The sequence below is a fragment of the Callionymus lyra genome, chromosome 10 (assembly GCF_982586985.1).
Source record: "Callionymus lyra chromosome 10, fCalLyr1.hap1.1, whole genome shotgun sequence".
Classification (NCBI taxonomy): domain Eukaryota; kingdom Metazoa; phylum Chordata; class Actinopteri; order Syngnathiformes; family Callionymidae; genus Callionymus; species Callionymus lyra.
Window position 1 is genome coordinate 16,094,425 of NC_141827.1, and position 60,948 is coordinate 16,155,372.

Below are 60,948 nucleotides of genomic sequence, written 5' to 3' on the forward strand. Positions count from 1 at the left end.
GGATTGATGACGCACGGTGACAAACCTTGATGTTTGACCATTACAGATTTAATCAGTGGGCGGGGCTTCGGAACATTTTCTAATGTGAATATTGTAATTAAAAGAGAGTTTTGTACAAACAGAAACACATACTGATGATACAATAGAGGATCAATTTAAGAAACGCTTAAATCAACACATGAGTTGCTATTTAATGTAATAAAAAGGTGTTGTTTTACCGTCATATTCTTCTATTAACACTTCACACCTTGAGAAAAATCCACTTAATCCGTTTATTCCTGGTTAAGAACTGAGCAAGATCACGGCATTCATCTAAAAAAAACATGTTTTTACAATTTTGAGCCGAGCTACTACTTGTTCACCAACGGAATGACGATCAAGAACAGGTAAGTGTTGCAGACCTACGACCAAAGACATTCTCCACTCTTCAGTCAACCAATCGAGAAAATCTAAACACCGATTTGAATCCCTGGTGCGTAAAAATGAAAAAGTATCACCTGTGGAAACTAGTCAGTGCAGTGGAACTCAAACTGGTGACGCTATATTCATCCAAGTGTCTTTGTTTACATGTGTGCATGAACTGTGATCCGCTCAATTTAGCGTAGCCTCCCGGAGGTAGCATCAGAGGAAGAGAGATGTTAACACCTGTCACCTGTGCATATTATGTCGCAGGGAAGCTTTATCACCTCAATTTAAAGCTTCAACGGGGAACATGATAAAGGAATGGCGACAGTACCACTCCCATATCCTACCAACCACATGGGAGCTATACATGACAGACTTGTGGATGCAGCTGAAATGAATGGGTGTGTTTGTCTGCTGCCATGACTACAGGGTGCAACAGTGCACTCTAGCGTCTCACGGTGGAACTGCATTTTGAAAAAAATTGGCTCATAAAATGAAAAGCTTTGATTCACCATAGGTTGATAGTTAAATGTGGACTTTTACTGTCTGAATCATTTATAGAATTATTATTGTGAGTCACTGGAGAGAAATAAACAAACAGGCTATAAAAATGTGTGTGTTTTAAATCTGTGTATGTCCAGTTTATACATATAGAGTATTTATTGTCATGCTCGGTGATGCAGAAAAAACAATCCCAAATTCTGAGGCACGCACACACACAATACGACACACCTGCACGCGTGAACTGTGCAGTCACTCTTAAGCACTCGACCATTCAAACACACCACGCCTCCACTATTCCATATCATGCCCCCCTGCACACACACATTCACATTCAATTACTGGAATAGTGATGCAGCCATGCAGGAGGACACTAGCAACACACACCTGCATGCATGCTGGTGTGTGCACGGGCGTGAGCTCGGCCTCAGAAAACAAAACATAAATCACGGAGACAGTGGCAGCAGCGGGAGGCGCTCGCGTCTTCTGAAGGTCTTGTTCATCGACCATCATCAAGGAAAGATTATTCTTCAACTAACTCGACGTGTCCAGATGTTCTCGTCACATGACGCTGAGGTCGGCGAAGGGACATTTCTTAAACATCAGGACTGTTCATAAGTGACAGATGATCTTCAGACAGTGCTGCTCATTTAGAGCAGTCGTCTATGGAGCATTCATAATGAGTTTGATATCTAATTTTTTTTTTTTTTTTGGCCAGTCATGCTATATTTTGTTTAAGTTTAGGACATTAAGCCAATCTTTTGTGACAAAAAATAATTTGGGGACCCCCTCATTTCAGCTTGTTTACCCTTATCTAAGGATCAAGGTGACCCAAAGGCCTGAAAGCAAATATGTTTGAGGTATCCCTTGTGTCAAAGTGTCCACTACTGCATATGTATTTCTTGAAGCCAGGGAGGCCGTTCACCTTGACCCTGAGATAACATAAAGTTTAAACAATATTTCGGCTTTTTGGCCAATATAATGTAAGTGTATATATTTTAGTTGCTTAAGGTAACTGACAGCATCATTTGAGTGTTGTGCTAAAGCTACGCCTGAAAAAATATGTCGTTATTGACGTTGTTTTAGGGTAACTGGTTTAGTATGGTGGCAGAGCTTGATTTATTTTTCCTTCATGAGCCAAGATAGTTTTTTAATCATGGAATTTGTAAGATTTTTGTTGATTTGATTATGTACTGGCATTTATAAATAAAAGTATAATGAGCTCCTTGGCAGAGGTATGTGCCATCTTAAAGTAAAGTAAGGTTAATTTGTAAAGGTTATTTGTAAAGCGCCTTTCTATAACAATACACAGTTAAAATATATACTTTAAAAGTTCGAGACACATAAGACAAATACAGGAGTTCTAGAAAATCAGGGAAAAGTCTGCAGTAATAAAAATGTCTTCAGATGTTTCTTGTAGGAGTCAGTAGATCATCAAACACAGAGGGAGAGGAAGATCGTTCCAAAGCTTAGGAGCAACAGTCTGGAAGGATTTCTCTCCTCTGGTCCGGAAGCGTCTTCAGGAACCATCTGTAGATTCTGATCCACAGACCTCAGAGCCCGAGCTGGCGTGTAAGGCTGGATCAGATCACTGATGTAAGGAGGAGTCTGACCATGAATAGATTTGAAAGTAAGAACCAGCATTTTTAAATTGATCCTGAAAGAAACTGGCAGCCAGTAAAGAGTTTTAAGGATCGGAGAAATGTGAGTTCTTCTACTAGAGCGGGTCAGAATTCTCGCTGCAGAGTTTTGTATTAACTGCAGGCGAGACAACTCCTTGTTGTTTAGACACGAAAATAAGCTGTTACAATAGTCCAAACGAGAAGAAAGTCTTAGTGTTTGTTACTCAGAACTATTTATGTTAACTCAACTACATTCCTCGACAAACAGGTTAATATTTAGTAGTCAAAGTTAGATGTGATTGATGGTAGCAAGATTCCTCCTTTTCAAGCGTGTTTCCGTGCTGTTGTTTGTGTGCATCATGAACTTTCAAAGGCTCCCCAGAGGAGGGGAATTGATCCAGATGTGGCTCAGTATTCCAGCTCGCGACTCATTAACGGCTGTAAAAGCAACTCCTCGCCGCTGATTTGCGAGACTGTCGATGAGGAGTAATTGGTTAAGTGGAGGAAAATATTAAAATACTTAAAAACCAAAGCATACGGCTTCTATCCGATGGTTTGATGATGAAGAGGGATGAGGAGATGGTGTGTGAGGAAAAAAAAGGGGGGAAACAGGAAAAAGGACCAGCTGCACGGCAAATCTGTTTATTCTGCACAATTTGGCATCAAACACAACAGACTGCTGAGTGCCTGCTCCTGCTCATAGTGCCCTATTAAAATGGAATTTATTGCTGCCTTAAGAGTAAAACCCAGCCACACAATCTTCCCTCTCATTTACTTTTTTTTTTTCTTCTTCTTCCTCCAACTGGGGTGAGGGCATCCGGGCAGGTTTCTTCTCCCCATTGAGAAGCAGCTGTCAGGCAAGCCAGCGGAACCGCTCATTACAGAACCAAATAGGCAGGAGAACACCTGCGCTCACCTACATGTCTGTCATCACTGGTAACTCACATGTCACACAATACAGTGGCAGGACGACTTTTTAGTGTCGCAGCAATCCTGCAGATGTATCCTCCAAGGTCAACGTAGAGTCATTAAATCAGGGCATGAACAAATATTCAATATAACACCAGTGACTTCAGGGAGAGATGGAAAAATAAATGGATAAATCATCAAGAATAGAGTCATTCAGTTAACATGTATCTTTAAAAAGTGATATGATTGTATCAAATTAATCATTTAATTTATTTATTAACCACAATTCATTACAATTGCTCAGTTCATAAACAACTTTGTTAAATGGCATTAAAATGTTGATGAATTATCTGATCAGTGTTCCATTTTTTTTAAATAAAAATGAAACATTCATTCAAAAACAATCAGAGATGATTAGACAAAATATTTGTATCAATAATATCAGTTTGAGAAACACATGGTATTGGCTGTCAATATGAAGCAATTCAAATAGAGTAAAAATTGTACAGGAGTAAAGAGAGAACAAAAACACTTATTATTATTATTATTATTATTTCAAGTCTATCACATAGATACATAATAAGACCACTGACAGAAGACCACATTATTTTTGGTCTTTCCTTCTCCTCCAGGATGACCATAGACAACCTATGCAATGTTGCTCCTTCTTAGTTGCACACCTTACTTCATAGAAACACTCTCAGACACAACATAAATATCACATTATTAGATATAATATAGATTAAACCGATAGTCCACACACAACAAGGACTCTAGCCATTAATGACAGCCATACATAAAGCGCTGGTATCTCACCAAATATATTTGTTTTCAGTCGTGCAGTAACGGTCACAGATAGTCCTGCTGACCTTCATCCACATGCTTATGACAGTAGCTTTCTGTCACAAATGAGAGTGTTGTATGTGAGAATAAAACAAACACACAAATGTGCAGATAACAAACATTTGTGTTTAAAAAACACGACAAATGAAAAGGTAGAAATGAAGCCTAAACAACTAAAAAGTTTTGACAAATCTGATGAATAATTTGAATTATTCAACTCACTTCAGAGACACTGTCCTTGCAAGTTCAGACAGATTATGAATGGAATGAATAAAGAATTCTGATCCCAAAATTGCAAAAGGTACTTTTTGTAAGCATTGTCATGTCCTGGTTACTGTCTATTGTCAAATGTTTCCTACGTTGGGAGGTTTAAGTTGAACTTGGCTGCTGGCTGTCAACAGGACTGAAGTCGATCTGTTTGACCTCTTCATCTCTTCATTGTATCATTGTATTCATCTTGAAGCTTGTTCCCTGGTTTGGGAAGAGCAGAGGCCTTAAAATGTCTGTAAATCTTGTTGACTCTCAAATTTCATAAATGTAATGAATGGGTCTTAAATCACTCTTTCATTGATATAATACTTAACATTGTTTATAATAGTTCCTTTTTATTTCTTGCTATATATAGGGATAGTTCATCCAACATTCAAACTTCAATCATGTTCTACTCACCCTCATGTCAACTAAGGGTTGGGATTATCTTCGGAGTAATCCAGGTTATATGCAGAAATGTACATCGTCCATGAAGCGACTGGAGACCGCCTAGCAGCTAGCCTAACAGTGTCCGCTAAAAATAATCTTAAAATATATACTTATTAAAGATTTTCCAGAACAATTCCTTATGTCCAGGCTTCAATACAAGATTGACGTTACAGACGAGCTTCATGGAGCTATTTGGATGTTTTAGGTGTGTCATTTTAGAAGAAGCTCCAGTAAAATAGACTCGAATTTTCAGCCATAACTTTAAAAAGAAAACTGAAACTAATTCCAACCCTTGGTCGACATGAGGTTGAGTAGAAAACAAGAGAAGTATGAATGTTGGATGAACTAACCCGTTAAAGGCACTATCGATATTTTTAAAACAGTGTTTCTGGGTCCCCCTGGTGTCCAATTAGAGTAACAGTAATAAAAATACATTTAGTGATCATTTATTTATCAGTCATTCCAATGAGAACACTGTCTCTGAGCCACTGCTGCTAAGAAGTTTCACGGTGACACTTACAGACTCTCATAGACGTGATGTCAGTTTTCACGTCAGAGTCTAATCTGTAAAACGGGTCGGACTCCGAGTTTCTGCTGGTGGTTTCTGGCTCTAATGATGTGACCTCACATTTGACCAGAACTCCTCAGTTTGCACCTGTAAGCAGCTCTGGAAGTTGTGCTGTCAATAAAAAACACCGAGTCGGGCGCAGGGTTTGCTCCATAAATTTAAATAAATTCATATTTAATGATCAGCGCCAGCGTCTGGGAAGGAGGAGCGTTCTTTCATTATTGCTTCTTACCCCTGCTGCTCAGCTCGAGATAATTGATTTCTCTGTGGTAACAAGGTATCGACCACGCGGCGTCGCAGGCTAAGACGGCAGTTCGATTCAAAGGAAGGGCGGGAGAGATGGAGCAGGGAAGGATAAATAGACGGAGGAGAAGAGGAGGCAGAATGAGAACAGAAATGCAACAGGCCATGTTGAAAAGTCCTGCAGCAGATATGATTCTGAATCCTATGAATTTTTATAAAAACACCATCGACTGAGCTCTGTTCATCATTTGTCAACCTGGTTAATCCACCCGCTTTATTGATCGCCACACAACCTGTCGGGTCAATTGCTAAGAGTAAATATTTAATCTCTACTGAAGCCAAAATGTCTTGGTCATGCGAGAGTCACTGCTTTTTTCCCCTTAATCTGTGGGTTTTAAAGTGTGGCCCACCAGGGGGCGCTAACATGATATTGATGCGAAGAATGGAATTGAATATAATGTGAAAAATGTAACATTATCTTAACCATTTGGCCTGAAATACACTGTGAAAAGCTCTTTCTTTCTCAACTTTCCGATTGCACCGACCGTAAAGGATGTGGTACAATCGGAAAGTTGAGAAGGAAAGAAGTTTGTCCAGTGTAGCTTGTAGCTAGCTTGTAAGCAAAAATAGACAGGTTCCTAAAAAAGAAAAATACCAAAGATAAAATCTCAGGGTCATCTAAAAATTGAAAATAGTAGGCAGCAAACATCAAGTATGGCTTCACAAAGAAACATGATTCATTGCCTGAAATGCATTTTAAAAAGTGAATAAAATGAAGGAAATACACTATAAAAGTTGACGTTTCTTACAATATTTTGAACTGTGTTTTGAAAAGGGGGTACTGAGCCATAAGCTAATGGTGTTTGAGGGGCCGTTAGTACGGTGAAATCACCTAAATGTGCATTTCAATCTTAAACATGATGAAAATAGTTTCTTAACTGTCCAAAGGTGGTTGGACACTTTGTTGACCAAAGAAGCCCCTGTTGTTTTTTTTAACAGAAAAAAACACAAATTACTACTTACTTATAACTACTTATGTCAATACCTTCACCAGTTACAAACAAATAAGAAACATAAATTACAGTCACAGGGTATAATAGTATTGTGTTCATCCTGTGGTGAGGTATCCATTGTCTAACAACATTTTTTTTATAATAAGCAAATTTAAGCTTAGTTGTTGTTGTTGTTGTGGTTCATTAAATATTGGACCTGATAAGCTGCACAGCCTACATTTATGTGTTTCAGTAAGTAATATTTGTATTATTTACAAAGATTAAATCTGTGGATTCATTGTTAATTATTTACACTGTAAGCATAAACTTGCTCTATGCTACCAGTGCAGCTCTAGTTCCCTGCCAAGAGCTTATGATAACAACATCACTGTGGCAATGAAACACAGCCTCTAGGAGGCAGAAACCTTGAAAGGACCAGGCTCCAGGCAGGCAGTTCAATGGATACAATAACAAATTTGAGAAAATTAACAAAAGTAGTCTCCTTAATATTTTAAAATAGATGTTAAGTTAACAAGTTCTCTGATCATTTCTTATGTAACAGAAACAACCAACAGGCCTCGTGCGGTAAGAAAGGAACTACAACTTTAAGGTCCCTGAAGATTTTGCACTTTACAGATCAGTGACCCAGTCTTTCTATCTCAGTGCACCGTCAATCTATCCATGGCGATGCACTTAAAGGTCACAACCTCTTGTGCAGCGAAGAAGATGTTGGAACAACATCCTTCCAAGTGTGGCATACAGTTTTGAAACTTGACGAAGAAGTTCTCCTCATCATTAAGAATTAAGACAAGTCTTGATTTTCTCTATTAAAAGGTCCATGTCATCATTTGCGTGACCGTTTTCCCACCTTTTTTTTCATCCATCCTTATCTTTGAGACATACAGTAACTTGATCTTCATTTCCTCTGTGGTTCCACTCCGATGCCCCCAAGTTTTTCTTCTTCTTGGTCAGCTTTCTGTTCTCTTATGTTCTTACCGTCAACTTAATCATGTGTTTCCCCAAGCGTTCGCAGAGTTAAAGTTTACTCTCAAAAGATGAGACAGGGTCTTCTCTTTTTCCTTTTTCTTGTATTCAATCAAAGACATGCTCCCTCTCTGCTCCTTCAAAAAACTTCCTCTGCACAGTCTCGGCTTGATTCTAGAAACTTGGCTCACTTATTCTCTCGCTGGTTGGCTGCTCAACTGTATGTAGGGAGACGCTGCCTTCGCTACACCCTAGTCTTTTCAAATCAGAAGCACAAACAGGAGACTGAGCTGTTCAGGCCAGATTTAGTCTGTTATTCTTACACTTCATTCATCCACACATAAAGACGTCTCAGAGGGTTTCTCAGCCCCGAGTCACAGGTGAGATGCCCTGCTTTTCTAAAAGGTGACTGTGGAAGAATATTCAATTTACTTCACTAAACAGGGAGGTTGGGAAGTATTTTAAAAGTAAACCGTCCAAAAAGACACACCAAAAACATCCATATGACATGTCTGTAATGCTCCACTTGTAGTGTAGCCTCAAAATAGGAAATTGTTCACGGCAATGTCGGTTTCAGTTTCTATCTTGTGCTTTGTCTTTTTTCCATCTTCATATCTATTGCGTTGCATCGGAACAGAAATGTTTCTAAACATTTCTTTGAGCGTCAGTAAAGAAGAGACGTTTAGACGTTCTAAAACCTTATCGATAAACTTTATCTGTCTATCTATTCTATTGGAGGTTCGTATTCTCCATCATGTATGGGTATCATCTGCTAATACTGCTTCCCTGGACAGGCTTTGCCCACAAGCTGTTAGCATTGGGCTGTTGACTGTTTGTTACAGAAGTACTACAGTGGTTATATAGCCACATGTTTTCGTTTTTGTCAATGTTAGTGCTGGTTTGATGAGGCTTCATGATATGGAATAAGTAAGTAAGTAAGTAAGTAATATTTATTTATATAGCGCTTTTCGAGACCAGGGTCACAAAGCGCTTAAACAATCAAAACAATACTCAAAAAAGTACATACTTTAAAGATCAAGATAATACTGAGAACAACACAGGAGTTCGAGAAATTCAAGGAAAAGCCTGAACAAATAGAAACGTCTTAAGATGTTTCTTAAAGGAGTCAGTAGACTCCATCAAACACAGAGAGAGAGGAAGATCGTTCCAAAGCTTAGGAGCAACAGCCTGAAAAGATTTCTCTCCTCTGGTCCTGAGCCGTGTGCGTGGAACCATAAGTAGATTCTGATCCACAGACCTCAGAGCCCGAGCTGGGGTGTAAGGCTGGATCAGATCAGTGATGTAAGGAGGAGCCTGACCATGAATAGATCTGAAAGTAAGAACCAGAATTTTAAAGTTGATCCTGAAAGAAACTGGAAGCCAGTGAAGAGTTTTAAGGACCATGATACATTATCTTAATTTTGAATGTGGCCTTTCTAAATTAAGATACTCCATGCATTTGTGTCCTCCTGTTTAGACTATTTAAAGTTTATTTGTGTGTCTAAACAAGAAGGATCTGTCTCGCCTGCAGATAATACAAAACTCTGCAGCGAGAATTCTGACCCGCTCTAGTAGAAGAACTCACATTTCCCCGATCCTTAAAACTCTTCACTGGCTGCCAGTTTCTTTCAATTTCAAAATTCTGGTTCTTACTTTCAGATCTATTCATGGTCAGGCTCTTCCTTACATCACTGATCTGATCCAGCCTTACACCCCAGCTTTAACCCATTACTGCTTAATGTGTGCTTTATTTACATCAACTGGCATAACTAAGACTTCACATGTTATTAAATATATACAAGTTAAAGCATACCAGAAGAATAATCTGACAGTAGCCTCTGAGGAACAAATTTATTTTATGGTCTACAGAAGGATTTAATTAAGAGCCACCAAAGGCAGTATCCAGCATATCCTGTCCTCGTGTAATGCAGGCACATACTGTGTGCTGCTTCAAACCGTGTGTGTTTTTCATCATGTAATTAGTGAATATTTCTGATGTCAGAGATGTTGATCTACTGCACACTAATGGACTTGACATTCAATCAGCAGCTGCTTCAAAAGTTCAGCTCCGAGCTGAATGATGCTGGGGAACCGTTCCGACCAGTCCACATTCATTCAGTGTGTGTGTTTAAAGAAACAAACTACTAGTACGATTGTAACTGAGAATATAACTGTAATACCTAACCCACAATTTGTCAGGGGCAATATATAAATGTTGATCATATGAAATGTTTCTATATGAACCATTATATTCTTATTAATCTTTCCCCCTTGTTTTATGTCAAGCACATTTATATAAAATGATGTAATTTTATAATGTCATGTCATAATTATACTTTTTAATATCTAACTTTCCTTTGCAAAGTCATCATATATAGATATGTATGTATATATACAAACAATTTCCCGAAGGAGACCTCCTGAGGGATCAATAAAGTTTTACCTTACCTTATTTGCTATTGGCTTGACAGCTGATCACAAAACACACAGATATATAATTGACACTGATTTAAGTCATGAAATCTCTAATAAAGCATCAAGTTTTACCTTACCTTAACTTAATAAAGCATCTCTGGTGGACAATTCATATTATATATGGGTCATTTCTCCAGGATCGGTTCATCTGCACCTCACAATGGAAAGAAAAAAACAGTAATTGAATCTGTGTAATCTGTGTCTTACATTTCCTGGGCACAGGAGACCGCCATCTGGTGGTCGCTAGTAGTAATGACGGTGCACGGTACGGTGCTTGCACCGTGTCCTGCCGCAAGACCCTGCAGCGCATCGTGAGAGCAGCTGAGAGGATCATTGGTGTCTGAGCCTCAGAAACCTGACTATTGCAACAGTTTGTTTTCATGTCCAAACAAGAAGGAGCTGTCTCGCCTGCAGTTAATACAAAACTCTGCAGCGAGAATTCTGACCCGCTCTAGTAGAAGAACTCACATTTCTACGATCCTTAAAACTCTTCACTGGCTGCCAGTTTCTTTCAGGATCAATTTTAAAATACTGGTTCTTACTTTCAGAGCTATTCATGGTCAGACTCCTCCTTACATCACTGATCTGATCCAGCCTTACACCCCAGCTCGGGCTCTGAGGTCTGTGGATCAGAATCTACTAATGGTTCCTCGCACACGGTTCAGGACCAGAGGAGAGAAATCCTTGCTGTTGCTCCAAAGCTTTGGAGGGCTTTTCCTTGATTTTCTGGAATCTTTATATTCTGTTTATTAGTTGATTATTTCATTTTGTTGGTTATTTATTTTCTGTCTTAATTAATGTCCTTTCAACTGTATTCATGTTTTTTCATCGTGGGTCTGAGAGGCTCACGATTCCATTTATGCTGTATGTCTCGATACATGCATATTTTACAATAAAATAACTTGACTTCATGAAGCTCCATCAGGCCTTCACCAGAGGCGAGATATCAAAGGTTCGCTCTTGGCATGTAAATGTACCGATGGACTCGTCGGATGCTTGATTGGTGCCGTTGACTGACAGCTATTGAGCTCACATCTCCGAGGTGCTGACATTATTGGAGGCAAGATAAAGTAGATACTAGAGGAGCCGGAGTTGGACACGAACGGAGCCTCAATTAATCAATAACAGCAACAGCTGTATGAATTGAATAATCTATTGATTGACTGCAGCTTCCAGGGTTGTTAATAGCGCGAACGCTTTCCACAGCATCACTTCAGCCCAAGAATCCAATTGTGTGGCTGCCGTTGTGTGTTTACTAGCCGAGGATATCATTTATTTAAAAGCTCTTAATTGGACGAGCATCTCATTTGGCCCTCGCGGTCTCACGGCGGAGTGGAACTCCACTTGTGGAATAGCGTCACAGACACACGGCCAGCTGTTTTGAGGTCCGCAGCCGGCGAGCGTCTGCCGCACGGCACGACGGAAATAAACACACAACTCCCAGATGAGAGGATGGATCAACACAAAGGAGACCTTATTTCAGGCTAATGAACTATTAATGCTAATTGGAAATTCAAACATTTTGGAGGGTCTCCTCTCCTGTTGTTCAGAGACAGTGAGACTGTGGGGGGAAACATATTGTCAACAGCTGGGCTCACATCTCCGAGGGCCCCCGTGTTGAATGAGGTCATTTCAAATGTATGTCAGAGGGTCCACAGATCCGTGGCCACAGATAGACTTTTAGTAACGACATCAGTACGATGTTTAAGGATTTAATGACTTTTAAATTGTCATTTTATTCACGAGGAATATTTGGGCCGGAGGAGACACTTGTATAAAACAACATAAGACATTTGAAAAATAAATTAAATAATAATAAATTCTAACTATAATTGATATTTGACCTGATGCTGCTGCTTAAAAGATTATCAACAACTGTAATGACAATTGATAGCAGCTCAAGCTAATGTTGAGTGACTATTCACTGCAAATACATTATAAAGAAATGCGCTTAAAATACATATCTTAATTAAAATTTAAGAACTCAAAAGAAAGAAAGGTTTTAAATGATCTACGACAAAGGTAAACAGAAATGATTCAGTTTGAGGATTTTCTTTCAAATTTAAAATGTGTTATATTACTTACTACTCTCAGATTATTCTCTTTTTCAGTTTCGAAATGATGTAAATATATTCTCATTAGTTTCCCCCCAAACCGTACTTTCTTTGCTGGTCCTGCCGCATGGTTCCCCAATAATGAGAAAGAGCTGGAAGAGTAAAAGCAGAGGAACATCTAAACTACCTTGAACAACTTCTCTGAAAGGAGTACAGAAGGAGTTGTACTTCAAGTCTCTGGTAAATGGCTCGGACGCCCTAATTCACAGTTTCTTGTCGATTATATCATAAATCATCTTATCGATCCACTTTTAATCAGTATTTGGAGACTTAAATTGTATTTCCTCAAATACAACAAGAGAGGAAAAATACTATTCTGAGATACTTTTGATAATTTCCTTTTAATGATGTGTTCATCAGAGTAAATAGCTCTTACTTATATCTTTATTAGAATTATTTCTATGGGATTTTTTTAAGCAAACAAAGCACTTTACTCCATCACATTCAATGATGGGAGTAGGCTGCAACGCAGCACAACCATGAGGAACAATACGAAGAAAATGTTTATTGCTCAGGGATGCCATGCGTCATCCGGAGCTGGGTTTGAACCAGTAACTTCTCTGGCCCAAAGCAAACCACTCCACCATCTGAGCTATGACGTCAACAGGAACATTGAAAGGTGAAATAATTCAATTATCAAAGAAGACAGACACATTTTACGTTTCTTTTTTGCTCAACACGAGTTTAATCTAATTTACAGACTATGCAATAAAGTTTTCTTTTAAACAAGGCTGCAGTCAGACATTTAAAGGCACAGAAAAGAAATACAGTGGGTGTTCAATATCCCAACACAGTTGCTTTGGCATAGAAAGCTGAATCAAGCATTTTGATGCAGTAGTGTGAACAGTTCCATCGATCTATACAATCAACACCAGTCTTCAAAGAGGGATGTGCAACAAGAACTAGCTCTTAAGACCAACACAAATTTGGCATCAAGCACATTCTAGCATAAATGTTTTACATTTTAATTTGCCATTTAGTAATACGTCAGTCTTGGGGACTGATACTGTGCAAACCCCAGCTCAAATGTTGAACAGCAGCGACCTCTAGTGGAGATTCGAGCTGAAACATTCTTCAGAAATAGACGCCATGATACTCCTATTGCAATGCGTTTCTTTGTTTACTTTGTAATAACCTTCTCACTTGCAGGACTTCATAATTAAATCGGCAGCCTTCCATGTTTTGGTCAACATTTCTGCGGTTACAACCACAGTACGTTTGGTCAACATGTCAAGTATTAAAAGTGATTGTTAAACACGCCTGGTTAATGGAGGTTACAAAAGAAGGTTGAGTCATAAGAACCTCGTTAGATAAAACAATAATAAAGTCTTTAAAATAGTAGTAATAAAGCAAGTCACAGTATGTGCAGATATTAATTGATTACAAAAGAGATAATTGTTGAAGCATAGTTACAACTCGATTCTTAATATGTTGCGAGTGACCCAGCACAAGAGTGTGGGTCTCCTTTACCTTCCCCCCATTTCCATCACTTCAACTGTGGCGAGGCAAAGAAGTTGCCCTGGCGGTTGGAGACAGCTGTTGCTTTGCCCTTGCTTCCAAACCTGAAGATAATTCAGCAGATAAAAGGAAATCAGATGTTGTGAGTAATTAGTCAATATGGGTATAAAGAAAAAAATGAACATACAAAGTGCTGCTGGAGATGGTTTGGAACATGCGCTGGGACAAGGAGCTCGACGAAGGCGTCTTGGTCATCATCTGATGCTCTGGTGTCGTCACCGGTCCCAAGATACTCACTGCAAATAAGTTCAAAGTCTGAATGATCACAGACTTGAGCATGGATCCAACAGTGAAGGGAAGTATGTCAGGCTTGATCTCTAGTGTGTCGCCAGTTCAGGGAGTTATTATGAAACAAGTGGGTACCTCCAAAATCCTCTCCCTGGTGAGCGCTGTCCGCCTCTAGATCTTCTGGATATGCAAACTGATGCCAGTAGCTCACTGGGATCATGAACATGCGCTCGATAATCTGCAATGACAAGGACCGAATGTGATACACAGTAAAACATTTGATATATTTCTCCCTCATTTTACCCGTGGTTGTCTGCTAGTGTCCTGTAGAATGGTCATTGGGTCTGGATCGGGAACAGCATGTCCCACCAGTGTGGGTCCAAACACTCTGGCCAGGTTGCTCACGTTCATCTTGGTGTCCACACTCTGAGACACTCTAGAGACAACAAAAGACATCAGAAACATGGCAGCAGAAACAAACTATGAAGTGATGCTTGAAATCATTACTTTAGCAAATGAATCATGAGACAGGCCAGTGTGTCCCGGTTAGGTTGAGGCAGCTCACTGATGTTGCTGTAGATCATGGCCAGACTGTTGTCCTCATCCGCCACCTCTACAGAGAAGAGCAAGATCATTAATAGACGAACAGAGATGAAGTTATATAAACACCACCCAGTGTCAATCCAGTCATTTTAAGCTTGTGACCATAGGCGAGGAGTGTTGATCGAGTGGTATACAGAGAGCTTTGCCTTTCTTCTCCATTCATTCCTCACTTGTGAACAAGATTCGAGATCTCCGCCACTTGGGGCACGATCTTATCCCAAACCTGCAGAGGCATCCCACCTTGTTCAGGCTGAGAACCAAGGACTCAGAACATTAAGCGGCAGTAATGAAAATAAGAGACTGCCAATTTGATGGTTCTCTGCCATATAAAGTTGGACGTCCTCTCAGGGTTGAGTATAAAAACACACAAGTAAAAATTAGGAAAAAGAATAGAAAGTGTAACCTGTACTTATCATGTCGTTCTCATTAAGGGTTGTTTATATACCTGCAGCTGCCATAAAGGCTTTGTTCAGGCCGAAGGTGAGAAGCGGCTCTGGAAGATTTCGGAAGAAGTCCTTCAGCGCGCCTGAAACAACATTGATGTCGGCTATTTTGTCCAACGCCGGGCGAGTCTTTCCCCTGATCAGCTTCTCCTTCAGCTCCTTCACCTGGTGGTCACTGCCGGACACCCTGTACAGGCCAACCTGGAAATTGAGAACGTGTTAACTCCATATGCAGATGTTCAAGACAAACCATTTCAACCCAGTCTCACCTCATGAAGGCCTCTTTGCTCAATCTCCTTGATGCAGCAGAGGACCAGAGCCGGAATCATTGGTGCAGTGACCGAAGCAAAGTCAGCCAAAGTGTTCTGAAATATAACCAATTAATGTAAAAATGATCTGATAGAACCATCACTAAAAAAGCCAGTGTTTCTTACCTGCGTGTTTCTGATAGGAGTGCTTAAAGCCACAGGATTGCATGGCAGGGAGCAGCGATCCCGACATTCAGGGTGAGAAACCACCCGACAATCTTGACAGCGCAGGTACAGTTTGCCAAACTTTGTTCTTCTGCCACACGATACACAGACCTCAGATCTGATCACCTTTTTTCCACACAATCAACCAGAGCAAAAGGAACCATGTCAGGACTATTCAAACACCATCTGTCCTAGAATAAATAAACTCACAGTTTTAGGTATAAACTGATGTTTTCTTCCGCCACCCCTTGGTGTTTGGAGCTGGGGTGGGAAGTCTGATACTGGTGTGCTAGGGGCCTCACTCACAGCCCCAGACTGGTCTGTGGTGGTTGTATCGGCCCAGGAGGGGGCAACTGAAAAGAAGCACATTTAATATCAGCCGAGGAAAACGTAAGAAAAGTAGACATTTTACAAAATCTATTAAAAATGTCTCACCACTCTTCCTGCTGCGTGTCCAGTACGGCCCAGTTTCAATAGTGGACACTGCTTCCACGGGGCCACCATTTGTCGTCACAGTGATGGTGGTTTTAGCCACTATAGATTCATTTATCTGAAAAGTTACGTTTTTTATTAGCCTTGAAGTTAATTCCTGTGCATAGAATCAAGTAAAATTATAGCCTCACCTTTTCAGATGGGCGTCCAGTGGAGCGTGATTTCTTTCTTGCCTGTGGTGGAACCTCAAGTTTTCTGGAGGAACGCTGAGAACAAACAAAACATAGCTTTACATAGCAGACATACCTCAACATACTGAGAGAGAAATTTAAGAAATGCATCGTCTGTACAAATAACACATTCCATATCAAGATGTTACAGAGAGTACATTTTTGTAATTGCATCTACTGAAATAATTTGTATTTTCTCAATAAGAAAAGCGTGTTTTTTATCTTCATAAATATTTCCAAAATTGCACACACTTGCTGTACAACTTACTCTTTTCTGGCGTTTTCGTAGTCTCATATTCTTGACTGCAGAAGAATCCCAGTCCTATAGGAAAGTGGAAAAGTTTATCGATATTGACTCAAACTGATGGTTAAGAAAAAAGACAAGTTATCTGCTGTACAATTTGCGACAAGAAAGTAAGATACTGAATGTCTGAAAGGAAAGATTACCAGTGAATCGTCCGTCTGGTCGAAGCTGATGTCCGACAGCAAGGATGCCGATTCATCAATGATCGTCAGTCTATAAAATATAAAAACATTATGCCTTTAGAAATTAATCAACTCTAATAGATACATATATAGAAAATTAGAATATCTGACCTGCGACTGGAGTTGAGATTAGCTTTAGCAGCTGCCTGGGAGTGAGCACTGAGGAAGGCCAGAGCCGAGCGCTGCTCTTCACTCAGGAGGACACTGTTGCCGTTGTCCGCTATCAACAGCTCCCGGATCAACTGTAGCTGTCGCTCCTTTGAAAACAACCATGATTCAAAATTTTGAAACACAGAAAAACATCCAACACTTGCATATAGTAATGAGACTTCTAAAACAATAACCACTGGGGAATTCTAAAGACATTAACAATGCCAGATGATCTCAAATAAACAGATTAAATGTAGCATACTATCGTAAAATTGTACATTTTCAACGCACCAGCTTCTCGTGGACAGCCTCGGCTTTTTGTCGACGTCGGATTTCCACATCCACCTGGTTGCGAGCATGCTTCAGCTTCACCTCCAGTGCTCCCTTCTCGGTTTCGGCTTTCGCCAGCACTTCTTTACAAGAAACCAGCTCATCATCCGTCTGAAGCCATTTCTTACGGCAATCCTCGAAGTTTACAGCCATCTGGATGAACTCTGGAATGATGCGTTTGAAAATTAATCGCATGAAGACGAATACGTTTTTTAAAACTTAAATATACATCATAAATAACCTTTTTGATAACGGGCTTTCCGTTCTCTTTTCATGCTCTTTATCAGTTTGCCGAGTAAAATCAACCTCAACACTGTAAAACCATTTTGATTACGAAACGAAAGATTAAAAAGTTTCTTGACTTTATAAAGAGACTAAATTAATTAAGCACAAAACACATGGGACACATGTGTGGCATGACACAAAACGACCCTATGCAAAAAGTACGATACGTGAAGTTAATTTTACAAAGTAAATATAAGTAAGCGTATAGTATACTAAGGTATGTGTACTTGTATACTTCTTTGGACTAGAATGGAACATTTTAAATGAACAGAATTATACTTTTAGGGAAACAATCTCATATTATACTCAAGGTATAAGATTTTCTGTTCATATACTTGATGAATATTTTGGTGAACTGGCCGACTTTTAAAAAACTTAAGCGTACCACACACACACCAGAAACCTTAAGTTTTTCGGGTTCACACCCTGACCAATAGACCACCTGTTGATTCTGGTGTTACAGATCAGGAGGTACAGATCATATCTTGTCACAATAGAGGCAAGACAGACAAATGCACATTTGCAAACACTGCTGTTGCCAAACCTTTATGAAGGGACTTAATCAATAAAAAACAATTTGTGTGTGTGTTTGTCTCCAAGTTAATTTAAAGATAATGCAAATTAGCACATATACTATTTGCTTATACCTTCACACATCAAACACTACATGATCGCACACATGTAGATCTATAATGGGGGTAAACACCTCAAAACAAATGTGTGTATCTCACATTGAAAAGTCAGCTTTCTGTCACCCTAACCCACTCCCATAATCCTTTGCACTTGGATAAACCCACCATATAGTTGCAGAGAAAAAAAACAACTAGTATAAAGTACTTGTACGTTACCTAAAGTACACTTGAGTATAAAAAGGAAACGACTTACGAGGCTCGATCATTTCACTCAGTCCGTCCATCAGAGGCTGGAGACCTTGGAACTGGTTGTACAGGTTAACAGCTGAGGACGCCATCATTCTGGGAGAAAGAAACGCCATTTTGGTTCGGTTTAAAATATTAATCGGTTTGCTTCACTTACACAAAACCCACTAAAATTGTGCTTTAGAAAGCACGTAATATTTCTAAATATCTGACAAAAAACGATTCCACAACTGTCAGTCATTGACTTGACACCTAAGAGTGTAAATATTAAATCACTTTCTATATAGCAGTCACAGTGAAACTACAGGACTATTCTTTAAAAAAAACAAAAAAACAATAACGTTAAACGTTACCTGTATTAAAGGGAATATGTTTGTGTTGAGCAGGGTTGTGTGGAGTTATAGGTCCTCGTGTAGAAGTTAGTATCGTGCAGCGGCTGCGCCCACCTTGGTGGCGAAGTTCACATTCCTGTGTTCCTTCCTCCAGTTTAAAAACAGCGCCTCTTTTCTCTTGCTCGTTAGCTTTGACTGGGGAGAAGCAACAGAAGGCTAGCGCCTCCAGTGGCGGGATGATTTAATGGCAGTGTGACTTTGTGACGTTTTATTGGTTTCAATAAAAGAGAATCATTTTACCCCAAACAAAAAAGCAAATACTGGGTATTTATTCAGAATAATATAAGTAAGTAAGTAATTTATATTTATAGAGCGCTTTTCTGTACCAGGGTCACAAAGCGCTTAAACAATTAAAATAAATACTCCAAAAATATATACTAAAAAGATCAAGATAACACCAAGAAAAACACAGGAGTCCCAGATAATTAGGGAAAAGCCTGCACGAATAAGAAAGACTTAATTTATTCTTTTTTTTAAAAAAGAGCATTTTATAAACATTTTGATCATCCTCAGCAAATGAATAGATGTAAACTTAAAAAATCCGTTTCAAATTTTCATTTATGAATTCATTCGTTCATTGTCTACCGCTTTATCCTGGGGTCAGTGTCATGGGGAGACTGGAGCCTATCCCAGTATCATAGGGTGAAAGGCAGGGGACACCCTGGACAGGACGATATTCTATCTATATATCTATCTATGGGATAGGAAAAATATATATCTATTGTACAGATGAATAAATACAGAATCAGTGTGTTATTTAATCTAATCTAAGAAACATGCCAGGAATACAAATAAAGAAATCTTTTTTTTTTTTTTAAGGATTTTATTTAAACGGGACTAACAGTACTATTAGACAATCAACCACTAATTCAAAAAATCAATATCAATAAAGTGGCTGTTATCGTGACAGGGTTTGGAAAAATGACCAAGTCAAGCCGGAGCTAGAAACACCATATTGTGCAGCCGTGAGACTCCAACCTTTGGTTAGTCACGTTCATGGTCAAATCTAACTGATACAGCTCTGCATTGGCAAGCACTAGGCACGCGTCCTGTCTACAACATTATCACGACACTGTGTGAACCAAGGTCAGCCCTGAAGGCTACAAAGACCACCTAACATCATGAATCGAGGCTCACAAGTTCAGGTTTTCACTCGCTGGTCTAAGTCTGTGAGTCCAGCGCTGAAGTGGTTTCATTCAAGTGTTCTGAACACAATAAACAGATAAAATCGAGTTCCTTCTCCCGACCTTAATTTCAAATGTTTACCATCGTCACAAATTTCCCCTGAATTGCTGAATCCTGGCTCTCTGGTCGAAGACATTCTGGACATGCAGACCAGGATAACCTGGCTTGAGTTGACGGTGAACCCTAACAATTGGTTCACATATTCATTTTCTTTCTACATACGTGTCTTCTTTAAACTACTGGAGCTGGATCAAGAAGATACATGGAATTGAACTCCTGACTTAGGTCACTAGATTTGGTGGTTTATATCAACAACAACAACAACAATAATAGTAATGATAAAAATGTAGGATTTTTTAATTATAGACATTTTTCATTTATGTGATTTTTCCTTTAGTTTATTGGTATGATGTGGGGAAATGAGCTTCCTGTGCTCTGAGAGTGTGTATAGTTTCAAGTTTCATTTCACTTCCATCAATACCTTATGAACAAGACAACAATCTGTAAGTGTGATGTGGCATCAACTGAGCACTTTACCAAAAGTTAAATGGAAGTAATTAGCGGCACATGGACTTCATGAGCTATTTTTATCGAACATAATGCAAAGTGGATTTCAAAGGCAAATTAGGTCTCGATTGATTATTTATCAGATCAAATGACACAAAGTAAAAGGCACATTAGAAGCCAAGTTTATTCACACAGGCAAGATAACTTCATAAACACCTCGGCATCTTACAAAGCTTTGCACGAGTATTTACAACAATTCGCAAACACTTTATTTCGCCACGTCTTTTAAAAACAGGGTTTTCCTGAACGGAGACAAACATCTGCTTTTAAGTTAACTGACAACGATATCACCAAATGATCTGGAGTTTAAAGGTGATAAGGGCCATGATGCATAGAACTTTGAGAGGAAGCACTCGGATGTGCTGACTACATTCCTCCGCGGCACCAGTGTTAATGGATCTACAAAAAGCCTCGAGGGAAACCCTTGGCAGAAATTCATCTACACAGGATGCACTGGAGATAAACACTCTTTACACAAACATATTTGTGTACACACGTTTCAATGTATGCGAGCTCATAAATAAAATGACTTGCATTTTCCAGGTTAATGTTCATAGTCTGTTTTCATGGACGTTCTTTTGCACTTCCTAAGACGTGGGGAATCATTTATGTCACACTTCTTGTTTCTTTATTACAAGATTCTAATACTTCATGGCCATGGAATAAGAAATCAAACGATAATAAATATAAAAAATATATATGTCCTTATATCGTTTCAAAACCTTTACACTATCTCTTGATCATTAACACATCCTTTGTTTGATTTCTTATTGCAATATTTAACTTTTGATTTTTCAATTGATGTAAGAAATTGAAGTCTATTGTATGTATTATCCTCCCCTACTCTTATATTAATAAATGTATAAAGCAATATATATAAATTGTTGGCATACAATGAAACTTTTTCTTTTAATAATTGTATGTTTTATTAAATATCCTCTCAGTTACCATTTCTCTCAATAGGATGATTTGGATGAATTGATGCGGTACACAAAATAAATATTTTCGCTTTTAGCATATTCCATAACTTAGAAAGGCTTCAAACATACTCAAGTGTCTGTTGATCCGACTCACCCTTGCACCTGGATCCACTCTATATACAATGAATGTACTTTTGTTTCTTTTAGCAATCTGACCTCACAGTTAAGAACTATTTCATGGCCTATGACGGAAGCACTTATGAAACTCACGATGTTGAGAGAGCCTGAAGAAAGGTGGAAATGCCTCCGGGCTAAGTAGATGAAATTGCAACGTGCACTTCAAATATTCCATCAATTGAATTACGAGAGGAATCTCCCACGTGCAGTGTTTCTTGGAAATGGACCCTCTTTATAAGTTAACAGCACTGTGGCAAAAACAGTATCAGTTACGAGACTGTAATGCTCCCATCTAATAAACTTGTACAGCACACATTGTGATGCTATAGTTTAAGATATGTGACAGCAACTATTTGAAAATATAATCTTTGAGAAGTATTTCTTGAGCATTGAATCTTACCGCCTCAACTTAATCTGTTTTCAATCACCTTTCTTCTGAAATATATCCAGCTAATACGCTTTTCCCTCAAACACATTGTCAGAGGTGTCAAACTGAAAGTGACCACAACAAGGCATTTTACGTGGCCTGCCAGATGATTGTCTCAATACATAGTAGACCTCAATGTAGAACTCAGTGCATAGCCATGACCCTGAATGAGAACCTACAATGACATCAAGATTAATGTTCATCGAGATGCATGTGTTTAAGATGAGATAAGAAACACAGATTGTCAACATCAAACAACTATACAGAGACTTCCAAGAAGAGTAAAAAGGAAAAGGAATTTATATCGTAATCAGACTCATACTTGTTAATGTTAAAGACAGTTTGGTAAATGCACATTTTGTTACGCCGGCGACCGTTAAAAGATTTTGGCCCCTTGTGTGATTGAGTTTGACACTCCTGCTATTGATGGTCAAGGGAAGTTATTAATACTGGTATTTGTCATTTCATCCCTCGACTCTGTTATATTAGGAATAAGCAGCAAGAATGAGTGAGAATTAAGAAAATATAACGATCAACACAAGTTAGTCAACATCAGTTAACATCTGAACAAATACAAAATGCACCTTCGTTTTGATTTACTAACAGATGCCAAACTGATTAAATAGACATGACATTGGAACAATAACAAAACAGATTAAAGTGATAAAATCACCTTGAATAACAGAGCGTCATGCAGGGAAAGTTAGAACCCATTGACAATAAATGATCATCATATCAGTCCATAACCACATATCCACAGAAGATCAGGAGAGCAAAGTGCAAAGGATGATGACCACGATGAGAATAACCGCTACAATAATGGCGACGACTGCAGCCACCTTGCAGACCTTTGCCCGGCGCATATCGGCCTCTTTTTGTCGCAGCAGGGCATCATAGCCGGGAGAGTAGATGTCATCCATCCAGAACTCTACGTTGTTGGGATTCAGAGGCTCGGAAGTCTGTCGAAAATGATCACATTTGTTAGTGCGATGATCTCTTTTTTCCTCAATATCTCTTGTTCATAGCCGTTTTATTTAATGAAATATATATATATATATATATATATATGTATGTATATATATATATATATATATACATTATATATATATATATATATATAAACACATTATATTTCTGTCATATAATGATATTTAATTAACAACATTAACATAATGATGAAGGACAATAAAAAGCAACATCATTAACCCTTGTGTTATCTCAGGGTCAAGGTGAGCCTAAAAACAAATGTGTTTATTTTATCCCTTGTGTTGTCTCTTAGTCAAGATGAACGACCACCACCACTGCATATGTATCTATGGAAGCCCGGGAGGTCGTTCCCCTTAACCCAGAGAGAACACAAGGGATAAATAATATTAGAAACAAAATTGCAACTAATCAAATTAAAAACCATACAACCAACATCAAAGATTTAACATTTACAAAACGAAAAAATAAACATTTTCTATGGAGAAAATATTTATTTTGTTAAAAAAAAAGGTTCTTAGCTTAGCTCCTCTTAATATTTTATATCTTGTATGGTTATGGTAGAATACTGTAGATGAGATTGAATAAAACAAAGATACAAAGAATACAAATGAGCTATTGGTACATTTTAATATAGCTTTATTAATGTGGTCAGACCACAGATTGATTTTGAGAGGTTCTCTGGATCAATATTGTGCAGTTATTATGAAAAACAAAAACATATATTGGATGGGTGATTATGCATTTCATTTTTTTGCCCTGGTGTGTATGATATGATACATGTGAGAAATGCCCTTTTTACATCTGCGTTATTTAAGCAAAAATAATAGAAATTGGAATTATAAAAAGAAAGACTTAAACAATGATACATTTTGTGCATTTTACCTGTAAATCAAATGGAGAGATTCGAGCATCTCTGTCGTCCACGGTCCAGATCGGGCGGTTTCTCCCCTCGACCGAGTCCAAATTCTTCAAAGATGTGAGACCGCTTGTCGGACTGCTGTCTTTGTGTCGAAACAAGGACGAATTCAACATTTGGTCCAGCAGAGACGGCTTTTGGGACAGCAGGTTTGTGGTGCTGCTCGACTGATCCACCTAAAAGCCCGCGACAGAAACGCTCCATATCAGACTTTCATCTTTTATAAATATTGAAAAGACAAATTTAAAGACAGGGAATTTCAAACCACGCAAATGGCATGTCAGTGACGGAGCATTGTTTTCGATGCATATTTACATTGATGGTTAAAACCCATATCCCACTAATGGGCTTAAGAGGGCTTGAGCAGACCACACATAGAATCCTCATGTTGTGTTATCAGTGTTATCTTTAAAGTATATACTTTATTGAATATTGTTTTGATTGTTTAAGCGCTTTGTGACCCTGGTCTGGAAAAGTGCTATACAAATAAAAATTACTTACTTACTTACTTGCTAAGACAACAAGTGCAAGCTCATTTGTATGATTCAGGCATTTAAGCTTTTATTAGAATGTGCTTACTTTAAAATTGAATCAGCAAAGTAGAATTTCTGATCATGAAAACAAAAGACAAAACCTACCTTTCCAGATTTCCCAATTGAAGTTTTTCCAATTTTGCCCTTTGAAAAAGAAACACTCCATTCTCTTGCAACGTTTGACTTGTTGGGTTGTTTGGACTCAGGGCCATTTTTTTCTTTCGACTCAACTTTGTTGCCGCGATGAGATGAGTCCTTGTTTCCGTCTTTCGCTCTCGGGTTCCCCAGAACTTTGCTGTTGTCCGCTTGTTCCCCGGAATTATTCCATCGGCTCCACTCCAGACTGCTGCTGCTGGTCCCCGGGTACAGGTTTCCGGACACAGACAGAGGCTGAGGCTCTGATAGCTCGGAGGGGGTGACCGGGTGGCTCATAAAGGAGGAGATCCCGCTGAGAGGCTCGAGCCATCTTTCTCCGGTGCTTTGTTCGCCGGCAACAATGGGCTGCTGAATCTTTTCATCCAGCCGCTGTAAGGCCGACAGCACCTGGGAAATCTCCGCCTTCACATCGTTCAGGGACTCCAGTTGTCTTTCTATCTGACTCATACGCAGGAGAAGTTTACAGACGCTGGCCTTGAGTCCATCATCGCTGCTTTCCAGAGAGTGAAAAAGCCTCTGGAGTTGCCCGAGACGCCCCCTTCTGGCCTCGTGCGAGTCGGGGTTTAGACCCGGAGTTCCGTCAATGGCGTGCAAGACTCCCGTGGAACCACACATGCTTATATCGTCTAAAAATCGGAAAATAGCGCTGATGTCGTCTTCGGCTAAATCGGGGTCATCTAATGACGTCATGAAGGACAAACGGTCAGCGTGGACCATGCTGCGTAGGCGCCTGGTGTCTGGGGGATCCGTCTGTGTAGCCTGTGCCTTGACCTGATCGCTGCCACTTGGAAGTCCACTGTCCACACTCTCGCCCCCAGAGGACCCGCCCAAATTGCTAATGGTCGGCGTTGACCGTCTTGGAAGGTGTCCACCGATTGATTCCATTCCCGGCCTGGATCTTCCGGCTCCTATCTGATCCTCCATACTGTGACTTTTGTTGGTCCAGATCGGCCTCTGACTACTGGGAGGCTGGAGATGTCGGGGCGACTTCTGTAAGACTGACCCGGGTCCAAAATATGTTGAGTCTTGTAGGTCATCGATACTTTCATGTTTGGCTCGTTGCTCTGAAGACTGCTGGGAGATTTTGGGCGAAGGGTAGGGATTAGGGATCAAATCAAAGCTCTTTTTATCTGGGTTAGGACTCGGAGACTCACTGACGGTCACCTGCGGTACGAGCGGAGGCTGGTTGTGGAAGTCCTTCCTGAAAATGTTCCTCTTTTGGTCAACGGCAGATTCCTGTTCAGGCTCAAACACCTCCGCGGGCGCCGAGTCGCCACTCGACTCGCTGTCCGTCTCCAAAGGCAGGTACATATCTTTCATGACCTGGTTGGGAGTCTGACTACTTAAGTACAAAAATGTAGTGTGAGGAAGATCGAAAGACACCGCTCTGGCTCTGGCTGGAGGAGAGGACGTGAGGGAGAGAGGATCAGGGGGAAGACTTGCTCTCTTGCGGGAGGGGTAGTTCGGACGCAACAAGTGGTCGTCGATTAGCCGGCTACTGGATTCCGAGTGGGAACGTCCTCTTTCCCTATTAAAGCTTATTGGCTGTATTCCAGAGAGACTCGGGCCGGGATATTGATCGACAGGATGGACCGCTTTCCCTCTTTCGTCGGCGGACCCTCCCGTCATTTGAATCAGATTGAAGATGGTTACGATGTCTGCGGCGACACCTATGGGTGAGAGGCCCTGACCTCTCGTCGAAACGCGATCTCTGAAGAGAGTCGCGGGGAAACAAGGGTCCCGGCTGGCAGCGGCGTAAAGCAAACTTCTGAGCTCGACAAGGTGCTCCAAATCGAAACGGGTGCTGACCATACGACACAGGTCCTGGAAGGTCAACCACTGTCGCATGTTGGCCAGTTCCTCCAGGATTCCCAGGAGGACCTCGGGATATTCCTGCTGCAGGTTAGCCATGGCTGCGGACAAGGGAGTATTATTAGTGCCTTTAAATTATTTAATAGTAACCTCAATCACATGAAATCATCTTAAAACACAAAAGGTTGTCCATCTAAATGTATAAATAAAAGTTTTTATTCATCAGCAACAATTTTAACATAAAATGCCTCCAATTAGTCTCATCTTATGATTAATAGCTAATAGTTATTTGGATAATTAACCATTTAAAAGTATTTTTTAATTTGAAAGCAGTTTAATCCACATCTTTCCACATAATTAAATGTTAAAACCAACTAGAAAAATCAAGTAATTAACAAACATAAGTAATATTAATTAACTATAATTAATAGACAAGCGTGTGTACCGGCACATAATCATTGAAATAGAATTAAAATTTTACTGTGTTTCAGAAATATATATATTTAAAAGAATTTAGTCAAGGAAATATATTACCTAGAAAGCTCCCAACAGTGGATCTTTTAAAGAGACATTCACATGATGCCCTAATTTCAGACCCTAAAATAACTGACCATCTGAAGTAATTATACCTGCACGCTGCACATTTCCACAACTAAAAAGCTGTAGATGTTCAAAAAAGCTGTTCATTTAGTACCTGTATTTAGAATGTAGTTTCTGGGTCAATGAAGGTGAACAGTCTAAAACGTTGAAAAATACAGTAAATCTTGCAATATGTGTCACAACAACTGCACTTTTTCAGGCCATCCAGGCAGCTACACTTTCCGTTCTGGTAAAAAAAACATCATGCTGTGTTAAGGAGAAGGTTGACATTACCTGGAGGTAGTGTTTTTCAAAAAGACTCGGCCACACCTGCGTCCATCAAAGTGAGGATACAATCCAGAGCTCCTTTAACAGAACGGTAAAGCAGTTCCCGCTCATTTCTCGCCGTCATCCTCTTCCTCTGGGCTTCTGCATCTAACCCACAGTCCAGGCAGAAGAAAAATTAGAAATCAGGTCATCTACCCACAAGTCTCTGCAGTCCCCCCTACGGGACCTCAAACACGTCCAAGCGGCATCCCCTCGCCGCTAAATAAGTGACGTTTGCAAAGTCGACACCGATGGGCGATCAGTGTCTCCGTTGGATAGACGGAGGAGAGAGACACGCATGTCAGCACACACCACAGTCGATGTCAGTGGACCATATTTTCTCATGGCGCTCCAGAAGTAACTGGTCATGTGTGCCGACTGACCAGAGAGCAGAGTAAACATTGATTTTTACTAATTGACACAATTCAATCTCCACACTAACAGTAAACCATGAGGTCCAGAGGAAAGTGGCTGCAAGATTGCTGCCTACACGCAGCTGTCTGGCAGACTTTTCACCATCACTCCACATTATCATGCATAATGGCTTGTACTTAAAACCCCATTAGAGCAAGTGAAGGGTAAAGCTTTCATTGGAGCAGCACTTAGAACTGACATGTCTGATTCACCCAACATTGTACAAGCGAGCATCTCCATCACCAGGAATCGATGGGCTGGAAAGACTGAGAGCCGCTAGATGGACAGAGAAGCATGTGGGATCATTTCATAAACTGCCCAAAACTATGTTCAGTGTCAGATATTTATTGAAATTCTGCTTATAATCCCTTTTATTCACTTTAAACAAACTTGTATTCAATCAATCAGATTCAGAAACTTTTATTGCCAGCGTTGTTAACACAATGTAGGGTTTTTTTAAGTCGTGGCCTTACAGAATACAAAATAAAAATAGATTGATAAAAGTACAATAAATTAAAATAAAACAAGGGACATTGATGTAAAATGACAAATTGCTTTAAAGTATATACTTTATTGAATATTGTTTTCATTGTTTAAGCGCTTTCTGACCCTGGTCTGGAAAAGCGCTATACAAATAAAAAATTACTTACTTACTTACATATAAATAACAAATAATTACAATATATACATATATGTATATATGCATGTGTGTGTGTTACTTTAGATCTATTTTGGTGCGTCAATAAAATAATTATTTTAAGGGTCTGGGTAATACATGGGGGGGCTTGATTTCTCCACCACAGTTACTGATTGGGCTTTCGCTGATCGTGGTGTGGCGAAGAAAGATATAATTCTGGCATGCGGTCAAATAATTACTAGTACTTTACTTGACTACAATTGTCTTTGGCAATTTAATTACAAAACATTCATTTGATGATGGATTCCAGCTCCATTTAATCTCTGCTGGACAAAAGCAAGGCTCTGCCTTCGACTAGTCACAACAACAATTGGAAATCGACCTAAAAAGACTTGTCAACAATATAAAATGCTTCACTTCTAATATAAATCTAAAAGCAAACCCCGAATTTACTAAATATGGGCTCTATAAACTAATGTATTAACATCAACTTTTTCTTTCATGCTACTGTTTCAAGTTGTTTGTGAAGAAAATAAAATGAAATCTAGAACCTGAGCTATAAATGAAATGCAAAAGGCAACATAAAGCCACTGATATCTATTGATATGAACAAAACACACTTGGTAGGAGCGACCAGAAAATGCTTCATGTTATTATTGAGTAAAAAGGATGAATACTGATAAAGAAATAGCTTTTGTAGAATCGATTTAGATGCAGGATGCTCCCTGAATAACCGTATGACAGGAAATAAATAAAAGCAAACTAGTACACTTCAAATTTCCTGAGAGGAAACTGGGTCGTCTCTGACAAATGAAAGAAGGAAGAAAGAAAAAAGAGAATACGGTTAAAGTTTTGTTATTTTAGTCTTTAGTTTTTTTTTTCTTTTTTGTTGGTTTATTAACGGGAGCGACGACGGTTGGGGTGAGCGATGGATTCAGTGCTGGATCCAGGTCTGGGTTCATAGCTAGAAGTTCTAAGATGGAAGGGTTGACCGCTCCTGTTGACGACAGAAGCCATGAGTCAAGATCCCAGCAATAAAAGTATTTCTGTTATTAGATTTTTTTGGACTTACCAGTGTTGTTCCTCTCAGTTCTTGGTTCTGGTTGCTGGAAAGACACCCGGGCCAAACTGGCTACTTCCCTCAGAAAGTCTTCTTCTTCTCCCTGCTGACGAAAAATGCTTAAAAAGTTAATTGGTTACATATTAGGCTCGGCTGGTTTCAACTCATGATCTGACCAGGAGGGTATCCGTGAGCTGCTCCAGGTTTTCTTCTTTGGCTACTTTTCTTCTTCCCAATTCACCAAAAATCTTCTTCTCCTCAACATCATGTTGTTCTAGCAGCTTCCTCTTGCAAGCTTCGACCCTGAAACACACATTAAATATAAGTACTTGCCTTAATGTATGTGTTGGTTTGTTGTACCTTTGTTGGAATTCTGCTGAGCTGGGTTTTCTCTTCCAGTTGGCCAGTTCTCTGAGCAAGACCTTGTTTAAGTGGTGGACGCTCTCTGATCCTTTGTTCAGATCTGATTTAAGTGGGTAAGAATACACATGGTCGCTTATTATCTACACACTCACTTGTACCAACAAATGAAACAAGCCTAGAATAAAAACATCTGAAGAGCAAATTTCACGACTCTCATTGATGACATCACTGTCTCCATCATCAACCTTTGCTTTAAAAATGTCACTAAAACGTTTTTTTTACTTTGAACTTCAATCGCTCATTAATGTGATTCTCAAATGCTTTGTCTAGAATTAGCATTTATGAGCATGTTTAATACATATCGTACATTATTCCACTATATTATAGTGCTGTTTATTTAGCAATAATCAGTTCAATAAAAATAAATAATAGAGTATAATTACGATATAATCAGGCCTTTTGTGTATAGTCCACTCGTGGAAATGTACAAAAAACAATATATATTTGTGTGTATTTAAGGCTTTGAAAGATGTGTGTAAAATGTATGAGCAATCCTTTATTTCATTTTATTTTTATTGATTTATTAATCTGGGATTTCATCAATAGGTTTATGTATGGTTGTTGTTTTTTTAATCAAAAAAGTACAATTCAAATAAGTAAAAAGGAACATGTATGCCTCTGCTGAAAGGTTTAAAAAAAAAAAAAAACAGTAACTGATATAATACTATTTCTCATCTAACAATTAGGAACCATGCCTGTCCTGAGTTTACAATATTACGGCTGTTACAAAGACACTGATTCTTTCAATGACAATACAAGCGTTTTTAATTAAAAAGCAATAAGAATTGTTTTTTACAAAGTGACAGTTTTTTTTTTATTTAGCTTTTCTTCATCTGTTGACTTCAGTGTAAACTTTGTTTATCATTCTAGATGTGATTAAATCTAGAATAGAAATAGATATGATTAAAGTATCTCATCAATTCTTTATAAAAAAAAAAATCTATAGACATCCTGTTCTTACTATGCTGGTCATTAACAGTCCTGGCTCTCATTTTAAAACATTATTATGATAATGCAATGATCAACATGCAATTCAAATCGCATGAATTTGTCCATCACAGGTGATAAAGATGAATTCATCTGATGTATAATCTTTGTACCAATAATATAATAAGGCTGTATTTTCTGGAGATAATATGAGTGAATGTAAAAAAAAATATTTTCCTTTAAGATTAAAAAGAACAGAACGCTTTACAAAAAAAACATCTCTTCTCACCGGGGTTAATGGTCGACTCTTCTTTCCAAAGAATCTCCTTCAGGCGTGAATAGTAACTTTGTACGGCGGCCGTGAGAGAATCTTTAGTCACATACACACTCTCAGCAACAGCCTCCGTCAGGCGGTTCTAGATTCAAAGCGTTAGACGATCAACAAAACCTTGTTGAGTTCAGAGGGAAAATAGTAAAACGTCACACGCTGTACCTTGAAATCAATGTCTTGTTTTTGATTGGTTTTCATCTCGGTCGGGGGGTTCTGCATCAAGTGTTCGATGGCACGACTGAGAGCGTTACCGAGCACCAGCTGGGCGTGACTTTGAAGGTGTTCAGTTGCCGTCTCCAGCTCGGACAAGAACTCCTGGTGCAGGTTCTGGTCGACCAGGTGACTCTCCGCGACCAGATCTGTCAGACTGGCCCTGCTGCTCTACAAATGTAGAGGCGGGAGAAAGTAAAATCAAAATCCTTCCGTGACGTTCCTCAACGTGTGTGTGTTACCTTGAAAGTTGACTCAAGACGATGTTGATCTTCTCTGAGCAAAACCCTGAAATCTGCCTGAGACAGCATCTTCAGCTGGGACAGTCTCATTTCCTTCAGCATGTGGAGGCTGAAGTGTCTGGCCACAAAGTGTCGCTGGACCGCCGCCAGCAGAAGCTTGTGCTTCGTCTCGATCAGCATCCCAACTTTCCTGAGGAATCAGACGTCTTTAGGCCTGGGATGCTTCAATATATAAGAGACAAGTCTCACCTATTGATGGTGAAGCTCTGTCTGATCACCATCGACTGAAGGATCTTCATCTGCTGTTCGCTCAGATGTCTCATGCAAACTTTCACCAGAACCATTTCTTCTCTCCACTCCTACAACATGTCCATTATATTCATTGAGGCATTTTCTACTGGTTCAGCAACTTTTTTTAAGACCATTATGGCTAGAATTTTTAAGACCCGAAACAACAGGCCCACATACCTGTTGACCTTTATCCAACTGAACCCGCAGTTCCTCCAGCTGCAGCTTGACGGCATCTTCTGCATCCTCAAGCTGGGCAGCAAACTCCTGCTCCAGATCGGACCACAACCTCTCGGTCGATCTCGAGTGTGCAGAGACTTTGGAGCAGAAGATATCTTTGGCCTGCTCTTTGAGTCTTTTTGACCACGTTGAACGTAGTTTCTAAAAAAACAAAACGACGCCATTTAAAAAATGCCGCAGCAAAAAGTAAATGACAAGAAAATGCTAACCGTCCAAAGGTTACACAAGGTCACGGCCATCCTGTTATCCTGCTGCAGGTTTAAATCCGAGAGCTGTTGTCTGTGTTTCACCAGCAGCTCCTGGTGAACCTGCAGGGATGGTGGGAGTTTAATCCTTTAAATTGTGCGTTTATTATAAAGCAAAATGATTCAAATGTCATGCAAGAGGCAACACATGAAACCACTGATGACAGTTTCTACACAGACGATATAAAAGAGACATTTTTATCTCACAGAATAAAACTTTCTGATTCCACAGTCAATTAAAGACCATTAGCTCAACAATGGGGTAGTACAATAAATATATTTTTTGTATTTGTATTGTATTTTTGGCAGGTTTAACAAGGAATTGAATGCACCGAGACTGTTGTCCACAACATGTGTTACTGGACAAAGAAATAAAAAAGGAATCTGTTCTATCGAATAACTAAATAACAATAGCATGTCACTCTTGACTTGTCAAAATGAGTAAAAAAACGAATTCTTTTAGAGACAAAACTTCTTATTCAGAATACTCCATATAAATAATGTTAAACACAAATATACTCACACATTGTGACATAAGTATCTTATGCTATAAGACACATCATCAGCATACAGTAAAATACACATGGAAACAGATCGTGTTGTGACCAGTCCAGAGCTCTTGCTGACTCAGTGTTATGGTATGTTTTAATTGTAGTTATTTTAGCAGGTTCTGTCATTTAATTTTTACTTTTCCTTTTTAAATCTGAAGGTCACTCTGTGAACATAATCCTGACATTTAACCAGGCCGTGGTACAAAAAAGGTCTGGCACACCCTGCACTAGGATACATTTAGGTAGAATTATTTTCATGGCAAAAAATCAAGATCGACCTTTGTCAGCTGCTGCAGGTCATCTTGAATCCTCCTGGATTCCAGGACACGACTTCTGTCTTTCGCCAGGCTCCTCTGCAGCTTTTTCTTTTTGGCATCCAGTTTTCTGTACTTTTCTGTGACCAGTTCGTTGGTTTTCTTCGTGTAATCTGCAACATAAGCGATGCATCCAAATGTGTACTCAAATATGTCAAATTTCAAAATGAAAAATAAAAAAATGAAAAAGTATTCCTTTCTGGTGTGCAACAAGTCAATCCAATCATCAATTAGAATAATACGTGATCCCTCTACTGCTATTGGATAATAACTGCTTTTATTAACACAAGATTCATAACACTACTATAACCTTGAGGAGGTCATGTGATCAGGTTCAATGAAATGTTCAGTAAGTGTTATGACGAGAATTAAGTAATGCCATCTCGGTCCACAAATGATTTGAAGACTCATCACTCTCTGTGGTGCAGAACAACCTCCCGCCGGCAGTATGTTGTGCAAGTGAGACTACGCTCAATTGCTTTCACATTAATGTCCATGCAAGGTATGTATGGCAGATGATGTGATTATAAATAAGCCCCTTTGTTGAGGTCTGCCCTCTCTGAGTACTTTATTCCCCTCATATTGAAATCCTGGTTTATGATAGTCCCGCATGTTAACATGTTACTTTAAATCACATTGAAGACAATATCAATTCAACACAAAATGTGATTGTTTTATTGTGAAATTAGGATATTTTCTTGGACTTTTGGTGTAACATTTTTCATTAATTTCTTTAATTTCAGATAGCCAACCGTTAAGTAGAACAAATCTGATGAAAGTATCTCTTTAACACTTGCTAAAATCTTTACATCAACATGGTTCTTTGCTTTAAATCTTTCATCCAACTCCAGGCAACTTTGTGGTATTTAACTGTGAATTTCAAAGTGGACACATTTCATAAAGACCTGCAAGATCACCTGCAACATATTTGTCAATACTAACCCTTTTTTTTGTGTGTTGTTCATCTTACCCTCAAAGCTCTGTTGCAGACCAGCTGCCAGCGTTCTCTGAACCTCCTGGAGAATATTTTCCATCATGGAAAAGGTTAAACCATCATCACTTGTCAGTTTCTCCAGCGTTGTCGTCATCAAAGTCTGCCTGAGAGTCACTTCCTGGATGAGTAAAGCGGGCTGTGACTGTAGCAGCGACGTCAGCTCCTCCCACCACAGCAGCCGCTCATGTATCCTCTAGATGAAGACATTTCTTAAAATTAAAAGAGTGGATACAATGTATAACGCTGTATATTCTACACAATACCATTATGTCGGTTTCTAGCATTTTAAGTAGATTATTCTCTCCAGACAGAAGAGTCTCTGTGAGGGAGATCGTCGCCTCCTCGGCTTCATCCGCCCTCATCGTGCTGGTCTTCTTCAAAAGATGTTGGTTCAGTTCCTCCAGGTGTTTGCTGAAGCTGTTAGACTGTACAGACAAGACACACGGCCCTGAATATCTTAATAGTTTGGACTTCACCTTCACTTTCAAGGTTACCATCTCAACGCCCGATTCAAGAAAATACTTTTGGGATCTTTCCACTTCCTCCAGCGTACAGGAGGTGTCAGCTCCTCCACTCTCACAGAGACTTTTGGGCATTTGTTGTCTCAACTCGTCCACTTTCTGCAACCAAACATAAAAAAAACGTGAACTAGAACTAGTTATCAATGCAGATTCTACTTGCAAAGAGCATCATTATTATACCATTGTATGCACTGGATTTGTTTTGGTTTGTATGTAAAACACATCATGAAAACATATATTTTTTCAAGATACCTTCTGTTGCATTTGAAGAAGAGTCTTGGAGAATTCAGCATCTTTTTTGTCTTTAGGAAAATGGCTGCTGAGTGTTGTTTGTATGGCTTGAAGGAACAACTGGAAAAACACATATTATTAGTATATGAAACAAGGACACAAGGTGAAGTTTTTAAAAAAATACCTGAAAGGTTTCATCTTGGATTTGGCAACAGAGCACTTGTACATCCTGCAAGGCCAAACAGTGAAGACTAATCCTTCCTTCAAAACTGCATAAGTGACAGAAAAAAACCCCATGAAGCACCTGCTGTTAAGAAGTGCATCAAAGACACTTACCCTGTCAGTGTGACTGTGTGAGGGTAGTGCGGGACCCTGATGAACGTCTGGTCCTGCAGGCTTTTAGGCACCAGCGAGGAGGAGAGAAACTGACTGCTGCCGTCGTGGTCTTGCTCTTGGCTCAGAGATTCGCTGTCAGAAGAAGAGAACGTGTCCTCGTTTGCCATTTCTGGGAACTTGGAATGTTTGTGCAACGAAGGGTTGGAGGCTCCATCAGCTAAAGGCTGAATAAAAAACAGGAGGAAAGAAATGAAAGAATTAGAACATTCAAGTGTTACGTGAGATTTTGTTAGCCATTAATGTCTGCTTACCAACATGTAGACAAACTAATTTAACAGAAAATACTTTTATTTCATTGTTGTATGTACATGAACTGGAATTTTATAGATACAAACGCACATGACCAGAAATCCTTATTTATCCGATCTACAAAATTTTAACTGATTTTAGACTAAAAAGGCAAAGAAAAGGGACTTTGCACTCATATAACTGCCATTACGGTAACCCTCATGACTTTTGCAGGTTCCCTTCCCAAACACAGACCAGATTTACCAATTAAACCTCAACAATATTAAAACAAACATTAAAATGAAAGAACTTTAAATAAAGAATGTAAGAGATGCACATGCATTGGTTACGGTTATAACTCTAGCTACAGTGTTCACTGAGAGATAGGGAGAGAATTGTGTTGTTGCAGATGGACAGTCTTATACAATTAATAGATAAGGTTGAAAGTCATTTTATTTCGGTTAGTATACTACATTGTAAAACATATCCATTATGTAGTATCAACCTAAAACACCTGCACATTGCACTTATAAATCAACACAATCCACAACAACAATCAAGGCCAAAAGAGTCTCATTGTCAATAAGTATAACAGCTCATTTTTCATCAACCCTTTTTTTGTTATCTATAAACTTTGTTCATTATGGCGAGAAAACATTTACGTGAATTGAATGAAGTTCATGTTTCTCCCAAAATGTCAGGATTTCTTTATTGGTTAAAAATACAATAAAAAACGTATATTCAAGTACAACCAAATGGAAATGCTACATGATGAAACAAACGAGATAAATTGTATTTTGATTTATAACTTTCTGTGTTAAAGAAGACACAAAGCAAATAGGCCAAAAGTTCTTCCTAAATAAAAATAGCCAACTTGATCCTAAAAATAAAAAATAAACAATCTATTGATCTATTATTTTGGGTTGATTGAAATATAGTTTCTCACCTGGTTGTGAAGGAATTTAAGGGCTTTAACATACATACATAAATGCATTTCTTATTATTTGTATACAGGTTTATATTACAGGGTTTCTTTTACAATGTAATGGGAAAAAAACTAACCCTGTATTTCTGATTGATGGGATAAACGACTTTTGCTCTTGACGCAAAAGCTGCCACATCGCTGTTCACTGGAGTCGGTTTCTCCTGGTGGATGAAAAAAAAATGGTCAGAACATAAAGAAAGTCAGATTAAATCGTGGTACGGATGACATTCATAAACGTGTCTAGTACTTGATCGTTCTTTCCTCCACTTGTAGTTTCCCTCCTGTTGTGGTCACTTTGGTCCAGATCTGCATCATCTGGTTCCAGGAGCCTCCGCGCATCGTTGCCCTGTTTGATCGAGAAATAAATCCAAACTGATCTCTGAGACATGTGTGTGAGATAAACCTACTTGTTTGGTCAGAATCAAAGACTTCAGGCAGAAGACGTACAAGAGAAAAGAAACTAAAACTCCAGTAAGAACTCCACATGACGTCGCGACGATCAACATGACGTGAGAAGACTCGGAGAAATGCAGAGAAACATCGCTCCTGCATTCAGAATGGAGGTCTTGGTCGGACATGTTTAGCCTCACCACAAGAAGATCTACACCATAAGGGTTGCATTTGTTATTATGATTCTCTTGGAATTAGATACCAAAAGTTTAAACGCGTCCAAGGGAACAACAATAAAAACTTTCTAATGACGTCAACACCCACCGGAAGTGGAAGGATTTCACTTTAAAAGCACAGAGATTTAAAATTTGAGGCAAATGTGTTCTTCATTTAATCGTGCAGGAATATGAGGTAAATATAGTGTTTTGGTGTCACATGCTTAAAAACATAAAGATGAATTTGTATTTATAACCACGCACATCACTTTGTTTTTTTCTGAAAGCCACAACCGGAAATAGTAGGAAATCCCTAACTTTATTTTTCAGTTTGGGAGTACGTTCTAAAGAGTTTTTTTTTTTTTAAAGTACTCGCTAAAGTTTTTCCGAGTATTTTGTCATGTACAGACCGATGTTTCGTGTCGCTTTATAGCAATAGAAAAAAAAACTACGTTGAGGTAAGAACTACTTCGTCGAAGATCGTAGGAAAACTGACTGGAAAATGTTCCACAGTTTAATCTCAGCTTCACGCTTTGCACGATGATGACACAAAAGTGTTGTAACTGAACTAAAGAAGTTTATCTGGTGAAGATCCGCCGTCGATATGATGGTAACGGAACATCATGGATGCGAACAGTCTCGTCTGCCTTCAGGTACTTGAGAAATCATGTTTTTCTAGTACTATAGTGTGTCCATTTACATTGTGTACAAACCGCTTAAATTACAATATATGTATATTTTATTGTGACACATTCTGTGCATGAATCACCAACATCTTTTGCAAAGAAATCTGTGTTCTTGAGTAGGTCATTTGTAACCTCCATTTTATTAGATTATAGAAAGAGTATAAATTTAACTTAAACATGCTTCATTCAATTTCTTTAGTATTTTCTCTTCAGAACATAATAATGACTATTATTATTATTTCCTTCTGTAGTTAAATTGTGTATTAATCGTCCACTGAAGTTTGTTTTATGTTACGCATATAAAAAAACAATGCAATTAAATGAAAACATTTGGAACAGGAAGTACATTTTCAGATACATTCGCTCTAGTAGAAGAACTCACATTTCTCCGATCCTTAAATCTCTTCACTGGCTCCCAGTTTCTTTCAGGATCAACTTTAAAATTCTGGTTCTTACTTTCAGAACTATTCATGGTCAGACTCCTCCTTACATCAGTGATCTGATCCAGCCTTACACCCCAGCTCTGGTTCTTAGGTCTTCCCTTGATTTTCTGAGACTCTTGTGTATGTCTCAGTGTTGTCTTGACCATTTAGGTTTTTATTTTATTGGGTATTTTTTTTTAATGTTGTAGGGCTTTGTGACCCTGGTCTAGAAAAGTGCTCTATAAATACTAATTACTTACTTACAAGTTAAAGAACCCGTAGTGGTAAATAGTACATTTTATTACAGGAGTACTGAATATTCTCATTTATTTATATGATAATGCTTAATAATGACACACTCACTGTGTGTTTGATAAGTTTGTCTCTGTGTCAAAGTTTTAATTATTATAAACTTTTTTTCTCCAGTTTCATGCTTTCTTCATGAAAAAGTGCATGGAAGTAACCAGGGTAGAACATGATCTGCTCTGTTGCTCTGAAGATACTGTAAGTATGCAAGTTAAGTTTGTTTATTCTCTGGTTGCAGACACAACACATGAATAATCCTTCATTACTGAACAGATTCTGTGACCAGGTAAATCATGCTGCCATCTGGAAGTCCCCTTTCTTCTTCAGTCCTTCCTGGACCAACCATGAGTTTCCTGGCAGATATGCACAATGTCCGTGAACGCAGGACGACACTCACCAGAAACAGCCCTGGACATTCACTACCTCAGGTGAGTTTATTTTTTAAATAATCCACGTTTTTCAACGTTGAAGAAGTTGCGTCCGTCTCCTCTTTTGCATCCGACAAGCATCCTTGTTAAGATTCAGGCTTTTCTCATAAGCTGCCTATTTTGTGCCGCTTCTATATGTGACATTCAGGGTCATTAAGTAAGTAAATATTGAATTATTTAACATCCACCTTTTATGGATAATTATTTTTCATTTATTATTAATATATCGCTAGTAAAAACCTCTGGCTTTCAACTGGAGGGTTTTATTGCCAATATACTGTATATATTTTCCAAATCCATTCCCTGGATAATGCGATGTGTTCAGTATAGTAAGTGTTTATAACATCCTTGACATGTAATTTTCCACAGTATGAGATGATTTCCAAGTCACAATTTATGGAACAAAAACTGTGATGATATTGTACCGTAAGGACTAATTTTAAAGAAAAAATTGTAGCATGATGTAACCTTGAGCTCACTCTGTGAGAATTATATATACTGTATTTACAGTATATGTTGTGGGACCTTGCATTAGCACATGAGCCAATATTGAACAACACAACAAAAATTGTCATTACCTGAGTTTAATCATTGTGTCAGAGGCATCCACCGTCCCATCCACCAACTAATTGATTGAGATGTGACACTTTGCTGGAACTATCCCCCATCTCCACCGGTGTTCCTCAGGGTTCTGCCCTAGGTCCAATTATTTTTTATTATCTACCTCCTCAACCCTCAAATTTTTCACAAATTAAACGTCACTTTCCAATGCTATGCAGACGAAACATCACCCAGTCAGCATACTCACATCTTTGAACGATAAGAGCCTCCGTCCGTCCCTCAGCACCTCCAGAACTGCTATCCTGATCCACTCCCTGGTCACATCCCACCTTGACTGTTGCAACTCCGATCTGGTCTCCCCCTCAAATCCCTCTTCAAATGTATACGAAATAAAGCTGCCCCAATAATCACCAAGACCCCCTCTATCAGTCACATCACAGCTGTTCTTCAAAAATGTCACTTTCTCAACAACTTTGCCACCATGGGGTCCAAAGCCTTCGGCCGATCTGCCCCTCACCATCTAAACTCCCTCTTACTGGACATTGGCAACATTACCATTCAGACTGTTTTTAAAAACTCTCCTTTTAAACTGGCAACGATTTACAACAAATCTACAACTGAGTCGATGTACTCAGCCACGATTGTTTATTTTTAAATGTGGGTTCATTGAGCAATCTTTCTTTAATATTGCGTGAAGGGATAAAGAGTTTCCTAAACGCATAAATGATTTTAGTGGGCCAAACCACACGTTTGTGATCCCTGCTTGGATTAATGTAATGTGGATTTTCTTTCAGTTCCAGAGTGCGGCTCCACCGTCTGAGTTCGGAGTTAAATTCTACAAGTGTGCCAAGGTACGTGCAGGCATTTAATCAAAGTGAACTGAGTTGCTGCTTCATGTACTGACGCGTTTGCTTTGAACCAGGTGGACTACAGCTGGAACCCTCCGCTTCTTACCTTCTTCCTGCTCATCCACAACACCGGTCCGGTCGGAGGCACCAACCTCTCCCAGGTGGCTGTGCGAGACTCCATCTCCGGAGTGATCCCCGTGAAAAGCCACGGCAGGGTCGTGGAGAAAGGATACCAAATGTTTGTCATCGATTTGCTGTCCGGTGAGTTCTGGCAATTTTTGACACGTGATAATACAAGATGTAACATTTCTTCAGTTGTTTTCTGTTCTTAATGAATCTCAGCCGGATCTGTAGTGGTTCTCAATTACACGGCTCACATGGAAAACTTTTGGGGTGAGGTCCAACTTCCAGCTTTTCTCACCTTCTCCAACCTTTCACAGGTATTTTATCGTCTATTATCCCAGATTCACTTTTATTTAAAGGTATTTTAAAATGCGCTTTGTTCTCATAGAACGACGTCAGCATGTTTGGATTGACAGCCCATTTATCTTTTAATACAAACTCCACCGACAAGGTAAGTCGCTTCCATTGATGTACATTCTTACCCTTATTTCTTTAAAGTATATTTTCTGATATTTTCTTTTAGGTGGTGCCAAGCCATGGGGTTTATTTCGCGGCATTTTTGGGCGGGCTGGTTTTAACAATGATCGTGCTGTTGCTGTTCTTTCTGGTCAAGGACCTGGTTTGCTCCAGAACCAGAAGGATACAACTGAGGGTACGACAAGAAGCTGCACTCATTTACTATATTGAATATCTGATATTAAATGGCCGTATCAATCCAGGCTTGTAGAAGATATTCTGACCTGGAATACGGCGACTGCAGACTTGATGAGATGGTCAAAGAAGGAGCCATGTTTGAAGACAAGATGATTGACATCATGTTGCTGGAGGATCCACAGAACATGTATTGGGCTTTGGACACGTGAGTTTTGCATTCTTTTGAATCTAATAATTTCGAAGTTGTTGTTTGTGCTTTAAAACAATATTTTACTATCTAGGTCACTAATGACGTGATGAAGAAATGTCTTTATTATTAATCATTTCATTTACACTTTAGTATGCACAGAAAGACTGACTTAAATGGAGGGTTGGTTGGTGGCATGAAGACAAAATAGAGTTTTTTAAGCAGATATATTATAGTCCATGCGTTTTTGTCTTCTCGTTTAGACTATTTTAACAGTTTATTTTGGTGTGCAAACAAGAAGGAGCTGTCTCTCCTGCAGTTGATACAAAACTCTGCAGCAGAATTCTGAGCCGCTCTAGTAGAAGAACTCACATTTCTCCGATCCTTGAAACTCTTCACTGGCTGCCAGTTTCTTTCAGGATCAATTATAAAATTCTGTTTCTTACTTTCAAAGCTATTCATGGTCAGACTCCTCCTTACATCACTGATCTGATCCAGCCTTACAACCCAGCTCGGGCTCTGAGGTCTGTGGATCAGAATCTACTGATGGTTCCTTAACACACTTCCGGACCAGAGGAGAGAAATCCTTCCAGACTGTTGCTCCTAAGCTTTGGAACAATCTTCCTCTGTGTTTGATGATCTACTGACTCCAAGAGACATCTTAAGACATTTTTATTTGTGCAGACTTTTCCCTGATTTTCTGGGACTCCTGTGTTTGTCTTATGTTTCTTGATCTTTTAAAGTATATATTTTAACTGTGTATAGATTTTGATTGTTAAAGCGCTTTGTGACCCTGGTCTAGAAAGGCGCTTTACAAATAACCTTTACTTACTTACATACAAAAAATGCTAATATTTCAACATTAAGGACACGCCTTCATTTCACCCATAAAATATGTTTAATTATTATCTAATTGTGGTTTCTGATTCAAACTAAAAATTCAAGCAATTATCCATCAGTGTTAACATCAGTCAAGAAAGATTTAGTTGAGAAACATTTTCAGTGGGAGTTTTTTTAAATCATTTTACGGTACAATGAGTGGGATTAAAATATTATTTTGTATTATTAAAGACTTCCTGGACAGACTGGACACTCTGCCACTTGATGATTTCATGGCGGCACTGTTTTGAATCTCCCCTTATTTTTTTGTCCTAGTCTTGAAATGTCCTCCCTCCTTCAAACCACCAACGGCCTGGAGGCCATCCGGATTCAGATCTACAAAGACCTGATCGCCATTATTATGGATGGTGGCAACGCTGAAGACAAGGCCCGACTTCAGGTCCGGCAGAGGCTGCTTGGTGTGCTCCATGAGCAGCGGTTGGGCATGGAGGGTCGCCTGAAGGAGGACAGAGCCAATCAGATGGCAGCCCTGGCGAGCCAATGTAACCTGGAAACCCGTGAAGAAATGGAGCTGGAGCATCACCGGCAGGATGCAGAGAAGACCATGGCGGAGCAGTTGTGTCACCATGCAGATCAGCAGGTAGTCAGGATGATATTTAGGTTTCTATGCTGGTCTTGATTCCTATCATTACCAACTACCAGGACGTCCTTGAGTGTCGAAGCCTCCTGGAAAAACTCCACAAACTTCGCCAGAATCATCTGCAGAGAATGTTGTTGGTCCGGCACGAAGAAGCCTCTGCAAAAGTCCAGCGGCAGATGATCGAATGGCGTCGCATGGAGCTTCACAAGATCTTTTCCGAGGAGTTGGAGGAAGCCATTAAGAAGAGAGACATGGAGAGAAGAACAGCTATGAGGATTCAGCACAGATACTTGGAATGCCAGGTAAACACTCCATGGATTTATTTATGGGTTTAATTAGATTAGAAATTAGAATTAGAAATAGAAAATCCAATACTCAAGTGAGGATTGTCGCCAGTTTTGTGACTTAATGCTATTTTTTTTTATTGACTTCATCTCATGCAAGGTGTATTAGAGCTACATCCACAGCAATGTAAAGCACCACTGAGTAGGGTTTTAGAAATGATTATCTCATTGATATTCTACAACATAGTTTCAGATAAAAAAAAAAGCTTTCAAATTTAAATTTCACTACAAGCTTATCTTATAGTTTACAGTTCAATAAAGCGTTTCTGAAATATATATATATTTTTTTTAATTGACTATTAACATGCAAATATTCTTGGCATTTTTTCATATTTGTGTTAAAATTAAACTTCCGCTAGATGGCAGCAGTCATAACGTCCTCTGTAGCAAAAGGAACAATGAAATCCTGCAAGATCCCAGAGATGACTGAGGACATGAGGACACAGTGGACCTCAGCAGATTTAAAACTAATATTTGGTCATATTTTGGTTTAAAAACAAATGAAAGCTGTTAAGACTTTGTAAATCGTGAGATGTATTTTGTAGCCAGATTCTTGCCAATACACAAACCTTCTTGTGAAAATCACAAAAATGTGCTTTACTGTATTGATGGGTTTATAAACTACAAAGGTTTAATAATTTTTAGTTATGATAGTGATATTAATTTCAGATATGAAGAGATACCAAATAGAACTAATTTGGAGAATTAAATCCAAATTATTTGACATTTATATATTTATATATATTTAACAATACTTTTATTTTGGAGGTTTAATAACTGTTTAGAACTCTTTAATCTCTTTACATTGTCTGTGTGTTTTTTCCAGGATCAGCTGGAGGAGGTCCTGGATGTTGTACTTGCAAATCTGCGCTATGTTATTGCTGAGCGTCACGCACAAAGAAAGTTTTTGGTTCACAGCCTTCAAAGTCTGAACAGTCTGGTCTGTGACACCTTCTCCAGCACCTTGAGTCATTTGGAGAGCTGCTTCACCAGCATCAGAGGGTTGGAGTCTAGTTGTGTGGTTGCATCCACTTCAAACATTCTTCTTGAGTTTTATACCTTTTTTTTTCTCCTGTCACTAGAGGGAGCTCTCTGTCATCGGAACTGATCGACCAGCTCCAGGAAAGTTCCCAGAAAGAGCTCTTGGTGGTGAGACAGAGGCTGGAGGAGGCTCTGACGCAGGAGAGAAGAGCCATGCGGTGTGGACTGATCAAGAAGAGGAGGGACTTGATCTCAGAGTTGGTCAGTCGTGTTAAAAAACCAAGTATTTAGCGTGCATGTGTGAGATAATAGCGAAAACATGATACTAACAAGTACAAATGCCTAGTACTTCACTTCAGAGTATCAGTATTTAATAAGTGTTTATAGGTAATTGGTATGTGACGCTATGACATATGATAAAAACGATCTACTTTCTTTTAATACTTTCTTTGAATTGACTTCTTGTTAAATTTAAGTCCAAGATTTAGGGATTATTTTCGGAGGAAAGGCAAATGAAGGTGGAAGAGTAGGTGCACGTCATTTGTTGGATTGAATTGTCATCAACAGTTAAATTATAGAGAGCTATAGAAATAGATCTGAATTCTATAGCTTTGTTATTCTGAAAAAAATCTGCCATTTCCTTCAAACTGCACAATCATTGACTCAAATGCAAAATAACACAAGTGGATCTATAGTAAATTAAGTGCTTATTTAAAGAGGTTTGTAAGAAATGAAAATAATCTTTCAAAATTTGATCTGATGTTTCTGTCCAGATGAATAAAAATGCCTTTTTTGTATTATTTTTTATAATAATGTAACGGTCTTTTATGCACCATTTTTTTTACATATTACTATAGTTGTAATCTGTTGTTGTCCTCTTTGTCTGCTCTCTGTAATTGGACGAGACAAAAATATAAATCAAAGTTTTAACATTTGATAAAAACATGTCTCTAAACATGTTGATTTTTATTGTAACTTCTTGAAATCAAGAAATGTTTTTTGTGTGTCACAAATCGTAATGAAAGTAATGCTGATGACAATTTATTTACCTCATTTTAACTACTTTTAATTTTGACAGAAAGTACAAAATCTACAGAATGACAAGAGTATTGTTCGGAGGTTTTAATTGATATTACTTGTCATTTGTTGTTGTTAAACATTTTTTACCCAAATTAAAAAGGGTTTATCTAATATTTTGATATTGCTGCCTTGAAAGTATTGTGTTGTCAATTCCCACTTGGAGAGAAGCACTTGAACACAGAATGTTCGAGTCACTGATCATGTTAATTAAACGTGTCATAGTAACTAACACCACTTCCACTTCTCCAGCTGAAGGTCCACAAGCAGAGACAAAAAGACGTGTCCTGCCCTTCCAAGGATGAAGAGAGCCCTAAACAAGTTGACATCCTTCTGCAAAGCTGGCAGAACTTACTGACCACAAACAACTCGGAGCTAGCGGAGCTGATCAACAATCTGGACGAGGAGGCTGCTTCTCACATCCGGAAGGTAGAGATAGTCTTTACAATGTGTGTTATCTTCGTATATTAAGCAATGATTTGTCGTCCAGGCGACCACGCGTGTGATCCAGAGTGCTGTGGCAGACGTCAGAGCGGTTCAGACTTCCACCAGACAGGCTTTGCTACAAGTTCTTCCTCAAGGGGAGCAGAGTTTACTCCTTCAGGAGGAGCAAGAGATATCTTCGGGAGCAAACCTGGGCTCGGGTCACAACGCCCTCCAGCAGTGTCAGGAGAAGCTGAAGCGTGAAGGTGAAGCCGCTTTTGAAATGCTCAGCGGCACGAGAGAAACTCTGCTGGAAGCCCTGAATAAAGAAGTGCAGGAGCAGAAGGACATCAGAGCTCAGTTCAGATGGGTTTTCAGGTCAATGTTCTTATTTAACTCCTCAGTATTTAAAATGCTAATGTAGTTAATGTGCTTCCCAGGTGTTTGTGTTCGTCACAGCTTGCTCTCTCTGAGGAGGACAAGCTGAGGATGAGGCAAGGCTTCCAAAAATGTTTCTCAGTCATGGACCATTGTCTTGTTCTGCCACATGCTGTCTTCAAAGCGAAACTCCACGGTGGACAGTCTTCAAGGAGGAAGGACTCGGAGCAGAAGATGGTGAGTAAATCCATGCAGGATGTTGAACTCTGGTTCAGTCGAAACACGCTTGCATGAGCGATCCTTGTAAATTCATGTCGAGGTTTCATTTCTAATCACATCTTCACAGCTCGAGCAGCTTTGGAAACCACATTAACGGTCTGTAATGTCTTCTGCAGTCCACGCCACAATCTAATGGGAGAACCAGAGAAGTGGAGACCAGTCATAATTCAGACACCAGCGGCTTGTTCAGGTTCCAGGAAAGCATCAAGGAGAAAATACGACTGTTGGAGCAGGAGAAGGAGATGGAGACTATGGTTTTGAAGGAGGTATATTATTTTGCTTTAACACACTTTGTGGTATGAACCACACTTTTTTGATGCTGAAAAAACACAAAAAAAAGGTTAGAAATCATTAGTGATGGGTCGATGAGGCGTCATGATTATACACATCGCAACACTGTATTGATACTGGGAACTGAATACTGACACCTGCTGGACGTTAAAGTCAGAACATGCAACCTAGTTGACAGGCTTAACTGATTTTATATTTCATACCTTCATTGAAATTCAAAACATCTATGATATTTGTATACAGTCAGTTTAAAAAGGTTTTCTTTTAAAATTAAGTCGGTTGCTCAATTTCTCCTGCTGTGTAAAACAAACACTCACATGGAAAAATGCCTCAGCATTGAAGAAGTGGATTTATTTAAGACAATTCTGTCAAAAAAAAGACATTTAAATGCAAAAAAATGTGTAAATAGTAAAGCAAGATTCACTTTAAAATGTTAATTAAAATAGATCAAGTGAAAAGTTTGAGACGAACAGGACGAAACAACAAGGAAGTCACAGCAAATGCCTTATTCCGATACATTTTAACGATATAGTTCTCGTTTGGAAATGCAAAAGATTTGCAATCTTTTTAGCAGACGCATCCCTTCCTCGTAAACACAGCTATGTTTTGTCACTTGTGTAGTTTATTGGCCCAATGAATATTTAAATATTGATCTATTTTGTCGCTTCTTGTCATTTCTTTGTATCTATATGCCCTTCAAATCATTTTATTATAATCCTATATATCGAATGCTTTTACAGTTTTGCTAACATATGCCACTTTAGAATTCATATAAAGTAAAACTTTATAAACCTTTGTTTACTGTGTTTTAAAATCGATCATATATCATGCATCATAATATCATAGTAGTATTAACTTTTTACTCTAAGTACAGTAATCACATTTATTTACAATGTTTTCAAAGGTTTACTTGCATCTAAAAATGATTTTGACTCACTACTGATCATAAATAATGACACAAAAACATTTTGACTATTGCTTTTAGGGGCCCTCTCAGCTATCGTGTAAATATAATTTAGTGATATAGATTGCTTAATTGACTGACGTTTGGCTAATTAGAAACATAATCGGCATGTTTTCCGGAAGTACATGTTTTTCGGTCAAATTGAATCGTAATATAATGGTGAAAAACTGAATTCCCGATTCTCACAGGTTATGCTGGACATGGGCAGAGAAAGAGAAGATGCCTTGCACTCCAAGGCGGTGAGCCTGGCCGTTCAGACGGTTGTGATCCTCAATCAAAAGGCGGAGCGAAGAGCTCGGATCGTGACGACGTGGAGCGCCGTGCTCACCCTCATCCACCTCCTCTTTCATCAGCTCCGAGAGAGGACGATCCTGGACTCGCTGGAAGTCGCTCAAAGCATTCAACATCACTGTAGGGTATGTCCTACTAGGATACAGGATAATCAAAGTCGCTGGTTTACTCTTAACCAAAGTAGATTTTAATGCTCATGTTGATATCCTGACCTTTAACCTTTGTGTTATCTCAAGGCAACACAAGGGATTTTTTGGGGCCTACGGGTCACCTTGACCCTGAGACTTCTCACAAGGGTTAATGATGCCAGTGATTAAGAAAAGATAAAGATTATAGATGTCAACAATTATACTGAGACTTCGGATTAAAGTAAAACGGAGGTTGAAGGAAGGGAATTTGATGCGATACTCAGCCATAGGCTTAAAGTGTTGAAGATTTTGAATATAATTCAAGTGAGTCCTGGACTAGTCTCAGCCTGAAATACAGTAGCTTAGCTTCAGTAAGACGTGGTCCACAACAAAGTCCAAAGCAGACTCATCTCCCCTACAGGGTTTGGAAGAAGCAGAGCACCCGGACGTCTCAGTGTCGCACGAAGAAGAGACGAGGAACTCCAATGAGAACCAGGAGGACGACCCGCAGGAAGCTCTGTTTCAGCTGCAGCCAGACGGCAGAATGATGTCCATTCTTCAAGATGCACTTTTCAAAAGTGATGAAGTCGTGTCGTTTTTGAGAGAGAGGTGGGTTTTAAACACGCTTTATTTCACCTGAGTTGTATCTGTAGCTGACACAATGCTTAAGACATAGAGATCTCTAAGACATAGAGATAATGTCTGCTTCTGTATTCAGCTAAACATTTAAAATGTGGACTTGTGTTGCTGTAGGTCACAACAATCCACTGCCTACGATCAAGAGACGGAGGAGTCCAAAGAAGAAATAGAACTCAGGACGCTTCAAGCCCACTGTGATCAGGTCTGAAACAAAATTTAAAATGATATTGAGTTAAAGAAAAGTTTCACATAGCAGGGGACTTGGCTTTTGTATTCATTTTAGGAACAGGCCCGCGGTCCACTCTTATGATCATGCTGGTGAAGATAAAGTGTCTAGCGGTCGTCGTTGACCACCTGAATAGAGTTTACAGTCACTCTTAACCTGGTAGTCATGTGCGCTGACTAACATCACCACTTCTGGTGCTGTGTTTAGGTGTGTGTAGATGTGTTGCGAAAGAGAGACACAATACCGGGAAGAAACCCGAGGCAAACTAAGATGCACACTATGCAACTAACTGTGGAGCATTTTGATGACATTATTGCACATTTAAACATTTTTTTTTAGTATTATTATCACGTTATAACCTTCTTGTTTTTCTAATATTTTTACTATTTTTTACCTGTTAAACCAAATTAACAGTATTTAATTACCAATAATTTACTAAGAACTTACATTTTTTTTGTCATTTATTTGGTTATTTTTGTATTGTATCTTCGGCACGTATTGCTGTCGTGATATCATTATTGTTATTATTAAATTGAATTAAAATTGGTAGTTAGTTTGTTAACATTTTCACTGTTGCTTAAGGAACTAAATGAATAGTATGTGGATTGTCTGTAGTTTTGCGAACCACTCATTTTCTACTTTTTAATCTGATGTCTACTAAACGATTTATCTCAGGATATCAAGTTTGCGTCCGAGCTGGTCAAACTGAGTCAGGAGCCTGCTGACGTCGTCCTGGCAGTGCTGCGTCTCCTGCTGCCCGAGGTTCCTCAGAGTGAATTGCTGTCCCTGAACGATGCAGTTTGCAGGAAAGAACTCTCAGCTTCTTCTGCCAATCAAGAGCATGTCGGGTATGTTCCTCCGTCACGTCGTACTGATGTGTGACAAATGTTCATGAAGTAAATGCTGGTTGAAAATACTTAAAATAGCAGCTGAAATAGTCAACAGTTCTGTTTTACAGAAAATGAAGAGAAACATTTCATGAAGCAATCAACAAATGTTCTTTCAGGCACAAAACATTGAATCCGAGCCATTTCGGGTTTGGGATTAATTTCTGGAGTTATGTCATGTTCGGCTCAACTCCTCGGGCACTGTCTGAAATAAAGAGAGAAGTTATGAAGTCTCTTCAAGAGGGTTATTTTCCTTGAGCTACGATTAAAAGATCAGTGCTTTTTACTCATCGCTTAATTATGTCTGGATCCTCCTGAGTCCGGATTACTTTGTTTATGAGTAATAGATCATGTAGAAGGCCTGCAGGAGACGCTTTTAACAAACAACTAGGCTTTTTTAACTATTCTGGTTTTACACCGGAGACAAAACATGTTTTGCATTGAGTTTTTTTTTAAACATATTTTGCATTGTATTGTTCAAATGTGCATGTATACAAATATATATACATACATACAAAAACATAAATACTTGCTTGTTCTTTGATGTTGATGAAAAGTTCCTCTTGAAGTTGATGTTACTTGTTCTTTGATGTTGATGAAAAGTTCCTCTTGAAGTTGATGTTACTTGTTCTTTGATGTTGATGAAAAGTTCCTCTTGAAGTTGATGTTACTTGTTCTTTGATGTTGATGAAAAGTACCTCTTGATGTTGATGTTACTTGTTCTATGATGTTGATGAAAAGTTCCTCCTGAAGTTGATGTTACTTGTTCTATGATGTTGATGAAAAGTTCCTCTTGAAGTTGATGTTGCTTGTTCTATGATGTTGATGAAAAGTTCCTCTTGAAGTTGATGTTACTTGTTCTATGATGTTGATGAAAAGTTCCGCTTGAAGTTGATGTTACTTGTTCTATGATGTTGATGAAAAGTTCCTCTTGAAGTTGATGTTACTTGTTATATGATGTTAATGAAAAGTCCCTCTTGAAGTTGATGTTTCTTTTTCTATGATGTTGATGAAAAGTTACTTTTGATGTTGATGTTACTTGTTCTATGATGTTGATGAAAAGTTCCTCTTGAAGTTGATGTTACTTGTTCTATGATGTTGATGAAAAGTTCCTCTTGAAGTTGATGTTAATTGTTCTATGATGATAATGAAAAGTTCCTCTTGAAGTTGATGTTACTTATTCTATGATGTTGATGAAAAGTTCCTCTTGAAGTTTATGTTACTTTTTCTATGATTTTGATGAAAAGTTCCTTTTGATGTTGATGTTACTTGTTCTATGATGTTGATGAAAGGTTCCTCTTGAAGTTGATGTTACTTGTTCTATGATGTTGATGAAAAGTTCCTCTTGATGTTGATGTTACTTGTTCTATGATGTTGATGAAAAGTTCCTCTTGAAGTTGATGTTACTTGTTCTATGATGTTGATGAAAAGTTCATCTTGATGTTACTTGTTCTATGATGTTGATGAAAAGTTCCTCTTGAAGTTGATGTTACTTGTTCTATGATGTTGATGAAAAGTTCCTCTTGATGTTGATATTACTTGTTCTATGATGTTGATGAAAAGTTCCTCTTGAAGTTGATGTTACTTGTTCTATGATGTTGATGAAAAGTTCCACTTGAAGTTGATGTTACTTGTTCTATGATGTTGATAAAAAGTTCCTCTTGAAGTTGATGTTACTTGTTCTATGATGTTGATGAAAAGTTCCTCTTGAAGTTGATGTTACTTGTTCTATGATGTTGATGAAAAGTTCCTCTTGAAGTTGATGTTACTTTTTCTATGATGTTGATGAAAAGTTACTCTTGATGTTGATGTTACTTGTTCTATGATGTTGATGAAAAGTTTATCTTGAAGTTGATGTTACTTTTTCTATGATGTTGATGAAAAGTTCCTCTTGAAGTTGATGTTACTTGTTCTATGATGTTGATGAAAAGTTCCTCTTGAAGTTGATGTTACTTGTTCTATGATGTTGATGAAAAGTTCCTCTTGAAGTTGATGTTACTTGTTCTATGATGTTGATGAAAAGTTCCTCTTGAAGTTTATGTTACTTGTTCTATGATGTTGATGAAAAGTTCCACTTGAAGTTGATGTTACTTTTTCTATGATGTTGATGAAAAGTTCCTCTTGAAGTTGATGCTACTTGTTCTATGATGTTGATGAAAAGTTCCTCTTGAAGTTTATGTTACTTGTTCTATGATGTTGATGAAAAGTTCCACTTGAAGTTGATGCTACTTGTTCTATGATGTTGATGAAAAGTTCCTCTTGAAGTTTATGTTACTTGTTCTATGATGTTGATGAAAAGTTCCACTTGAAGTTGATGTTACTTGTTCTATGATGTTGATGAAAAGTTCCACTTGAAGTTTATGTTACTTGTTCTATGATGTTGATGAAAAGTTCCACTTGAAGTTGATGTTACTTGTTCTATGATGTTGATGAAAAGTTTAACTTGAAGTTGATGTTACTTGTTCTATGATGTTGATGAAAAGTTCCTCTTGAAGTTGATGTTACTTGTTCTATGTTGTTGATGAAAAGTTCCACTTGAAGTTGATGCTACTTGTTCTATGATGTTAATGAAAAGTTCCTCTTGAAGTTGATGTTACTTGTTCTATAATGTTGATGAAAAGTTCCTCCTTAAGTTGATGTTACTTGTTCTATGATGTTGATGAAAAGTTCCTCTTGAAATTGATGTTACTTATCCTGTCAAAACAGGTTTCCTGGGGCAGGGAGTCGTCAGCTCGCTGTCAGACTTCGGGAAAACATTCTGCAACAACATGTAAACAAGTCCAGCTGCTCGGCGGACGAGGAGAGGTGAGTCCAGTGAACCTCTGCTGCTGCCACGCTGCCATTTAATATCCATAAACATCCGGACTAATTTGAAGTTCAGTGGTCGTCAAGACTAGAGTAATCCTTTATTAGAGTCAAACCAGCCTTTCATCAAGAGTCTGACCACAGGCACGAGCTGCTCGCTCTAACAACACCCTCTTTGTCCTCCCAGAGTCAGACGACAGCGGCGGAGGAGTCTGACGGAAAAACTTTTCCCCAGTCCCCGAGGAGGAGGAGGAAAAGAGAAAGACGAGGGTCTGACCGAGGAGGTTCGGCTCTCTGTTCCCAAATCCAACCCAGACGAGGACATGTTGCACACGGAAGCTTTGAAACTCTCCGCACGAGATGATGTTCAGGACCAGGCGGGGGAGAAGCTGTTTGTGTTCCAGCAACATCCAATGTCAGAGGAAACCAACTACACCACCAAAAAGAAAAAGAGGAATTTTCTTAATTGGAAGAAAAACTTTGTGACTCCGGCACCACCTCAATAAGAGTTCAGTCGGACTGGCTGCTGCTTGTGCTCTAGTATTTAATACATACTCCTGTTGACTGACGAGTTGCTCCTAGTGGCCACATTCTAAGAAGATTATTGGAATCACAATGTTTTCTAAAAACATAAAGAGTAGATCCTAGTAAAGATAAAAGCCGTTGCTGATGAATCTTGGCTCTTGTTTGTCTAACCCAACGACTCAATACGTTATACGGTACGGTACCAAAATGATAATAAGTGATAAAATGATAAATAATTATTTAAAAGTGTTGCTTATTATTATTTTTAAATATATTTTTATTGTATATAAAATATGACAGTCTTCATAAGATCAGATTCCATGGTTAATTTTGACATCGTCTATTATCACCGAAAGTATCATTTCTATCTAGCTTTTAGGATCGACCAATCACAGCTCTTGCAATGATGACCCCCGCACCTATCAACGGGGGTCAACCACATCTCCTCACTAAGACAGAAGTTTCTGTCAATTCCTCACTCAAGAGTTCTCTGAGAATGTTCTGGAATCACAAGCTAAGGCTAGGAATGTACAAGGAGATCTCTCCTGATCTGTACGCTGAACTCCAGTCAAAGTGAAGACGTACAGACGTTGGTTTCCCCAGAAAAATCATCCGGCTCTTTCGACAATACTCAAGATGTACCATCGCCCCAGTGGGTTCTGGTTAAGCCCCTCATCCTTCTCCAAGTTTTTCCTGAAACGCCTCCACTGGCGTCTCCTGGTGCAGAGAAGCAGGAGATCAACTCTCGGACTCACCTAGGTGGCCCACCTTCTTTTTCACAATGGAAGTTTCCAAGCACCCAATGAGAGAGTGGTCACTGTTTGACTCATGACCACAGATCTGTCCACTAAGCAGGATGGACCCAAAATAAGAGGCTAGTTTCTGACTGTGGGGGTGAGCCCTCTTTCAGGTGGTTAGCCTGAGTAGGCCCTTCCAGAGTGGGCCCTTTGATAGAAGTGTGGCCCCAGACTCATCCTTCTTCCAGGTGTGCCTGTCTAGTCAAAAGAGGTCTTAGAAAGCATTGATACACTTAAATATTGTTTTGTTTTTTCCAGGAAACTGTTAGATGTTTAACAGCACTGTATGAACTTTTATTTTTTCAATAAATGTTTGGCTTTTAAATCATCCATTTATTCCAAAACATATTTTATGGTTTATAGCTCAATAAAGTGTGCGTAAGATAAAAAGAATCAAACTTTTTAAAGTCATCCGCAGATAAAGGAGCAATGAAATCCTGTGAAATCCTGACAACGACTGAGGACAAGAGGATACAGTCTACCCCATCAGCTTTTAAGTTGATGTTTTGATATATTTTGGTTTCAAAACAAATAAAAGCTCTTATGCAGAGTCAAGACTCTTGTAATGTGTAAACTCTGCAAAGCCAGAGTCAAGTACTTGACAATACTACAAATATATCCTTTTCCTACTGTATCGTAGCGCTGCCACGTAACGTGATGCATATCGAATTGCCTCCCTTGTTACTCTGTAGGCTACTAAGCAAGTCTTAGGCAACCTTTTTTATTTTTGAACTCCTTTTCAAATGAAGAATAGCTGACATGTCATGTATTGTGCATCTTGATTATGTGGTTTGGTATGAGACCATGTGCCTGGCAAGAGTTACAGTTTGAAAACAAGCTTTTATATTAAGCTTTGACCAAATGAAAGTTGCTAGTAGTCAACTTTGTACACCATGTAATTAAATAAAATGTATTACATTTGATAAGAAATGTAAGATAAGAGAGATATTGTGGATTATACATTACAGAATTTCAGCCAGAGGAAGAAGATAAAGACTTGTTTCTCCGGCAAGTAATAACCTTCATATTACGTTTTACTTAAAGGCTTTTAAAACATGTTATTCTCCCTACTTTAACTTTAAACTTTGAAGACATGATGAGCTCCAGTCTGATAATAATGTTTCTTCACAATGTGTTCAATTAAGTACAAGTCAAATATCAGTTTCATTTGAATAATCATTGTGATAGTAGTGAAAATGAAGTAGCAGTAAGAGATCTCATTTCACAACTAACTTCCATTTGACAAAATGTGTTATTCTTCGTCTAAAATAGCATGTGTTAGCTTAAGAAGACTTTACAGTTATTGCACACAGTCTGATGGTTAGGCTACTTTTGTTTTCACACACATGAATCCATGTAGAGACTAAAATCTTTTGCAGTTTGCAAACACCATCTTGTATCACCGGATGTTTTTCTTAAGCTGTGGTTTGTAATAGCCGCATGAAATTAGTGCTTGGCGCCGGTTTTTTTCATTCAAAGTATTTTTTCTATTCAATGATCAAGACCAGGGGTGGGAATTTTCAGTTTTCCTTTGGGGCTCATTATATTCTGTGACTCAAGCCACATAGGGGAGCCAAAAAAAGTGATGGAAAAACAAATTACAAAGTAAATTACAAAAAAAAAAAGAATGAGAAATAAAAATATAAAATACACCTTAATTATGCCAAGAAATATATTCATAAACCTTTTTAAAAATGAAAATGTATACATAAAATGATTTTTTTTACCCAGGGATCTCAATATTAACTTAAATTATTTTGAGGCAGAATAAATGTTCACCAAAATGTCACAAATATTTGTGTTTATTGGGGCATGTCAGTTTAAATCATCAGCATCAGTTAACCATGTAACTTGATGTGTGTATCCACAAGTGTTTTATTTTGTTTGTAATTTAACGTAAGGTAAGGTAAGGTAGAACTTTTACGAAATTGTTTTTTTCCAATAGCCACAGCAAATACAGCAATTTTTCATAAAACATAAATCAAAATAAAATAAGAACAAGAACAAAGAGAAATAAATAGAAAGAACAAGATGATGAAATAAATAATAATAAAATAATTTAATGTAGTGTTTTGGAAAAAAATAAAAATAAACAAGTATGTTTTTTGTATTAACGTGTTTATTAGTCTTGGTGAATAATCATGTTTACAGTCCAGAGTGTTCTTGTAAGATACCCTGAGACTGGTCTTCAGGCTCTCCCCCCTCTCTACGTCACCAGACTCTTTTTTTTTCTTTTTTCCTCCCCCTCCATCATTTAAAGCAGCAACAACTCGACCTGAGTCTGGAACTCTCGCCTCAGTCTCTCCAGCATCTTGATCTTCTGCTCCAGTCATGAAGCTCCTGTTCCTCCTGGTCCTCGTCAGCTCCGTGTTCGAGGTGGACTCTGCTCCTCCGACCTGCTACTCCAGGTCCCTGGGTCTGAGCTCAGAAGTCATGCAGCTCCTGGACCGGATCCACACCTACCACCGCACGGTGAGACCCTCCGCACATGCGTACTAGTGTCTGCTCACGCCTCAGGTGCGCCTTTGTTTTGACAGAAAACGTGCGCTGAGGTTCTCCCGACCATCTTCCTGGACGTGCACGTAAGTACTACACATGTTCTTCACAAATACTTCTGCAAATGATTGGAATGTTCGTTAAAAACTCTTTGATGGGTTATTTTTGTGTTTGTTTATGAAGATAGATGTGTTAATGTATCAGTCAATTGAATTATTTATGTATTATTCAATTAAAAACAGTTCCGTCTACAAAAAGAAGGATACAATAACTCAGTAAGAAACCGTCCTATAACAGTTTTTTGAATTTCGACCACAGTATCATTGAAATCCTGGCAATGACTGAGGACAAGAGGATACAGTTTGACTCAAGCAGTGTTATGTTAACACATTAACATGTTTTGTTTTTGTTTTTTTTGGGGGGGTTTAATAAAAAGAGTTCCTTACATACCAGGAGGGGGTTCTAGTCATATATATATCCACATTAAACATGGAATTAATTCATAAAAAGTGTGTTAAAACTTTTTAACAGTCATTGGTTGATGCCCGAAATACATTTCACTAAGAAAGTGTTTTTGTTTAATACACAATGTCAAACTCAATCTGTAATTTTTAATCGAGTATTTTTTACTCATCACGTAACACATACAGAAATATTATCATTACAGAATAAATGTAGATTTACGGTTCACTTTTTCCCGGCTTTAAACACAAATACGTTTCTCTAAATTATAATCTAGACTGTCGTGCGGCAAATCTTCAAAAATCATCAACAAGTCATTTGTTTGTTTTATTTTATTTAAAATGCTGTTGCAGGCCACTTTAAATAGTTTGACTGGCCCAGATTTAGCCCTCGAGCCATGAGTTTACTGTGTCGGTTATCTTTGCCACAGATTGTCAAGCATCTGACATCAGGGGGGGAAAATTTAACTTTCTAATACATTTGTTATGTATAAAATACACTATAGTTGAGCATTAAAAATTGTATTCACTCAACGAAAAAGTTTAAATCATTAAAAAAAAAACACTCACTGGTGTAAGTTCAAAACTTTATCATTAGCTATTGCTAATGTCTAACTTAACATCAAATAAATAACATATTTAAATGTTATTTCATACTCAATAAAACATTAGCTATAAAATGATATATACATGCTTGAATAATGTTAATCTACTTTTTTTTTACCATTTATTTTACGCTAGATTGTGTTTATTATAGAGTTTGATTCTATATTTTTATATCCAAACACAATATTCTCAACCAATATTTCTACAAAACATTTTTGAACCTCAAAGGAGAAAAATAAATCCACTGATATACCTCCATACATATATAATTTACATATTACCTTAAATCCAAGACGGTCAATATCTTATGGCTTATGTGCTGCAGTGAGTGGTCGAAGAATGTCCTTTGTGTTTCTAAAGATTTGAAAGATTTTGTCTCAAAGATGACAGGAAATATTTACCTTCAGATGCTAACTTAGCTTGTGAGTGGGAAAAAGGAGCTTTTACCTCAATTGCAAATGATGATGGATGGATGGATGGATAAATATATAGATATATAGATGGATGGATGGATGGATGGATAGATATATAGATGGATGGATGGATGGATGGATGGATGGATGGATGGATGGATGGATGGATGGATGGATGGATGGATGGATGGATGGATGGATGGATGGATGGATGGATGGATGGATATATAGATGGATGGATGGATAGATATATAGATGGATGGATGGATAGATATATAGATGGATGGATGGATGGATAGAAATATGGATGATTGATATATAGATATATATAGATGGATGGATTGATATATATATAGATGGATGGATGGATAGATATATAGATGATGGATGGATGGATGGATAGAAATATGGATGATTGATATATAGATATATATAGATGGATGGATGGATAGATATATAGATGGATGGATGGATGGATAGATATATGGATGGATGGATAGAAATATGGATGATTGATATATAGATATATATAGATGGATGGATGTATATATACATGTATATGGATGGATGGATAGATATATAGATATATGGATGGATGATGGATAGATATATGGATGGATGGATAGAAATATGGATGGATGGATATATAGATATATAGATGGATAGATGGATATATAAATATATAGATGGATAGATGGATGGATAGATATATGGATGGATGGATAGAAATATGGATGGATGGATGGATGGATGGATGGATGGATGGATGGATGGATGGATGGATGGATGGATGGATGGATGGATGGATGGATGGATGGATGGATATATAGATGGATGGATGGATTGATAGATATATGGATGGATGGATGGATGGATGGATGGATGGATGGATAGATATATGGATGGATGGATAGAAATATGGATGGCTGGATAGATAGAAATAATGATGGATGGATATATAGATATATAGATGGATGGATAGATATATGGATGGATGGATAGAAATATGGATGGATGGATGGATGGATGGATGGATGGATGGATGGATGGATGAATGGATGGATGGATGGATGGATGGATGGATGGATGGATGGATGGATGGATGGATGGATGGATGGATGGATGGATGGATGGATGGAATCTCAAAGTTTAATGTATACAAAACAAAGGATGTTTTCAAGCTCGACAACTTCTGTGCAGCATTCAACACTATTCCATTCTTGCTCTGTTTCCAGTGTTGTGTTGTAGGTCCAACAACACAACAGATAATGTCCTGCAGGCTGTCGAGTCTACATTTTGAGAGATGTTCACATTTGTCTAATACATAACAAGTCCTTCCCTCAACCTTCTAGAACGCCTGTGTCACCACAAAGCTGCGGGACTTCCTCTACGTGCTGATGAACCATCCCAGCCAGTACTGCCGAGAACGACCCCGGATGGTTCTGCTGAAACGCAAAGTCCAGAACCTCCACACGATCATCACAAGAATGTGTTATCGGGTGAGACCATCTCAAACATCTGCAGTGTGCGTGACCCCCGGATTCTTGCTCCGGAGCCTGACCACATGTCTGTGTTGTGTTGGCAGGACTTGGTGTTTTTCACAGACGACTGCGAGGCCATAGACACCGGACACAGCAAGCCTCACTACGCCGAGGACAGACTGCAGCTTTTGCAAGAGGAAAGATGAAGACCTGAGACAGTGTTTGAAATATGTAAACCTGTATTGAAGAAATCCACACATCGTTCAATCGGTTGCATTATTATCGGTGCACGACATTCACCCACTGATGGTTTCGAGCTCATGTAAAAGTTTCTATGTAACCCCAGAGACATGTGCGGTTACATTCCAGCCAGGAGTGCACAGCGTTCCACAGGAAATTTGCTGGATGCCAGCCATGCCAAAGAAAAACCTAAAGATAATAAACCGACATAAGAAATTCTTGTGAGGGAAGCTAAAGGCAACTTGTTTTCTCAAACACATCAAAGATTTGAGGACATTAGAAAAGTGTGATTTTTTCAGTATTAGAAGACTCTTGTGTAATATTATTTGCTTTTTCACACTGTTTATTTTTATCATCTTCATAGATATTTTGTATTTTTTAAGTTGTGGCTTGTTTTCTGTGTTTTTTTGCATTTGCTTTTTTTTATTAACTATAAATTTTACCTTTTTCAATGATTTCACTTAATATCAAATAACCTCCTTCACGTTTTGAATGAAATGATTAACAACAATAAAAGTGGCATCTAAAGCAAATGTAGATAATTATTTTGTTGTCCAGACTGCTTTATAAACCGTGAAAATGAATGTTTTTGCGGGTGAAAACAAGAAGGTCAAATGTGGTGACATCTGGTGGTTTAATAGCGAACTGCAACTTTAAACTTCAACGTTGACGCGTCTTGTTTAGCAGTGGTCCAAAACTACCGGTACTTTACCGTCATGTATTCGTTACAGGAGCCCCACAGAAAGAAAAAAAGACTTCTGCTGTATTCATTTATTGTATTATTTTCTTTTTTTAATCATTAGCAAGTCATTATTGACGCATCAAGATATATAATGACACTGCTTCCTGAAGCTCCATTAGAACATCACTACTTTTCAGCATATGGACAACCTAAACATAACAAATGATGTATATCTTTTTTTCTTTTATTGTGTCATTTCTAAACCGCATACACACTTTCCCTCTAATACACTCATTTCTAATCTTGTACACCCAGCGAGAAACACTGTGTCATCAGCTCTGACCCTGGATGGATGGATGGATGGATGGATGGATGGATGGATGGATGGATGGATGGATGGATGGATGGATGGATGGATGGATGGATGGATGGATGGATGGATGGATGGATGGATGGATGGATGGATGGATGGATGGATGGATGGATGGATGGATGGATGGATGATGGATGGATGGATGGATGGATGGATGGATGGATGGATGGATGGACGGACGGACGGACGGACGGACGGACGGACGGACGGATGGATGGATGGATGGATGATAAAT

General features: G+C 38.6%; 5 protein-coding genes across 7 annotated transcripts; 2 read left to right on the plus strand and 3 right to left on the minus strand.

Annotated features, from left to right (window-relative positions):
- Nucleotides 1-13,043: 13,043 nt before the first annotated feature.
- On the minus strand, nucleotides 13,044-18,880 carry LOC148070539 (rac GTPase-activating protein 1-like). Its single transcript, XM_087800457.1, has 17 exons — nucleotides 18,765-18,880; nucleotides 18,419-18,507; nucleotides 17,210-17,412; nucleotides 16,880-17,025; nucleotides 16,730-16,799; nucleotides 16,551-16,604; nucleotides 16,244-16,318; nucleotides 16,056-16,170; nucleotides 15,831-15,973; nucleotides 15,582-15,746; nucleotides 15,417-15,512; nucleotides 15,150-15,348; nucleotides 14,609-14,714; nucleotides 14,405-14,537; nucleotides 14,237-14,339; nucleotides 14,001-14,109; nucleotides 13,044-13,917 (listed from the first exon to the last, which is right to left on the minus strand). Exons 2-17 carry the CDS (start codon nucleotides 18,504-18,506, stop codon nucleotides 13,842-13,844), a joined length of 1,881 nt encoding a protein of 626 aa, XP_087656583.1. The 5' UTR covers nucleotide 18,507; nucleotides 18,765-18,880; the 3' UTR covers nucleotides 13,044-13,841.
- Nucleotides 18,881-22,777: 3,897 nt separating this feature from the next.
- LOC148070540 (major intrinsically disordered Notch2-binding receptor 1-like) lies at nucleotides 22,778-27,487 on the minus strand. Its single transcript, XM_087800886.1, has 4 exons — nucleotides 27,357-27,487; nucleotides 24,621-26,584; nucleotides 23,949-24,158; nucleotides 22,778-23,038 (listed from the first exon to the last, which is right to left on the minus strand). The coding sequence occupies exons 2-4, from the start codon at nucleotides 26,580-26,582 to the stop codon at nucleotides 22,844-22,846; spliced, it is 2,367 nt and encodes a 788-aa protein (XP_087657012.1). The 5' UTR covers nucleotides 26,583-26,584; nucleotides 27,357-27,487; the 3' UTR covers nucleotides 22,778-22,843.
- Nucleotides 27,488-28,054: 567 nt separating this feature from the next.
- Nucleotides 28,055-37,288, minus strand: evc (EvC ciliary complex subunit 1). Of its 2 annotated transcripts, none has more exons than XM_087800479.1 (20): nucleotides 37,034-37,288; nucleotides 36,874-36,972; nucleotides 36,704-36,787; nucleotides 35,354-35,577; nucleotides 35,202-35,286; nucleotides 35,039-35,137; nucleotides 34,760-34,885; nucleotides 34,529-34,690; nucleotides 34,242-34,458; nucleotides 33,236-33,384; nucleotides 32,371-32,469; nucleotides 32,102-32,302; nucleotides 31,883-31,992; nucleotides 31,634-31,823; nucleotides 31,344-31,562; nucleotides 31,140-31,266; nucleotides 29,861-29,963; nucleotides 29,677-29,803; nucleotides 29,513-29,603; nucleotides 28,055-29,437 (listed from the first exon to the last, which is right to left on the minus strand). In XM_087800479.1, exons 1-20 carry the CDS (start codon nucleotides 37,202-37,204, stop codon nucleotides 29,301-29,303), a joined length of 2,820 nt encoding a protein of 939 aa, XP_087656605.1. In that variant the 5' UTR covers nucleotides 37,205-37,288; the 3' UTR covers nucleotides 28,055-29,300. The 2 variants fall into 2 exon arrangements, with proteins under 2 accessions (XP_087656605.1, XP_087656604.1); XM_087800478.1 differs by having other exon boundaries at nucleotides 29,513-29,606.
- Nucleotides 37,289-37,589: 301 nt separating this feature from the next.
- Nucleotides 37,590-54,247, plus strand: LOC148070542 (limbin-like). Of its 2 annotated transcripts, none has more exons than XM_087801381.1 (23): nucleotides 37,590-37,884; nucleotides 38,766-38,843; nucleotides 38,919-39,073; nucleotides 40,429-40,485; nucleotides 40,557-40,743; nucleotides 40,825-40,922; nucleotides 40,994-41,056; nucleotides 41,129-41,257; nucleotides 41,325-41,464; nucleotides 42,602-42,926; nucleotides 42,989-43,228; nucleotides 44,097-44,272; nucleotides 44,353-44,512; nucleotides 45,581-45,757; nucleotides 45,819-46,129; nucleotides 46,192-46,366; nucleotides 46,525-46,674; nucleotides 47,852-48,079; nucleotides 48,504-48,691; nucleotides 48,836-48,923; nucleotides 49,623-49,795; nucleotides 52,541-52,639; nucleotides 52,827-54,247. In XM_087801381.1, exons 3-23 carry the CDS (start codon nucleotides 38,939-38,941, stop codon nucleotides 53,143-53,145), a joined length of 3,618 nt encoding a protein of 1,205 aa, XP_087657507.1. In that variant the 5' UTR covers nucleotides 37,590-37,884; nucleotides 38,766-38,843; nucleotides 38,919-38,938; the 3' UTR covers nucleotides 53,146-54,247. The 2 variants fall into 2 exon arrangements, with proteins under 2 accessions (XP_087657507.1, XP_087657508.1); XM_087801382.1 differs by having other exon boundaries at nucleotides 38,932-39,073.
- A 1,980-nt stretch (nucleotides 54,248-56,227) lies between these two features.
- LOC148070543 (cytokine-like protein 1) lies at nucleotides 56,228-59,875 on the plus strand. The gene is made up of 4 exons (XM_087800810.1): nucleotides 56,228-56,433; nucleotides 56,499-56,543; nucleotides 59,290-59,436; nucleotides 59,523-59,875. The coding sequence occupies exons 1-4, from the start codon at nucleotides 56,293-56,295 to the stop codon at nucleotides 59,622-59,624; spliced, it is 435 nt and encodes a 144-aa protein (XP_087656936.1). The 5' UTR covers nucleotides 56,228-56,292; the 3' UTR covers nucleotides 59,625-59,875.
- The last annotated feature ends 1,073 nt before the right edge of the window (nucleotides 59,876-60,948 follow it).

Coding starts and splice junctions, on each gene's coding strand:
- LOC148070539 (XM_087800457.1), bottom strand. CDS start 18,506: ATGATGGCGTCCTCAGCTGTTAACCTGTACAACCAGTTCCAAGGTCTC. Junction 15,513..15,581: donor CTCCTATCAGAAACACGCAG/GTAAGAAACACT, acceptor GTTATATTTCAG/AACACTTTGGCTGACTTTGC. Junction 14,340..14,404: donor ACACTAGCAGACAACCACGG/GTAAAATGAGGG, acceptor TTGTCATTGCAG/ATTATCGAGCGCATGTTCAT.
- LOC148070540 (XM_087800886.1), bottom strand. CDS start 26,582: ATGGCTAACCTGCAGCAGGAATATCCCGAGGTCCTCCTGGGAATCCTG. Junction 24,159..24,620: donor CAATTGGGAAATCTGGAAAG/GTAGGTTTTGTC, acceptor GCGGGCTTTTAG/GTGGATCAGTCGAGCAGCAC. Junction 23,039..23,948: donor TCTCTCCATTTGATTTACAG/GTAAAATGCACA, acceptor CATTTTCGACAG/ACTTCCGAGCCTCTGAATCC.
- evc (XM_087800478.1), bottom strand. CDS start 37,204: ATGTCCGACCAAGACCTCCATTCTGAATGCAGGAGCGATGTTTCTCTG. Junction 29,804..29,860: donor TCAGCAGAATTCCAACAAAG/GTACAACAAACC, acceptor TGTGTGTTTCAG/GGTCGAAGCTTGCAAGAGGA. Junction 29,438..29,512: donor AACTGAGAGGAACAACACTG/GTAAGTCCAAAA, acceptor TGTCGTCAACAG/GAGCGGTCAACCCTTCCATC.
- LOC148070542 (XM_087801381.1), top strand. CDS start 38,939: ATGCTGCCATCTGGAAGTCCCCTTTCTTCTTCAGTCCTTCCTGGACCA. Junction 40,744..40,824: donor TGTCATCGATTTGCTGTCCG/GTGAGTTCTGGC, acceptor AATGAATCTCAG/CCGGATCTGTAGTGGTTCTC. Junction 52,640..52,826: donor TGCTCGGCGGACGAGGAGAG/GTGAGTCCAGTG, acceptor TTGTCCTCCCAG/AGTCAGACGACAGCGGCGGA.
- LOC148070543 (XM_087800810.1), top strand. CDS start 56,293: ATGAAGCTCCTGTTCCTCCTGGTCCTCGTCAGCTCCGTGTTCGAGGTG. Junction 56,434..56,498: donor TCCACACCTACCACCGCACG/GTGAGACCCTCC, acceptor TTGTTTTGACAG/AAAACGTGCGCTGAGGTTCT. Junction 56,544..59,289: donor CCATCTTCCTGGACGTGCAC/GTAAGTACTACA, acceptor TCAACCTTCTAG/AACGCCTGTGTCACCACAAA.